The sequence below is a fragment of the Quercus robur genome, chromosome 2 (genome assembly GCF_932294415.1).
Source record: "Quercus robur chromosome 2, dhQueRobu3.1, whole genome shotgun sequence".
Classification (NCBI taxonomy): Eukaryota; Viridiplantae; Streptophyta; class Magnoliopsida; order Fagales; family Fagaceae; genus Quercus; species Quercus robur.
Window position 1 is genome coordinate 95794022 of NC_065535.1, and position 61971 is coordinate 95855992.

Sequence of the window (61971 nt, forward strand, 5' to 3'; positions counted from 1 at the left end):
TAAACTACTAAGCAAATCAAATTAGACTTAATTCTAATTAATTGGTTTTGGCTATATGAATCCTTTTCCTGCATCAGACTATGTTTCAATAAAGTATATGAAAAGAATGTTATACCTGGGGTATAACTCCTGTTTTGACATAAATAGGACTGTAAGTTAATCTTTTTCAACCATCAGAATGAAGGTCTTGAGCAATGCCACCCTGTATGAAGTGCTCTTCTCCCAAAGATAGTCCCACCATTCCTGCACATACATAAATTGAAAAGAAATAATGGTTGCAATGTTATATATAATTAGAACTTGTAAATAATGGGAGAAGATATTGAAAAAAAAAAAAAAAAGGAAGGTACTGGGAGAAACTAGAGGAACAGCAATATTGCTGAAGGAAACCATTAGGTGTTAAAAAAGATGCTACCCTTAACAATAGTTCCTAAAGTCAAAAAGAAATTCAAGTCTTTTATACCCATGTTTTGTTAAGGAGAAAGAAGACCACTTATTGGCAGAGGAAAAAAAAAACCAACAACAACAACAGACACATAAGTCAATAAAACCAATTTCTTTATTAAAAGGGCATGAACAATGTGCTCCTTACAAAGATCATTTCTACAACCAGAACTGTAGTAAACTTGTGTCTATAAATATTTGTAATGTTTCCTTTTATTTGGCCAGAGCATATATGTATCAAGTAATACTTTGGTAGATCTCCCATAAAAAGCCTCAAAACAAGGACATAAGTGAAGGGAAAATGGAAAGAAAAATTAAAGAGGGAAAGAATAGACACAGAATGGGAACAATATCGTATGCCAGAGGGATTCAGATGCTTCATTAGCAATATCCATAACAGTCTATTGCTTTGCCAAGTTTGTAACAGTTAACTGGAGTAATTGATTTGCTAAGGAAAAAAACATCATACATAAGGGGGTTGAATGCAAAGGTTGGAATAAAGAACCATTTGATTTCTTCTAGGTTTATGATTTCGTTTGGTATTAATTGATTGGTTAATTATGTTTGGTGATATGGATCGCATTGCATGGGATATGGAACTTATTTTTCAGTTTCTCGGAATCCGAACAGTATACTAATAAAACTCAAAACCTTTATAAAAGAACACATTTTTCAGTTACTTGAAATCCAAACAGTATAATAATAAACCTAGAATATACAAGTTCCCCATATGCACAATTCTTCAGAGCCATTTGATCCATGAATTCCTCTTTATCTGGCATGATAACAGCTGAGTAATACCAACACAAAATTATCATCATAATGTAACTAGAACAGCCCACAAAGCTTGTGAGTTTCAATTTCTCTAATATTTTGAGTAACTTGATGAAAGGGGAGAATTGCCAACTTCTCAGCATATGCATAACCAAATTACAATAGCATAGAATATGTCAGCCTTCTCCCCAGAAATTTCTCCAATAGTATTTCCTGTTTATTAAGGCATCCAGCAATGGAAATAATAAAGAACTTACACATATTAGAGCAAATTACTCTTGACACAGTGGTTTTAAGCGCATGTTTACAATTGATTTTAGTACAACCACAAAGCCTACCACAAACAAATTATTATCTAGATTCTGCATAAGCATCTACAGGACTTTTAAAAATAATAATAATAATTTTAAAACAAGTTTTGTTATTACTATGCCATTATTCAAGTTCATCAGCCTCTAAGGGCTTACAAATAGACATTCTAGCTAGTGTAGTCCCACCAAAATTTGACAGTTCACGAATGCATACAGGGTTTTGAAACAAATGCCATTGAAAGAAAACTAAAATGAAAACTTATAGACAGACAGAGCAACCACCAAAATTAGTGTGTATTTGGATGAGTATTTATATATATATATTTATATATATATATATATAGGTATTTATATTGGCTTATTTGCTTAAAAATTTAGCCAGGAAAACATAGAGCTGTACCAAGAAAAAGTTTATATTTAAAAAGATGTACATAAGCTGATGGTGAAAATAAGCTTGATTTTATGCTAAAATAAGTGGGCCCTTAAACACATAAGCAAACTTATCATACAAAAATTTCTCAACAAACAAAATCAAGACTAAAAAAGAAAAATAAAAACCGTGATATGGCGGCAAAAAATCCGTGATATGAATATGTATAAAAAGTATTCATTATTCTAGCAATCAATCTGGTTTCAAGTTCAACAGTTCAAATAGCCTAAGCAAAGCCAATCGCCAACTAAAACTACCTATTCTTACGTTGTTCAGGGATCTGCTATTCAACTTAACTCCACAAAGGCTTATTGCAGCAGGGTTCACAAGTCTGTTTCCACTTGACCACTATCTAGCCATGCACTACATCCTTAAATTTGATTTTGACATCAATATAATTCCCCCAAAAAAAAAAAAAAAAAAATCAATAGAACCCCCAAAATAATATAGCTAGTGCTCAGCAGCACAACTACTTTTGGTTTGCTGGAACTGCACTGAACCAAGTGCATTAATAAGACTGGGGATATCCCATGCCAACAGTCTTTATTTGTTTATGTTATACCCTTATACCACCCTGCCACTTTGAATCATCTCACTGGATTTACTCTACAATTTTTCTTTAATCCACAACCCAAAATCAAAAATGGCAGCTGTGAGAGTTTTTGAATGGCAATGAGATTTGAGGAGCCAAAAATTAGGACAAAGTTTTTCTCTAAACTGGGTTCGAGGAATGTCCTGAATTTCACTCACATAACTCCACTAAATAGGTTCTGATAGGGTAATGAATTTACATACAACAACCACAACAACCAAACCTTAGTCCCAAAATTTTGAGGTTAGGCATGGATCCTCAACAGACTAGTCAGGTCGGCCGCATGTAAAATTTTCCCACAAGTCTATTCTATCCAAAGCCATACTCTCTCCAACTTCCTTGATTTACATATATACTTTTTTCGCGCTCTCAACTTAAATCAACTCACTCTTTCTCACTGAAATTGACTTAATTGAATGATCCCATGAATCTGTGCAGAGTATACAACCATTTTATGCAAATTTGTAGTTTTTACTACTGTATACAAGAATTTGCATAAGTAAATATTTAATTTTTAAGCAATTAACATCTCCAATAATTTACAGAACACCATCTACAAAGCACATCATATAATATTAACAAACCAAGGTGTCTGAAAAACAAAACTTGCCGTGATATAGACTGTGTTGGTCGCCGGTGAATTGATGCCGGAATTTTTGTATTTCCGTTGGAGACGCAGACGAACGCTGACGCTGCCGGTGCTTCCGTGAGAGAAAGTAGAGAAGGAATTGGCGGGGAGGGGTTAGCAATGAATGACGTCAAGAGAGCAAAAATCGTGGTCCGAAATCGCGTTTTCTGTGTGACTCGAGAGAGTTTATAAGTATAGGCCGTGGAATCATGGTCTCAAATCTCCATTTTTAAAAGCAAATAGTAAATTTGGCACATCTCGTTGCCTTCAACAGACATTTCCTCTATGGTTGAAGTTGAGGGAACGGAAGAGAAAGGAAAATGGGGGTGTTTAGACACATGAAGCAAATAGTGATTTTTTTTTTTTTTTTTTTTTTTTTTTTGGAGAATCCAGAAGTAAGGAATGATGAATATTTTTGTTTGGTATATAAAAGGATGGACAAAAGAAAATGTGTATTTTTACATTTATGTCCCTTGAAAAAAAATAAAGAGTGGCATACTTTTAACTTATGAGGGGTATTTTAGTAATTTTAAGATATAAAAATCAAAACTCATGTCATATCTTTCTCCCTTTCCCCCTTTTTCCCTCTCTTTCCGCCCAATAGCAAAATAGCTACTCTTCCTTTCTCCTCTTTTCTCTTCCTTCATCTCCACCTATCTATCAAATTATAATATGTGATAATTATTACTTTTTTATGATTTATTCGGAAAGTCACACTTTTGACAAAATACCCTATTGAAATATATATATATATATATATATATATACATGTGGTAATCCTAAGATTAGCTTTGGGGCCCTCCTAACAGAAAAGACATAATATTTTATTCTTTTTCTTTTTTTTGGTTGCGCAGGAAAAAGATCTGTCTTCATATAGAAAGAAAAGCATGCAAAACCTGACACAACTCAAGTACTAACCTTCAAGCCTTTTACCAACCTTCGAAATTGGACAACTATACTTGCTACCCAACCACCAAGGATTCAAGGCAACAAAGAAGGCTGATATTTTATGATGCCATATTTTTAACAAACCAACAAAAATCAAAAATGAAATTCTAAATAATAATTAATAACCTTAACATGAACGCTAATTTCTTCCAAAGATAAAAAAGCTAGCTGCACGACCACTTAGACAGAAGACAGTAGTATGTTTGTAATTAGTAGTTAACAAGCCATGGCGGAATTGAGTTGAGTCTTGAGATCGAGCTAGGGAATAGTTGAACCCATGGAGATTTGGCCGCCGCTGGTTTCACTGTCATGTGCACCGGTTAGACTCAGATAAACAAAAGTAGTCTTAATAAAAAAAAATAAAAAATAAAAAGTAGAATTTGGATAATGAGTCGGACAATTTAGATCAGCTCGTAGCAAACCAATAAAACCGATTCAATCAAACAGAGAGTTTAACACAATACAGAAAGAAAAAGCTGCAAACCCTTACACACCTCAAACGCTAGTTCATAACACACTATTATATTTTTTACAAACCGACAAAGACCAAACATAGAAATCTAAATAATGACAACTACTTTTTTTTTCCAAGCATGAAAGCAGATTTCCTCCTCGAAATGTACGTGGAAGATTCACGACCACTTAGACAGTACGTATATGTCTGTAATTACTAATGCATCGTGGTAGTCACAGCTAGGGAAGTTGGAGTCATAGCAATTTGGCCGCTGCTGGTATCACCGTCATCATCACTGGCGGTGCCATTGACACGGACAGTAGTTTGGCGACGGCCACCATTACGTTTACACTTGCGCAGTGCAAAAAAGAGCATAGCAATGAGTATCAGAAGGTATATTATTTTCCCCCCAACATCAAGGTACAAAAGCAACTTTTCTTCCCTGTCACAAAAGAAAATTGTATCAACACCCAAAAATAAAATCAAACAAACAGAAATAACCGTACAGTATATATAGCCATTGTTACCCGTTGAGAGGAAGATGAGGGGAGTAGGGAAATGGCTTTGGCATGGCAGAACCTCCCATTGGAATTGAATCTGAGACAAGCCTAATTAAGCTATTCTTTATGGACACAATGGTAATGGAAAATATGACTTATATGGTTATACCATGGCATAACGCATATATATATATATATGGAGAGATCCATGCTCTTGGAAGACAAACGTGTGGGTCCCATTCCAACAATATTTTTATTTTGGTCTTGCATGTGTGGAGAGAGAGAGAAAGGAAAGGTCTTGGTTGGAGAGGGCTAGAGAGAGATCCATGTTCTCAAAAAACAAACGTTTGTGGGTTCCATTCAACTATTTGATTTTGGTCTTGGTTGGAGAGAGAGAATGGTTTTGGTCTTGTGTAAATTAGCTTTGTAGGAGAGAGAGAGGTCTCATGTGAATTAGGTTTGTAGCTAAAAGGGTGAGAGAAAAAAAAAATTTGTCAGCTTTCTAGCTAGAAGAGAGAGAAAAAGATTTTGATTAGTTTTGTGGCTAGAGAGAGAGAGAGAAAGAAAGATTTTGGTTAGTTTGGTGGATAGATGAGAGAGAGAGAGAGAGAGAGAGACTAGAATGGAGAGAGAGTAGAAAAGAGAGTGAGAGAGAGATTTTGGTAAGTTTTGTGGCTAGATGAGAGAGAGAGAGAGAGAGAGAAACCTTATGTGAATTAGCTTTGTAGCTAAAAGGGAGAGAGAGATAGAGAAAAAAAATTTAGTCGGCTTTCTAGCTAGAAGAGAGAGAAAAATTTTGATTAGTTTTGTGGCTAGAGAGAAAGCGAGAGAGAGAGAGAGAGAGAAAGAAAGAGAGACTAGAATGGAGAGAGAGTAGAAAAGAGAATGGGAGAGAAAGATTTTGGTCAGTTTTGTGGCTAGATGAGAGAGAGAGAGAAGTCTTATGTGAATTAGCTTTGTAGCTAAAAGGGAGAGAGAGATAGAAAAAAAAATTAGTCAACTTTCTTGCCAGAAGAGAGGGAGAGAGATTTTGATGAGTTTAATTTGTGGCTAGATGAGAGAGAGAGAGAGAGAGACAAGAAAGGAGAGAGAGTTGAAAAGAGAGAGAGAGAGAGAGAGAGAGAAAGATTCTGGTTAGTTTTGTGGCTAGATGAGAGAGAGAGAGTAGAAGAGAGAGAGAGAGAGAGAGTGAGAGAGAAATTTCTTGTGTGAATTAGCTTTGTAGGAGAGAGAAAAAAAAATTGGTCTTATATAAATTAGCTTTGTAGGTAGAAGTGAGAGAAAGAAAAATATATTTTAGTAAGCTTTCTTGCTTGAACAAGGAGAGAGAAAAAGATTTTGGTTAGACGGAAAGAGAGAAAGAGATAGAGTAGAAAGAAATGAGAAAGAAGAGAGGGAACCATGTTTTTTGTCTAGAAAGTAGAAAGAGATTAGAAAGGAGAGAGAGAGAGAGAACCATGTTTTTTTGGTCTAGTGGAAGACAAATGTGTCGGTACCACCCTTAGATTTTGGTCTCATATTTTTCTATAAACTTTAGAAGTAGTTAGTAAGAAGAGGTTCTGGAGAGAGAAAAATAGAGTTCTTTTTCTCTGTGAGAGAGAGAGAGAGAGAGAGAGAGAGGCAATAGTATTACATTATCAATAATAGGGTAGCGTGTGGATGTTGGATCCTTCAAGAAAGACAGTGATGTAGAGCCACGTGATTGGATATAGCCAACTTATGTATTCAATATTAGAAAGAAAAATGTTTGGACTAAAAAAAATGTTTATAATTTTTGTTACAATTCATATGACATGGTAAGTTGTGAGTTATGGAAATAAAGTGGTGAGTTTACATTTCCACCACTCATAACTTTTCATATTGTAAGTTGTAATAAAAATTATGAACTAATAAACATTATTATTTTTGGAATCCAAACATTATATTAATAAAACTTATTAGCTTTGTAGGGGAGAGGGAGAGAGAGAGGTCTTATGTGAATTAGGTTTGTAGCTAAAAGGGAGAGAGATTAAAAAAAAAATAGTCAGCTTTCTAGCTAGAAGAGAGAGAGAGAGAGAGAGAGAGAAAAGATTTTGATTAGTTTAAACTTTAATTTATGGCTAGATGAGAGAGAGAGAGAGAGAGAGAGAGAGATTTAGATAGTTTGGTGGCTAGATGAGAGAGAGAGAGAGAGAAAGAGAGACAAGAAAGGAGAGAGAGTTGAAAAGAGAGAAAGGAGAGAGAGTTGAAAAGAGAGAGAAAGAGAAAGATTTTGGTTAGTTTTGTGGCTAGAGAAAGAGAGAAACTAGAAAAGAGAGTGAGAGATAGAAATTTCCTGTGTGAATTAGCTTTGTAGGAAAGAGAAAAAAATAATTGCTCTTTTGTAGGTAGAAGTGAGAGAAAGAAAAATATATTTTAGTAAGCTTTCTTGCTTAAACAGGGAGAGAGAGAAAGATTTTTTGTCTAGTGGAAGACAAATGTGTTGGTCCCACCCTGGTCTCATGTTTTTCTGTAAACGTTACAAGAAGTTAGAAAGAAGAAGTCACTATTTTTCTTAGAGAGAGAGAGAGAGAGAGAGAGAGAGAGGCAATAGTATCATATTATCAATAATAGGGTAGCGTGTGGATGTTGGATCCTTCAAATAAAAAACACAGTGACGTAGAGCCACGTGATTGGATTATAGCCAACTTATGTATTCAATATTAGAAAGAAAAATATTTTGACTAAAAAAAAAGTTTATAATTTTTGTTACCATTTATATCAAACAGTGAGTTATGAGTTATGAAAATAAAATGGTAGATTTATATTTTCACCCTTCATAATTTTTCATATTGTGAGTTGTAGTAAAAATTATATACTAATAAACCCTTTTTTTTTTGGAATCCACACATTATACTAATAAAACTTATCATGCACAAATTCTTCGGAGCTATTTGATCCACAAATTCCTCTTTATATTGTAGCAGCCTAATAATACCAACACAAAATTGTCAACATAATGACATAATGTAACAATAATAGCCCACAAAGCTCGTGGGTTTCAACTTCTCTAATATTTTGTGTAACTTAATGAAAAGGAAGAATCTCCAACTTCTTATCATATGCATGACCAAATTACAATAATTTAGAACATGGCATGGCCTTCTGCCCAGTTATTTCTCCAATACTATTTCCTGTTTATTAAAGTATCCAGCAAAGTAAATAATAAAGAACTTCAACATATTATAACTAATTATTAGTCTTGACACAGTGGTTTTAATTGTATGTTTACAATTGATTTTAGTACAACCACAAAGCCGACCGGAAACACATTATTATTTAGAAGCCTTCCACAAACACAATATTTATCTAGATTCTGAACAGGTAGGTCTAGAGAGAGAGTTTTATTTTTCTTATTTAGCTAAGAAGGAGAGAGAGAGAGAGAGAGAGAGAGGGATGTGGGGTCCTTCACAAAGCAAAAGGTTGCAATGAGGGATTTGGATGATTGGATCCGAGTCTTTGAATTGGTCTAATGCTTTGAAAACAGATATTGCGTACTCATGAGTAGTAACTTTGAAGAACGTTATTGATGACAAAAAGAATTTTTATGTTAAGCCCCCTTTTCTATCCACTAATGAAGGATCATGTAGGTCATTGATAAATTGCATCACGTTGTTGACTTGGGTAACATTGTTGTAGAATGTGATTTCATTTGCTATTATACAGCAAATTAATTGCGTTTTCATTTATATCTTCAACTCACACCCTTCAGAAATAGCTGATGATTATATTAAGGACAATCAAGTAGTCCATTTATTTCATTCTCCCAAAAAAAAAAAAAAAAAAGTAGTCCATTTATTTGAGTTATAGTATCATGCTTTGGATGCCAAATCTAAACAAAACCTTCTCTTTTCTGCTTCTTTTTATTGCATTTTAATTTGAGGCACAATTTAGATATGGTCACACAATAAAACGAGAGGCATTAATAGTATCAAACTCTATATGTCAAAATTTCACAAAACTTCTCTGTATGGTTTGACTAATCCCTAATGCAGAGTAACTCGCAATAAAATGGGATGAATTTATTGAAGGCTGCTTTTAAGTTATTTTTTAATGAAAGTGTCATTAGGGGGTTAGTTTACTTAAATTGTTGGCCAAATTTCTTAATTTTTTCTCACTCGCTGGATCTTAATCCTAATGATCTTAAGGCATGGAAGTCCTTTTTTCTTCTCCTCTTTATGTGGGAATTCTGTATTATTATGGTTGGAAAAATTGTTAATTTGTCACAAAGAGTATGTTTCAATAGAATTCAAATTATTTTCTTGTATACTTTTCTCTTGGATCAAACTACCAGTATCGCTAGCTGGAGCTTGAACATAAATCACAAAGTAATCCATCTTAAGACTGCAAACGAAAATTACTACAAATCCTTCTTTAGTATTTTCAAGGGTGAGCACAAAAAGACAAGGAATTGTGAAACATTCAATGGGTGGTGAACGTGGGTGGAACTTGGCATGAGATACTATAGAAGAGATGGTGCCTAATAATGAGAAAGATGACACTAATCATGTAAAATAGTTTTCTAGTGAAGAGTATAGTTGAGATCATGTGGACATTTCAATATAACTCGTGTTTTTAAGTCATTCTCATTTTAGTATTTGCTACAAGCAAGGATGGAGTCAAGAGTTTGATTCAGGGGAGACAGGGCGAAGTATAAACAACAACAACAACAACAAAAAATTATAAAAATACAAATGAGCATCCATTCAGTATTAATAAATTATCAACAAATAAAAAGACACAAAATAATTGTTTCTTAATATATTATAATACAATTATCTCAACATATTTAAATCTTAAAAATCATTAATAATTAAATTCATATTTAATGTCAAAGTAATTTCTTTTTCATTACATAAAATCAAAGAGTCCGTGAGAAACTCATTTTCCAAATGTTAAAGCTAAATCTCCCTCAAAAAAAAAAAAAAAATGTTAAAGCTAAATGACAAATAAGCAAATAAAAAGAGGCACATACACACAAGACACCTACTATGCACACAGCACAACAACATTGTTCTACAATTCACACAACATATGATATGATCAACTAATTTTATCAAATTTAAACAATTAACCAAGATTCAAATCAACTCATCTTGAAAAGGCACTAAGCAGTTTTATTGTTACTAACAGAAACAACTATTTTTCACCTATAAAAAACAATAATAAAATCAGACTACTATTTGTCTATTTCTATTATCCTCTATATATATATATCGAATATGAGACAAGCCTAATTAAGATATTCTTTATGCACACAATGGCAATGGAGTTATGACATATGACTTTACCATGGCATAGAGAGAGAGAACCATGTTCTCGGAAGAGAAACGTGTGGGTTCCACCCTTTGATTTTGGTCTCGTGTAACTTGCTTTGTAATTGTAGCCACGAGAGAGAGAGAGAGAGAGAGAGAGAATTTTGGTCTTGTGTGAATTAGCTTTGTTGGAGAGAGAGAGAACGATTTTGGTTGTGTAAATTAGCTTTATAGGAGAGAGATAGAAAGTCTTGTATGAATTAGCTTCGTAGGAGAGAGAGATTTTGGCCGTGTAAATTAGATTTGTAGGAGAGAGAATAAAATTTTGGTCTTGTGTGAATTAGCTTTGTAGGAGAGAGAGAGTGGAGAGAGAAATTTTGGTCAGCTTTATAGGCTAGAATTGAGAGAGAGAGAGAGTGGAAGACAAATGTACCTTTGGGATCGATCCACCCTTACATTTTGGTCTCATGTTTTTCTTGTCCTTAACTAGGAGAACTAGTGGCAGCATCCCTCAAGAAAAATAATGAGAGAGAGAGAGAGAGAGAGAGAGAGAGAGAGAAGCAATAGGATCAAATTATCAAATAATGGGGTAGCGTGGTATATGGGTTGATGGGGATCCTTTGAAAAAGGTAGAGAGAGAGAGAGAGAGAGAGGCAATAGTATCAAATTATGAGAGAGATAGAGAGAGAGGCAATAGTATCAAATTATCAGAGAGAGAGAGAGAGAGAGAGAGAGAGTAGTATACTAGTATCAAATTATCAAATAAAGGGGTAGCGTAGGATATGGGATAATTGGGATCCTTCAAAAAAGGCAACGACGTAGAGCCACATGATTGGGTTCTCTAATTAGAAATTTAGAATGAGCCGACTTCTTTTTTTTTCTTTTTTTTCTTTTTTTATGAATGAGCCGACTTATGAGTTCCATTTTAGAAGATTCTAAAAGCAATGATTTCTTCTTCTGAGTTTATGATTTCGTTTGGTATTAATTAATTGGTTAATCTTATCAATTTTTTTTTTTTTTTTTTTTTTTTTATAATTGGTTAATTAAGTTTGGTTATATGGATCTTGTTGCAAGGGTTATGGAACGTATTTTTCATTTTTCATTTTTCATTTTTGATGAATATGGCTCTTATTTTTCAGTTTCTTGGAATCTAAACATTATAGTACTAATAAAACTTAGAACGCACAAGTTCCTCATATACACAAATTCTTCAGAGCTATTTGTTACACAAAATTCTTCTTCTTCTTTGTCCTTTTTTTTTTTTTTTTTCTTTGAGAAGACACAAATTTCTCATTATATGGCATGATAACAGCTGAATAATACCAACACAAATTTGTCATCATAATCTAACAAATGGCGGCTCTAGGATATATTTTTAGAGGGGTCAGTAAGAAAATGCATTTTGAGTTAAAAAAAAAAAAAAAAAGATTCTTGTGGTCTATGTGATTTTCTTATTTCAAATTTGTTCATATTAAGTACTAGCAAGAGAATAAAAGATAAGAAGTATTGCATTTACAATATTTTCACAATACTTTTTCAACAAATCTTAAGTGATAAGTTATCATTAGTTCTAATTTAAATCTACCACTGAAATTACTTTTTTGTCCATTAGTAATAATTAGTAATAATCTGTCACTTAAAATTTGTTGTGAAAATATTATGAATATAGCGTTTCTCATATAAAATAAATTATAAGTTCATTGTCCATAAAAAAGAACTATAATTTCATTGTATATTGTTTCTTAATACAATGAACATACTAATTATTATTGCTAAGATTAAAATTTTGAAATCATCTATTGTTCCTCAAAAAAAAATCTATTGTTTTTAAATACAAAATAATAATAATAATTATTGTTGTTAAGTGAACTCCAAGCGAGATCTAAATAGATTTTTTTTTTTTTTTTTTAAGATTTAAGATGAGCAAATTATACTTTTATTGTTGGACTTACTATTTTTTTTCCCCATATTTTAGATCAAATTGGTTTTTTTTTTTTTTTTTTTCGTGTGTTTAATAAGACCAAGATATTGACAAGATGATCATATTTTAATTTATTTTAGTTAGGCTTAAAAAAATTTAGGTTCAGGAGATTCAAAATTTTATTTTAAGAAGGTCAAACAAAAAAAATTATATATAAATTTTTTTGGGGGCCCAGCTCAAGGGGTTCAATTGAACCCCCTAGACTGTACCTGGAGCTGCCCATGACAATAATAGCCCACGAAGCTCGTGAGTTACAACTTCTATAATATTTTGTGTAACTTGATGTAAAGGGAGAATTTCCAACTTCTTTATCATATGCAAAACCAAATTACAATAATTTAGAGCATGGTGGTCTTTTGCCCAGCAATTTCACCAATATATAGTATTTCAAGCAAAGGAAATAATAAAGCACTTTAACATAAGTACTCTTGAGCAGTGGTTTTAATTGTATGTTTACATTGATTTTAGTACAACCACAAACACATTATTATCTAGATTCTAAACAGGTAAGTCCCCAGGTGTGAAAGGGGCAAAATTAAGGAAGAGAGAGAGAGGGTTTTATTTTTCTTTATCAAGGTAGGAGAGAGAGAGAGAGAGAGAGAGGTTATTGCTCTTTATTACCTAGGTAGGAATGATAGAGAGTGAGACAGAAAGGAGAGAGTTTTGTTTCTCCATAATATCTAGGTAGGAATGAGAGAAAGAAGAGGGGATAGTGGGGTAGCGTGGAATGTGGGGTCCTTCAAAAAGCAGAAGATGGCAATAATGGATTAGAGTCATTAGACTTATTAAAAGATATGAGTTATGAGTTAGGCTCATGGCAACGAGGAATACAACTTTCAATTAAAAAAAAAAAAAAAAAGAACCAGCTTATTTTCACTACTATGGCATTTTAAAAACTCACTTATTCTAGTTGTAACTGTACTTTTATACACCTTATTTTTTAAACAAAATAACCCAATGAAATTTAGTTCAACCTAATAATAATTATAAGAAGAGTAACTATATGAGCTCAATCAACAAAAATTGATAGTATTAGAAGATAGCATCAGATAAACCTCAAACATTGGTACTGACTGAAATCAACATGTATGGCAACCTTTCCTTTGTCAGGTTGCAATGAACTCGGCTTTCCAAGTTCAGCCAGCATTTACAGAAATTAGTAGACAACATTACAAGTCTTCACAAAACACAGGAGGAAATGCTTAATGTAGATACGTGTGGAAGATCCAGCATCTTGAACCATTAAATATACCTTCACACTGCAAATAACATTTGTTTCCCCCAACCTGATTTTTGCTGAACCATTCACCTGCCATTAAGTCCATGATAACGTAAAAACCAGCAGAAAAAAGTTCACTTTATCTGGAAGAAAGCAGGCCAAAGCTGATGTAAAATAAAATTAACTTCCTTGTTTACATGAGTTAAACTACTAAGCAACTCAAATTAGACTTAATTCTAACTAATTGGGTTTGGCTATATGAATCCTTTTCCAGCATTCAGACTATATCTTTCATCAGAACAAAGGTCTTGAGCAATGCCACACTGTATGAAAGTGCTCCTCTCCCAGAGATAATCCCACCATTCCTGCACATACATAAAAACAAGGAGATCGAGATAATGGTTGCAATGTTACATATAATTAGAACTTGTAATTGTAAGTACTGGGAGAAAATATTCATTAAAAAAAAAAGTACCGGAAGAAAACTAGAGGAACAACAAAAATGCTGACGGAAACCATTAGGTGTTAAGAAGACGTTGTCATTAACAATAGTTCCTCAAGTTAAAAAGAAATTCAAGTCTTTTATAACCCCATTTTTTGTTAAGGAAAAGAAGACCCCTTATTGGCAGAAAAACAAAAGGCACACATTAATTAAGTCAATATTATTCAATAAACCCAATTTCTTTATTAAAAGGGCATGCACAATGTCTTATATAACCCCTTATTGGCTTGTGTCGTAAGGCATGCAGAAGCAATTTCTGAAAATGAGAACTTCAATTTCAATTAGCTTAGCTTAGAAATGTCAAATGAGAGACAAGAGACAATTAAAAAGGCTAAGCATATTACTTAGGCCATTATTGATATGGTCCAACCTGGCCCAAGTAACAAAAATAATTCCATTAGCCGAAAGGAATGGAAACTAAATTATTCTAATTAAGTTTTTTTTTTTTTTTATAACAAAAAAACTACTCTATTTTGATAATTCAATTTCCATAAATAAATACTACTTATCTCAATATGGCACAACATTATTATTTTAAGGAGAAAAAAAAAATATAAAACCTTAGAGTTTAGGCTCAAAAGCTAAATGATCATGAGGAATTTGAGAAGGGCATAGCAGTCTCCATACACACAAAAAATGATGAAATTTGAATAGGGGATAGCAGTCCCTAATAACATTGGCAAAAATTAGTTTATTCAAAGAAGTACTCATCTTTTTTCTTAATCAATAAATAAATATACTTACAATTCAATAATAGGTTTAATTATTCTTGAAATATAAATTTCTTCTGGTAAATCATTGATCCTATTCGACGATCCAGTAATCTTTTTTGAGATTATATTGATGTTTGATTATTCAAAGAAGTACCTAATTTATTTAGCATTTTTATGTTGTGGGCAAGCATAGTCATTGTTTTATGTATTTAATAAAATCTAGATAAGTTGGAGTATATTTAATTGAGCCTGTTTTGATATTTGGATCTTCTTTAGTTGAAGTTTTTCAACAGAATATATATATATATATATATATATCCAACTTTAATTTTGAATTTAAGAAAAAACAAATTCCTTATTTCATTCTGTTTATCTAAGTTTTCCATAAAGCTTGGTCATCATTTATGCCAAAAGGAAATAGAACAATTCCATAATAAAATAAGATGTACCTCACTGGAGGAAGTTATACAGCATACTACGGGACTACGAGTCCGTTTAAAATCCGCTTATTTTGCTGAAACTGAAAACTTTTTGATGAAAATACTGTAAATAAAAGTAAAAGTTAGGTGAAATAGTACAATGAGACCCATAAATAGTACCAAATAGTGCTGAAACTGAAAACTTTTTACTGAAAGTACTATAAATAAAGGTAAAGTTAACTGAAATAGTATAATAGGACCCATAAATAGTACTAAATGGTGCAGTAAGACCCATGAATATTAACAAAAAATAAGTTGAATAATAAAATAAGTTAGCAAAAATAATCTTTGCCAAATAGACACTACACATCCAACTCTAGGTTTACACCATGCCAGAATATTAGTACCAATCTCCAATGATGCAAAATCAACCCAGTGCTCTATGTGTACCAGAAAATTCAAGCATACAAAACAATAAGCATCATAACACACGTGCATGCAGAAAGAGAGAGCACCATCAGCAGTGCCCAACATCTGTCTCACAATACCTAGGTCATTATCAAAAAAAGATGACAAAAGAAGCCTTTAATGGCAACCTCACTGAAGTTGGTCTTGGTATTTGAGTACAGCCTCTTCCACTCATCCAGATTCCAGTATCATCTTACTTGGGGGCAGTAGATCAAGAGGATTCTTAGGTTTCGATTTTGGAGCCTCCTCTTCCTCACCAGGTTCTGATTTCGGCTTTGCTGGTTCCTCCTTTTTGGGTTCATCCTTAGGTTTTGGTTTAGCAGATTCTTTTGGCTGAGATGCTTCTTCGTAACAGGAAGGACAGACTGCTTCTTGAAATTTGGTTGATTCACCATGGTCCAGAAGTATCTTTCCACATAAGGGAACTTAGAAATAAAGCTATTTGTCATGAGTTGGATGAAGCCCATGTATAAGTTGCACATTGTAACAATGTCAACCAAGATTACAGAATTCCCAACAAGTGAAGTGTTTGAAGCAAGATGAGTGTCTAGAGCATCCAGCACTCTCTTCAATGAAGAAATTGCAGCTTCCTCGGCCTTCACGCAAAAACACATTCACTTCAAATAAGGGCAGTGCATAGTTATGAGGGTATTATGAACATTTAGATTTTCCATGTAGAATATGTTAGCATGTTTATGATATGGGCAAGCATGGCCATTGTTTTATGTATTTAATAAAAGTTAAATAAGTATTGGAGTGTATTTCATTGAGCCTCTTTTGATATTTGGATCTTCATTGGTGGAATTTTTTCAATAGAATATATATAGCCCACATTAGGCCATGAGCTTTAGCTCAAATGACACCTCCCCATATCAGTTTTAGGTGGAGGGTGAAGTCGTGAATTCAAGACTCATCAGTTGTGTGTAACTTAACTATATATATATATATATATATTTGTCCCACTTTAATTTTGAATTTGCATAAAAAAAAAAATCCTTATTTCATTCATTTTATCTAAGTTTTCCGTAAAACTTGTTCATCATTTAGATGCCTAAGGAAGTAGAACAATTTCATAATAAAATCAAATGTAGCTCACCAGAGGAAGGTATATTGCACATTCAATTCTAGGTTTACACCATGCCAGAATATTTAGTATCTATCTCCAATGATGGAAAATCAATCCAGTGCCCTATGTGGAACAGAAAATTCAAGCGTACAAAACAATAAGTATCATAACACATCCATACCCGTGCAAAACCTTCTACACATCCATTTTCTTCTACGTATACCTTTGTATTTCCATAACTGGTTGATGTTTGTTATTGTGTTGACGATTCTCTAGAGAAGATGTAAAGTCGTAGGTTTACTCTTTCAAGGTCAATCCTCCCAGACCAGAGAGCTCTACCTAGTCTGGATGGTGAGCTTACTACACAATAGGTGGTTTCCAAGGTGTTGCTGATAACTATGGTTTTGGTGTAGTTGCCACTTTGTGACGTGGGAAACTCTTCGGAGGCTCAATTTTTTTTTTTTTTTTTTTTTTTTTTTTGTCCAAGAAATAATATTTTTATAGAAAATTTTATTAAGGTAATCATATACTCCAAAACTCCAAATTTGATTATCTTAATAAATTTTCCATTTTATTTTATTTTTATAAGAACCAAATAGTGGTTTTAGATGCACATAATGATTTTTTAAGGCAAAATTGTAAACTACACCCCTAAAATTTGGAGTGTTTGGATTTCACACTCTAAAGTTTCACAATTTGAATTTTATCCCTCGTAGTTCTATTCTATTTGTATCAGCAATCACTTTATCCATATTTTTCATTAAGTGCTACATAAACTTGTCACGTGTGTTTAGTTCATCCATATTATGTCATATCGTTTTTTTAAGTTACAAAAATGATATGGCATTATTTTATTGAATAAACTAATTAAACACGTGTAAAATGCGTAAAATGTTTGTGTGACACTTAACGAAAAATATAGATAGAGTGACTGCTAAACAAAATAGAATTATCATCTTATACTTGTTTAGGAAAAATGCTTATACACTCCTTAAACTTTGGACTAATGGCCAAAATACCCCCTAAATTTTTTTATTGACTAATTTACTCCCTAAACTATACACACCTACTAAATTAATACCTCAATTAATTTCACGTTAAAACAATAAAGGAATAAGAGCATGTGAGAAACATGTGAACTTTAAAATTAAACTAACTAAATCATAGAAAGAAGAGACTAACCGCAGAGAGGAGAGGGTGAGAGAGAGAGAGAGAGAGAGAGAGAGGCAGTAGAACTATAAGAGAATATCCTTTTTCTTCCTTAAGTGGGATTGAATGGAGAAAGACAAGGATAAGCTTGTCATCATCTTTAGTTTCTATGTGGTATTCGGCAGGGTCTTTTGGAGGAAAGCTCTATAATGGAATGGGCCAGCACAGAGGAAAGCTGTGGAGAGGTTTTGGCTGGATTATCCTTCACAAATTTGTTTTGTTTAATTGATTAGTTTCTCTCACTAACTCATTTGTTCATGAACATAGAAGAATTTAGCAATTTACAAGATAATATATATGGATTTCATTTATACATTCTTAGCTAGATCTAACAACTTCTTTTAAAGAGTACTGAAATTAATGCTCTCTCTTTCTTATGGTATGTATTGTTTGGATCATTAATACAAGAATGTATTTTTTTTGTTATGATTTTGGTGTACAAGAATTCTCTCTCAAATTCAAATTGTTATTTTCATCCATATTTTTTTAATGTATGTTAAATTTTTTTTTTTTTTTTTTTTTTTTTAAGATTAAAGATAGAAGTACTGAAGACGGTTAGAAATGCCGAGTACATGACGGGCCCACCTGGACGGACATGACGGCCCTGCTTGACGGGCCCACCTGAACGGGCCTGACGGGTTGGGACTGTTGGGCCTGTGCAATGGCTATCCCACGCGCTTTGAAGGCCCATCGCTGACTGGCCCAATAAGGGCCCATGATCCGGAAACGGGAATCCTTGCTCACCACGCTTAGAAGAATTGGGACTAGAGTCCCACATTGAAAAGATGTGAAAACCAAAAAGGAAAAGTCAACCCTCTATCACTATAAAAGGTCTAATACCCACAGTAATCGAGGCACGCTTTAACTGACCCTCTCTAACGCTCTAAGTAAAACAGAACAATTCTAACTTGACCGTCGGAGAACCTTTGGCCGGCACCACACCGGTGCTCTTTGAAGGACGTCCGTCAATTGTTCTTGTCGTGCAGGTTCGATTCGAGACGCGAGTACGGTGTGACCCATTGGTGACAATTTTCGACGTCATCAGTTGGCGCCGTCTGTGGGAAAGCGACCGGGTACGGTAACATTTCCTAGATAAAGGAGTTACATGGTACTCACGCGCTCGATGGCAACCACAAATGACGTCCAAGAAGAAGCCCCTACGACTGCCCTTGAGAGACAGGTCAAGACGCTCGCCGCAGCCGTGGAGCGCCTCACCAAACAAAACCACGACCTGACAGAGCAGCTGAACCAAAAGAGTGCAGCGGTGAATAGCCAAGGAGAAGATCAAGAAGGGAACAGTGAGGAAAGGAGAAATGATGACGGACCACAGGAGAGTAACGCCCCGAGCAAACAAGTGCGACGGGACGCTAGCATCCCCTTAGTGACGGACACAGCTCCACAACCCATCATCGCGGAGATGCAGGCGATGAAGGAACAGATGGAAGTCCTGATGAACGCTCTCAAGGGGCGAGTGTCCAGCGATCTTGACGACCTTGTCAACCGGACTGACTCGCCATTTACGGCGTCCGTCAACTCCTTCCCCCTGCCGAGTAAGTTCCGCATGCCGAGCATGAACAGTTATGACGGAATCAAGGATCCCCTCGATCACCTAGAGACCTTCAAGACCCTGATGCACCTTCAGGGAGTTGCAGACGCAATTATGTGTAGGGCATTCCCTACAACCCTGAAGGGCGCGGCAAGGATTTGGTTCAGCCGGCTGACACCAAACTCCATCGGCACCTTCAGGGAGCTGAGCGCTCAGTTCACTACGCACTTCATCGGAGGACATCGGTATAAGAAGTCCACAGCTTGTTTAATGAATATCAAGCAGAGAGAGGAGGAGACGTTACGGGCCTACATATCACGCTTCAATAAAGAAGCGCTCACGATCGACGAAGCCGACGACAAGATATTGGTGGCAGCGTTCACGAACGGGCTGAAGGGGGGTAAGTTTTTGTTCTCCCTATACAAAAACGACCCAAAGACCATGTCAGAGGTGCTTTACAGGGCCACCAAGTACATGAACGCTGAAGACGCATTGTTAGCCCGAGAAGACAGACCCAAGAAAAGAGACAGACAAGAGGACCCCCGACAGGACCAGGGGCGGAAGAGAGGACGGATGGGAGATCGAAGGGAGGAGAGACGCCCAAAACCAATGGGCGGAAGGTTCACAAGTTTCACTCCGTTGACCGCCCCGATAGACCAAGTCCTAATGCAGATTAAGGACGAAGGATCCCTGACGTTTCCGGGAAAGCTGAAGAGTGATCCCAACAAAAGGTCCAGAGACAAATATTGCCGCTTCCACCGTGACCATGGTCACGACACGGCCGACTGTTATGATTTGAAGCAACAAATCGAAACCCTTATCCGACAAGGGAAATTGAAGAAGTTCGTCAGTAAGGAGAGAACGGATCAACCCCCACAAGAACAACACCCCCGCCGAGAGAACGAGCGACCAAAGCCCCCATTGGGGGACATAAGGATGATAATTGGAGGAACAGGTGCGGCCGGATCGTCGAAAAAGGCTCGCAAAACATATCTTCGGATGGTACAGAACGTCCAATTAGCAGGCACAGTGCCAAAGATGGCAAGAAGGGAAGGCCCTATTATCGGGTTCTCGGAAGAGGATGCAAGGCGCCTACACCATCCACACGACGATGCCCTTGTCGTCACCTTGCGGGCAGGCGACTACAACATCCACCGAGTGTTGGTCGACAACGGCAGTTCGGCCGACATCTTGTATTATCCGGCGTTCCAACAAATGAGGATTGATAGGGAGCTGCTGATACCAACAAACGCCCCGCTCGTTGGTTTCGGAGGGAGTAGAATATTCCCTTTGGGCGCAGTCACGTTATCGGTGACGGTAGGAGATTACCCACAACAAATCACCAAGGACGTAACATTCTTGGTGGTCGACTGCTCGTCAGCCTACAATGCTATTATTGGGCGACCCACGCTCAACTCGTGGAAGGCGGCAACATCAACTTACCACCTGATGATCAAGTTCCCAACAGAGTATGGGGTAGGAGAGCTACGCGGAAGTCAAATTGCCGCACGAGAATGCTACGTAGCTATGATGGAGGTGGAAGACCAGATCCAGGCCTTGAACATAGAAGAACACCGAACGACGACAGAACCTACAGAGAAGCTAGAGGAGATAACTCTCGACGGTTCCAATCCAGACCGAACCACCAGGATCGGAACGCTTGCAAAACCCGCAATCCGTCAAGAGCTCGTGGCTTTCTTGAGAAGCAATAAGGATGTGTTCGCCTGGAGCCATGACGATATGCCAGGAATCGATCCCTCGGTCATGGTACATAAGTTGAACGTGTTGCCCTCGTTTCCACCCGTCCGACAAAAGAAGAGAGTATTCGCCCCGGAACGAGACCAAGCAATAGCGGAAGAGGTCCGCAAACTCCAAGATGCAAGCTTCATCAGGGAAGTCTACTACCCCGATTGGCTGGCGAATGTGGTAATGGTGAAGAAAACGAGTGGCAAATGGCGGATGTGCGTGGACTTCACCGATCTTAACAAAGCATGCCCCAAAGATAGCTATCCCCTTCCAAGGGTCGACATCCTAGTGGACTCGACGGCTCAACACCAATTGCTAAGCTTCATGGATGCTTTCTCGGGTTATAACCAGATCCGCATGCACGAGGACGACCAGGAGAAGACTTCGTTTGTAACCAGTCAAGGTCTCTTCTGTTACAAAGTAATGCCATTCGGTCTGAAGAATGCAGGGGCAACATACCAGAGACTAATGAACAAGATGTTCGCACAGCAAATCGGGAGGAATGTCCAAGTTTATGTCGACGACATGCTGGTGAAGAGCCGGAAGGAGGAAGACCACTTGGAAGATCTCAAGGAAACATTCGGCACACTTCGATCCTACAACATGAAGCTCAATCCAGGAAAGTGCGCGTTTGGTGTAACGGCAGGAAAATTCCTAGGATTCATGGTAACTCAAAGGGGGATTGAAGCTAACCCGGACAAAATCCGAGCCATAATGGAGATGGCCCCCCCGAGAAACGTGAAGGAAGTACAGAGCCTTAACGGCAAGGTAGCGGCATTGAATAGATTCGTGTCAAGAGCGACAGACAAATGTTTACCTTTCTTCCGAACATTGAAAAAGTCATTCGAGTGGACGGACGAGTGTCAACGAGCATTCGAGGAGTTAAAAACCTATCTATCTTCACCACCTCTACTGAGCCCCTCGCAACCAGGTGAAGAGCTCTTTCTCTATTTGGCCGTCTCCACTGTGGCCGTCAGCGCGGCCTTAATCAGAGAGGAGGACAGGGCACAGAAGCCCGTGTACTACGCCAGCCGGGCGCTCCACGGTGCCGAGGAAAGATACCAACCTATGGAGAAACTCGCTTTTGCGTTGGTCACGGCGGCTCGCAAGCTCAAGCCCTACTTTCAAGCCCATACCGTGAACGTAATGACCGACAAGCCCTTGCGAAGGGCACTAAGTAATCCTGAGGCCGCAGGTCGACTGACGCTGTGGGCAATAGAATTGAGTGAGTTTGACATCAAATACCGTCCACGTGTGGCCATTAAAGGACAAGCTGTAGCCGACTTCATAGCAGAGTTTACGCATGACGCGGACAAGGGGGCAGAAGAACCCCCCCAGTGGAACATCTACACCGACGGATCATCCAATAAGCGAGTTGGAGGAGCCGGCATAGTATTGCTGTCACCTGAAGGAGACGAGATTGAATCTATGGTCCGTCTCGACTTCCCCATTACCAACAATGAATCAGAATACGAAGCGGTAGCAGCAGGACTCGACCTAGCCAACGCCGCCGGAGCTGAAAGTGTGGTCGTGCATTGCGACTCCCAAGTCGTGACCAATCAAGTAAACGGAGGTTATGAATGCAAAGGGGAAAGGTTGAAGAGATATCTTGATCAAGTGAGGGCTAGAGTCGACGGGCTAAAAGCAATATTCGTCCAGATCCCCAGGGGAGACAATGAGCCCGCTGATCGGCTAGCCAAAGCCGCTTCAGCAGAACATATGATAACACCGGGTAATGTGCTTTCCTTTGTTCAAATCTTTCCGCTAATAGACCTCGACAACATGCAGGAGATACGCTCCGAAAGAAACTGGACTACGCAGATAACTTCATACCTAAAGGACGGGGTATTGCCTGAAGAGAAGGAGGCAGCGAGAAAGTTAAAAGTCCGAGCGGCAAGGTTCGTCTTGATAAAAGACATTCTTTACAAGAGAGGTTTCTCCCGTCCTTACCTGAGATGTCTCGGGGTTGAAGAGGCAGACTACGTGATGAGGGAAGTACACGAAGGAATATGTGGGAATCATTCTGGATCGCGGTCGTTGGTGCACAAACTGTTACGAGCTGGGTATTACTGGCCGACCATGCAAAAGGATGCTGAGTCCTACGTTAAAAGATGCGACAAATGCCAGAGGTTCAGCAATTTTATCGGACAGCCAGCTGAAGAGCTAACCCCCATAACGGCTCCATGGCCGTTCGCTCAGTGGGGACTGGACATCATGGGACCTTTCCCAACGGCGATAAGGCAGCTAAAGTTCTTGGTAGTGGGCATTGACTACTTCACGAAATGGGTAGAAGCGGAAGCCTTGGCCACCATTACAGAAAAGAACATTAGAAGTTTTGTCTGGCGGAACATAGTATGCAGGTTTGGTATTCCTAGAGTCCTTGTCTCAGATAACGGGAGGCAGTTCGATAACGGCCCCTTCCGTGATTTCTGCTCACAGCTAGGAATAAAAAACCACTACTCGTCCCCCGCCCATCCTCAGGCTAACGGTCAGGTTGAGGTCACAAACCGATCCCTGCTAAAGATTATCAAGACTCGGCTCGAGGGGGCAAAGGGCATATGGCCAGAAGAACTGCCAAGCATACTATGGGCATATAGGACAACGGCGAGGACTCCGACAGGAGAGACACCGTTTCGACTGACATACGGGAGCGAGGCAGTCATCCCAGCGGAAGTTGGGCTCACAAGCTACAGGGTTCACAACCACGACGAGGGAAGGAATGACAAATCCATGAGGCTACAGCTGGACCTTATAGATGAAGTCAGGTTGGCAGCAGAACAGAGGATCGCTAGATACTAGGATCGCATGTCCAGACATTTCAATTCCCGGGTCCGACAAAGAAGCTTCCAAGCAGGAGACCTCGTACTCAGGAGGGTCATGGGTACAACTAGAGACCCTACACAGGGAAAACTAGGCTCCAACTGGGAAGGACCCTACAGAGTTACGTCGTGGAAAAGGAAAGGGACATACCACCTGGAGACAATAGACGGAGAAAAGCTACCACATCCGTGGAATGCCGAGCACTTGAGGAAATACTACCAGTGATAGCGACACGACAACCAGTTTTTCTTTTAAGACTTTTTGGCACTATTAGCTTTTCTTTCAACTGTTTAACTATATTTTTGCTACAATATTGTCGTGCCTTTTTTAAGCCCAAGGGGGCAGGCACTTTTCCTTTACGCATTTCTATAGTCAGATGCAATTTTGATCTTCTACTTGAATGTATGTCATTGCAATTGTCCACAAAGTTAACGGAAACAAAATGAAGTCCACAAGGTGGACGGATCATCCTACAGGGGGTGACGACCTTAAGTCCACAAGATGGACAAGCAGAAAATAAAGTCCACAAGATGGACGGATGCAATATGAAGTCCACAAGATGGACGGATCGTCCTACATGGACGATCACCCCAAGTCCACAAGGTGGACGGATCATCCAATAGGTGGACGATCACCCTAAGTCCACAAGATGGACGGATACAATATGAAGTCCACAAGATGGACGGATCGTCCTACAAGAACGATCACCCTAAGTCCACAAGGTGGACGGATCATCCAACAGGGATGATAACCTTAAGTCCACAAAATGGACGGATAAACTATGAAGTCCACAAGATGGACGGATCGTCCTACGTGGACGATCACCTTAAGTCCGCAAGGTGGACGGATCATCCTACAGGAATGATAACCTTAAGTCCACAAGATGGACGGATATTCCTACAGGGACGATCACCCTAAGTCCACAAGATGGACGGATCGTCCTATAGGGACGATAGCCCTAAGTCCACAATATGGACGGACAACATATAAGTCCACAAGATGGACGGACCGTCCTGCAAGGACGATCGCTTTATGTCCACAAGATGGACAGATCATCCTGCATGGACGACCACTTCAAGTCCACATTAAGTCCACAAGATGGACGGGTCATCCTACAAGGACGATCACCACAAGGTGGACGGACTATACTAAATGAGGATAACTTAGTCCACAAAATGACCACTTAAAGTTCACAGGTTGGACGGATCGTCCGCAACGTGGACGGAAATAAGATGAAGCAAAGAAGACGGACTAATTATCGTAGATAACAAAGTAGTACCAACAAGGTGGACGGAGTATTCCACAGGTTTTGCAAAGAATAAGTTTCTAAGATCAAAAAACGTACTTAAAACGCGAGCGGATGTAAACAGGTCAAGCAACGACAAAATTCAAAACATATAAAATAAAGTGCACGGATTCATTTAACAAAATGGGCCATTAAACGGCAATGTTTACACATCATCAACAACGGATGAGAATTGTTCCAAAATGAAAAATAATAAAATAAAATAAAAATAAAAATCCTTCTACTAAGCCTTGTCCGCACTGTCGACGGGCTGTGGAACCGTCTCCGTGTCAGGCTCAACTTGGTCAACTTTTGCTGGGGCAGATGCCCCGTCAACAACTGCGTCGTCGACATCAAAGAGGTCGTCTGTATCCTCGGAAGCAACAGGCACGACGGATGACTGGACCGGGTCTTCAACTTTGAACTTGGAAGGGTCCACGTCTGGATAAGCTTGCCTGACTTGACGGAGGGCATCCATGAAGCCCTGATGGAAAGAGTCGCCCAGCTCAGTGATTAGGGCGTCGGAGTCACGGTATTCACGGACCGCCGCGTCCTTAGCTTGACGGACTTCGTTTTTCAGCTCGGCTATCTCTTTGTCCTTGCTCTCTAGAGCCTTCTTTGCCTCCTCCGTCGTCTGTTCAAGGCTCTTCCTTGCCTTCTCCGACAGCTCAAGCTTTTTCTCTATTTTGGGTCTCCAGTTTCGCATTTGGAGGAGTTCTTCCTCCGTCTTCTCCGCCTTGGCCCGTACACGATCCAAGGCCGTCTCTTGGCTGAGGCACCGTCCCATCAGCCCCTTCATCATGACCATTGCCTGGAAAATAGCAACACAGTTGTAAAACAAACTTTCGACAGATGATTTAAGTTGTATTTGGGTAGTAGACGGACTATCTTACCTGTGTAATGGCAAACAGGCCCGACTCCCCCATGGCCTCCGTCGAGTGGTTGCCTAAGTCTTCATAATCCTCCGCCGAGATGATGGAGGAAATCTGTTCTAAGGCATGCTTAGAATCCTCTCGAAGAAGGACGGGCGGCTTCTCGTCAACCTTCGACGGGCCTTTCATCAAACCCTTGCCAACCCCGTGTTTGGTTGGAGTGACCGTCTTCGGAGGCTCCGCCATGAGTCCCACGACGGGTTCTAAAGACACTTTGGCCTTCTTGGCCTGACGGTCCGCTTTGGGCTGAGTCTTCCGCTTAGCAGACGGATTGCTTGGGCCCGTCGCAGGGGGAGTGTCGTCAGCAGTCTTCTTTGCAGCCTTTGACCGAATCAAGGCTCTTCTCTTAGCATCGTCCATCTCTGAAACGTGGACGGGGGAGTTAATTAACAAAAAATAAGATGCACAATTTCTTTAACTAAAGGGTGACGAACTTACGTCTCCTTATCTGTGTTTCGTACTTGACGGCAGCCGCTGTAGGTTCCGGTCCGTCGCAATACCAGTGAATGGTATTTAGTGTTACCAGCTTCGCCCAAGTCCTTTCCTCCGGCTTGGTCCTTTTAAGGATCTTCTCAATGAAAGCAAACTCCTCAAGGTCAATTTGGGGCCGTCGTCTAACTGCAAAAGAAGAAAGAGGACGGTTAGATTATATTCAAAAAAAAAAAAAAAAAAAAAAAAAAAAAGAAGGAAACTTAGTAATGTTAGAGTTTGGAGAATAGTCCATACTAGACGGATCCAATATGCCCCAAGTAGTGTCGACGGGCATGAAATCTGTCTCCCCAGGACGACCCATCCAACCGTCGCCTTCTAGGAAGAAGAACCGACTCTTCCAATCCCTATTTGAGTCCGGCGTATCATAGATGACTTTCAGCAACGGACTCCTAGGGACGAAGCTATAAATCCCCCTGGATTTGTCAATCTCGTCCGGACGGTAGTAGTGAAAAAACTCCCTAACCGTCAGCCTCCTTTCTCCGTTGGACATGGCACCGTACAGTACCTCCATCGCTATAAAAACTCTCCAAGCGTTAGGGGAAATCTGGTTCACAGATAACCCCAGCTGACGGAGGAGCAAACGGTGAAGCGAACTCAATGGAAATCTAAGTCCGGCCTTCAACATTTGCTCATACACCCCGACTCCCTCTACCCCGTCATAGTAACACCTCTCTGATTTGTAGGGTAGACGGATCGTAACATTCTCTGGAATTTGGTAATTATCTCTAAATGTCTTAAAATGCTTTTCCTTGATAACGGACGTGAAGAAATTCACCGTCCACTCTGGTAGCATGACGAACTTCCTAAGCCCATCAGCACCAATGACGGATCTGACAACTTGATCCTCACCAACACCAGGTCCCTCGTCTGGATCAACCACCTCCAGATCCTCATATGTTGAGGACGAGGAAGATGTGGACGGACTACTATCATCTGGACTACCTTGTTCTCGTTGACTGGACGGATATACTTCCTCGTAATCCACCCCGTCACGAATAACTGACTGATTACTCGACGCACTAGACATTTCCTACACGAAATGACAAGAGCCTAAGACTCTGACGGTCTATGTGTCTATAACGGATGTGGATTGTAAGGAAAATTAAAACAAGTATGAGTTTTAAGAAGAGCACTTACCAGTTTTGCCAACAAAGTGACGAAGGACGGCGTTGACGACTAAGGTAAATGAACGGATCAGCAAATTACGACGGGTGCGCTCTGACAAGGGTGACGGTGAGCTCTGACAGCTTGATTTCTACTGAATCTGAAGAAATGAGAGGAATCTCTCCATTATTTATAAGAGAGATGCACGGAAGTCGAAGCGTCGCTTCGATCCGAGACAAGGTCCAATCAGCTTGCAACACGTGTCATCGGCATTAATTATCTTCGTACAGCCTGTTTGTAATTGGTGTAATCGACGGACTCCTCATTTGAACCGTCATCCTATCTTGTGTTGATCCGTCACACCCGTTATGACAACTTTAAACTCCCCGTCACATGAGTCTCCTTCCGTCGTAAAAATACCCGTCATACCATCACTTTCGGATCGTCACCCCATTGATCCTATATCCTAAAAACTGACGGACCATTGGGGTGAAGGGGGCAACTGAAGACGGTTAGAAATGCCGAGTACATGACGGGCCCACCTGGACGGACATGACGGCCCTGCTTGACGGGCCCACCTGAACGGGCCTGACGGGTTGGGACTGTTGGGCCTGTGCAAGGGCTATCCCACGCGCTTTGAAGGCCCATCGCTGACTGGCCCAATAAGGGCCCATGATCCGGAAACGGGAATCCTTGCTCACCACGCTTAGAAGAATTGGGACTAGAGTCCCACATTGAAAAGATGTGAAAACCAAAAAGGAAAAGTCAACCCTCTATCACTATAAAAGGTCTAATACCCACAGTAATCGAGGCACGCTTTAACTGACCCTCTCTAACGCTCTAAGTAAAACAGAACAATTCTAACTTGACCGTCGGAGAACCTTTGGCCGGCACCACACCGGTGCTCTTTGAAGGACGTCCGTCGATTGTTCTTGTCGTGCAGGTTCGATTCGAGACGCGAGTACGGTGTGACCCATTGGTGACAATTTTCGACGTCATCAAGTACTATTAAAAGAGAAAAAAGAGTTTACAGAGAGAAAAAAGTTTACAAAGAGAGGCCTAGCTGCGAAGCAACACAACTCGCCTAGAAAAATCCCCATGCTAGCAATCCGAAAAAAGAAACTGCAAAAAACCCGGTGGGTCTTTCTTGCTAGCATTTTTTCTGGGTATGAGTTGTCCGATCTATGTTAGAACTAAGATCCAAGCTTTTCCTCTGATGGATCTACTGCCTCTCTCTCTCTCTGCCAGTCTGACTCTCCTCTCTCCTCTTTCTATCGTGTTAACAGTAATTTAATTAATTTTTAAAGGTGACATGCTTCTCACATGCTATTATTCCATTAGTATTTTAATGTGAAATTAACTGAGGTATTACTTTGGCATGTATGAATAGTTTAGAGGGTAAATTAGCTAATAAAAAAATTGAGAATGTGTTTTGGCCACTAGTTCAAAGTTCATGAGGTGTATGGGCATTTTTCCTTACTTATTTACATCCACTATTTTATATCAATATTCATAATTAATGCGAAAATGTTCATATTTTAAAAAATGAAAATAAATGTAAAAAAAGAGTGTCATTGCCCTTTCTATAATACAATGTCTTATCAAGAGACATAAAGTACACCAAAGTGATTCAGACCGTGCAATAGAATTTTTAATAGTTGAGATTGAGTGTTAAAAAATTCAATTTTAATCTATTAACTCTTGGATGAAAATTCTTTTTTAAAAGACTCATGTATGAATTCTTAAATTAGTTTTAAAAGAAATCTTAACCCTAAGATCAATTTTTTTTTTTTTTTACTTTAATTATTTTTTTATCATGTGTGGTAATTACACGTTACAATACATTGGATTAAAAACCCAATAGAACTATCCCAGCATGTCAAAAAACAAACATGAACTATGAGGTGGTCCCGAGCTGAGAAAAAAAATAAAATCAAACAGATAAGTGATTGGTAAGAATTTCTTCACTGAGAAAATTAAGATATATTCAATGAATTGAACTCACCAGAGTCATGTCTTTACTGAAAGAAAAACGTCTCTCTCGGTCTCACATACCAAAAGTCAAATCTGCCTTTGAAAAAGAAAAAGAAAAACACAAAAACGAAGCCTTAAAAGTAATTTTCAGAAAATTCGAATAGTTGTATAATCAAATATTGAAAGAAAGAGATGAGAGAACCAAACAATATATGAGTTTTGTACGGAGCCAATATGCATGGTGCTTACTGCTTACTATACACAAAAGGGGGTACCCATGGCCATGGCCATACGAGGATAGGGTGATGTGGGCTTATGGGTTACCACTTTGAAATGTGGTAAACTGTCTGTTTCGCGATTGTCTAGATTTATTTATTTTGCAGTACTGAACCTAGATTTTCAGTATTGTGACCATCGTCTTCCAGTTCTAAAACAAGATTCTATCATATAGAATATTAAAATTTTGAAACAGCAGAAACAAACTTATAAATTATACTAGACCTCCACTCAAACACAAAGACTAAACTTAGTCTCTGTTTAGAAGTTAGAACAGCGTCAATAAAAACTCTAGCAGCAAAAGCACACAAAAATACAACTTTTAATCCAAGGACTAATTGGGGTCATTCGCTTGAAGCACTTGGCGTCCAAAAGATGCTGGCCCTCAAAAGGTTCGTAATCTTCAATCATCTGACTCACACGTTCCTTTTGCTCTTCATCTGTGATATCAACCTTCTTCCACTCATATAGCTCCATGTCATAGCACTCATCAAACACAAATTTTGGTATCTCTTGCCCACGGAGAAGCCACACCAACTTCACCTTGAATGGTGGCTCTGAACCGATCACAAGCATCTTTCCAAAAGCATATTTGCGTGCTAGATCCATCCTTTGAAGAAATCCACCCACCTGGTTTAGTGTTACAAAGGAAACAGTATTCTCATCATTGTACCCAGAGATAGCAGCAAGTGACATATAACGCAGAGAACGGGCTCATATGGAGAAAAGGCATGACAAATGGTATACTCAGGTTTTAAAACAAAGGGAATGGGCCACGGCCAGGTGGTTGAACTGAAAACAAATCTGCTAGCATATAAGCCAGTCACTTTCTTCAACTAATTAATGTACATAAACATTTAATATATAAGCCTCCTCCTCTTCTGCACCAGCTTCTGGCTTGGGCTTCGCAGGCTCCTCCTTTTTTGGCTTCTTTTTTTGATTCATCCTTAGGCTTTGGTTTAGCAGATTCTTTTGGCTGAGATGGCTTCTTTGTAAAAGCCTAAAAGACAGGACAGACTCAGTCTGATTCACCATGCTTCCAGTTGCATCGACACATGAGGGAACTCAGAGGTAAAGCTCTTAATCACCAGTTGAGTGAAGCCCACATACTTTGCATGGTGTAACAATGTCAGCCAGAAGCACGGAATGCCCAACCATGAAAGTGTTTGAGGCAAGACGAGTGTTTACAGCACCCAGCTCTCTCTTCAATAATGAAGTTGCAGCTTCCTAGGTTTTCACGCAAAAATTATACACATCAGATATGGCCCATATAGGCAGTGCATAGTTATGATGGGATTATGAGAATTTAGATTTTTTATGTAGGATATATATAGCCTGCATTAATTTTGATTTTACATTATCATTTAGATGCCAAAAAGAATTAAAACAATTCCATAATAAAATAAGATGCAACTCACCAGAGGAAGGTATACTGCACATCCAATTTTAGGTCTATAAAATGCTAGAATATTAGCATCAATCTCAAATGATGCAAAATCAATCCACTGCTGTATGTGGACCTGAAAATTTATGCATATGTAACGATAAGCATCATAACACATGCAAATGCAGAAAGAGAGAGAACCATCAGTAGTTAATTATAAACATCTCAATCATCAATATGAAAAGAACCATATAAAGATTGTCAGCCTTCAGGGCTTCAGGCGAGTAACTGCAGCAACAGATAAAAAGCCCATAAGTCCCAAAATAACAATCTTTAGAGGTTCACCAAAATTAATGGTTGGGGGATGAAAGTCTATAGTCTTACCATAACGTGCTATAGCATTGCTCTCAAATACTGGACCATCAGGTATTTCCACCACGGGAACCTACAAGAGTAACAGATTTATTAGGAAAGCCTTTCATAAAACTAACATGCAATTAGTGGAGTATAGATTGCCACAAATTTTACAATATAGAACTATACCTTCCCAGTAGGTTTCATCTTGATAAACTCAGGAGGTTTATTAGAGACACCCATCTCAAAATTTGGATCTAGTTCAACTTTCACAGAGTGGTATTCCGCAATGATGAGTGTCTTGTATGAAATTTTCTTTGTCTTCACTGCATGCAAGATCTGCATTATAGATCATACAGCCTTATTAGCAAAGGAAAAGCAACAAATTACAAATGCATTCCATCCAGAAACAAACAAGATTAATCAATTGTGAAGGGTTAATGGATTCAACGGCTGTTTCCTGTACCTAAACTCAATCAAATTACATACTAGGGATTTTCACAATTATAAGCAATCAAATGCAGCCTTTAATTGGGGAAAAAAGAGAGTAATACAATTCTATCGAAACTAAAATAAAAAACACTGACTATAGTAAATGTGCCACGGTTCAACCATTCTCCCTCTGCCCTTAACACCCAGAACCAGAGGAATTGGTGTGGTAGCAAACTCAGATAAAGCAAAATTCTTTCTATTTATTATTATTGTTTTTAATTGGTAAGATACCCCAGCACCCACGACATTCATATGGGACAAGGAACTGCCACTTGAGCCAGACCTCATTGGCATGTTAGAACATCTCCAATGGTCTATGTAAACTCAAAATTCTTTCTATAATAGAGAGTGAAATCCAAAAAAAGCTCTCCAATAGACTCTCTATTCCTAGATTTTTTTTTTTTTTGGCTCATGAACAGTAACTCATCAGACCTGTTCACTCTTCAAATACTTTTTTTCTATTATAATAATTAGGTATTGAATAAAAAAATATTAGAAGATATGTAGTTGTTAAAAAAAGAATAAATAATGAATGAAGAAATAATATTTAAATGAGATAAAGAATCTGTTGAAAGTGTATTTGAAAAAGTGAGTAGCTAAAAGGTAAAAGTCACTGCTCATTCTCCAAATAGTACAAAAATTTGGAAATTCTGCCGGAGATACTCTTAGAACCATAAAATTCAGAATTCTTAGTCCTAAATTGGGTCAGAATACTAAACGATTTCAAACCAAGACATTTAAAAAAGAAATAAATAAAGAATTTTTCATTGTATCTTCAAAAAAAATAACGAGGAAAATCTTCTGATCTGAAATGCAAAAGTTTAAGAACTTCAAATATTGAAATTCACATCAAACAAGCAGCAATATATGCAAAGCAATCATATTTGTGACCAATTTTATAGTAATTGCTAACTAACAAGGCTAACGAAATGAGGTCATAATTAGTCAGATTCAATAAAATTAAAAAACAAAACTTTTCTTTTCCTGAACAGTTTTCTGGGCAACCAAACACATCTTTACCATGAAGATGTGCTGCAGTAGAGCCAGTCTCCTGCTGCCCTCAACATGCAGAACCAGAGGATTTGGCGTGCTAGCACACCCAAGTAGAAGCAATAAAATTTTAATAATGAATAGGTTGAATTGGCTGTCAGACACTAACGAAGGAAAAAAAATATATTAAGATCGTGAAGTATGCACATGGATCAAGAACAAATAGTAAGTCAAGACAAAATCAACATGATGTAAAAGATGATAGAAATTCGAAAGACTAATGAAAACAGAAAATATGAAGAGAACATATAAACAGGAAACAAAAAGAGGATTGACGACGAAGACTTAGGGAACAAAGTGAAAGATAAATAAGAAGAGGACTGATATGAAAACGGAAACACAACAGAGACAGGGAAACAATCTGAAACTCAAATAATCCAAAGAATAGCAAGCCCAGAGAAGACAAACAGGGCAACATCGAATAACAGAGGGATGAATTGACAATGAATTCACTATCAATCCTTACTTGCCAGAGGCAATGAAGCCTCTAGAAAGAATTTAATTGAAAAACAAAAATGAAACCGTTAAAAAGAATTTAATTGAAATAACTCATCTGATTCATAGGAGAACATTTTTGGAAAATCAAAGATTTTCTATGGAATAATTTTCTGTAGAAACAAACAGATTTTGTGTGTGTGTATCCCAATACCACAAAGAACCCCCCCCAAATAAGCAAACATAGAATACTAAACAAATCTCAGCAATAAGTGAAATCCAGAGATCTTACAACTTCTCTATGAAACTTGAGCTAGAAGATGGTGGTGGTGTTGAGAGAGACAGATTTTCCGGGAAAAAGATTAATTTTCTGGGATTGGAGAGACATGCCCGCAAATTTGAATTCCATGATCTAGTTTTATAACTTGAATCTAGATTCAAATTACAAAAAATGGAAAGTGATTTTGAACTCCCACATTGATTTTTATTTTACATCAAGAGAAAAAATTCCTCACTTCGATCCTTTTATACTTCATCTAAGTTTTCCATAAAGCTTGGTCATCATTTAATGGAAAAAAGGAAATAGAACAATTCCATAATAAATTAAGATGTAACTCACTGGAGGAAGGTACAGTGCATGTCCAATTCTAGGTATAAACCATGTTAGAATATTAGCATGCAAAATCAACCCACTGCTCTATGTGGACCAGAAAATTCAAGCATACATAATACTAGGCATCATCACACACGCATTGAGAGAGAGAGAGAGAGTAGCATCAGTGGTAATAACAGTCTCACATAATCAATATGAGAAGAGCCATATCATATAGAGGATTGTCAGCTTTCAAGCGAGTGCCTGCAGCAACAGATAAAAGGCCCATAGGTTCCAACATAATCATCTTCAGAGGATCGCCAAAATTAATGGGTTAGGGAAAGAAAGTCTATAGTCTTTACCATAACGTGCTATAGCATTGCTCTCAAATCCTGAATCATGAGGTGTTTCCAACACAGGAACCTACAATAATAACAGATTTATTAGAAAAGCATTTTATAAAACGAACTCGCGATCAGTAATACAGATAACCACAAACGCTACATATAGATTAGTAGTATGCAATTTTAGTAATACAATTCTATAGAAACCAAAATAAAGGACACTGATTATAGAAAATGTGCAACGGTTGAGCCATTCTCCCTCTGCCGTTAACACAGAACCAGAAGATTTGGTGTGGTAGCATACCCAATTAAAAGCAAAATTCTTTCTCTGTATTTAGTTTTAATTAATAAGTTACACAGCCACCCACAACATGATCCACACATTTATGCAGGACCCCGCTTGAGCCAGATCTAAATTGGCCTGTCAGAACCATCTCATACAGTATTCTTAGTCCTAAATTGGGTCAGAATACTAGTCAATTTCAAATCAAAATATATTTCTATTGCAAGTGCAAAAAAGAAAACTACTCATTTGAAATGTATAACTTTAGAAACTTCAGAGATTTAAATTGACATCAAGCAAGCAGCATACTATGCAAAGCAATCAAATTTGTGACCGATTATATAGTAATTGCTAAGTGCTAACTAGTAAGGCTAACGAAATGATATCATAATTAGTCAGATTCAATAAAAGTCTAGTGCTTTCAGATTCAAAAAAAAAAAAAAAAAAATTCTTTTACCAGACGGTTTTCTGGGCAACCAAACACATCTTTACCACACAAAAATTTTCCGAAAGAGAAAAAAAAAATCCATAACAGATTACATACATAGAATCGAGACACACCACAGCCATGGCTTCAAGGAAAAATGCTTCGCTCCGATCTCAGATCTGAACACCAAAAAAATCAAAAACAATAATAAAAATGAAACCTTTAAAAAGAATTGAATTGAATTGAAAAGTAATGCGTTTGATTCAAAAGCGAAACATTTTTGGAGTCATTCACTTGAATCACTTGGCGTCCAAAAGAGGCTGGCCCTCGAAAGGTTCGTAATCTTCAATCATCTGACTCACACGTTCCTTTTGCTCTTCATCTGTGATATCAACCTTCTTCAACTCATATAGCTCCATATCATAACACTCATCAAGCACAAATTGCAGTATCTCTTGCCCACGGAAAAGCCACAGCCCCTTCACCTTGAATGGTGGCTCTGAACCGATAACAAGCATCTTCCCAAGAGCATATTTGCGTGCTAGATCCATTCTCTGAAGAAATCCACCGACCTTGATTAGTGTTACGAATTAAGGAAACAGTATTCTCATCATTGTACCCAGAGATAGCAGCAAGTGACATATAAATATAATGTAGAGAACGGGCTCATATGGAGAAAAGGCATGACAATTGGTAGACTCAGGTTTTAAAACAAAAGGAATGGGCCAGGTGGTTGAACTGAACAAATCTGCTAGTATATAAGCCAGTCACTTTCTTCAACTAATTAATGTACATAAACATTTAATATATATAAGCCCCCCTTCTTTTAACTGATCATACAAACATTTAAAAGATAGCAACCTCATCGTATGAATGATTATTTCAAGAGGACTTCTTGAGAGAATTAACACATAGGAACTACCAATGCAAATTATACTACCAATGCCTATATGTCAAAGGAAGATGACTAAAGCAGAGGTTAATAGCAACCTCTCGGAAGCTGGTCTTTGTGTTTGAGTATAGCCTCTTCCAGCCATCCAGTATCATCTTCCTTGGGGGCAGTCAATCGAGAGGATTCTTAGGTTTGGGCTTTGGAGCCTCCTCCTCTTCTGCACCAGTTTCTGGCTTGGGCTTCGCAGGCTCCTCCTTTTTTGGCTTCTATTTTTTATTCAACCTTAGGCTTTGGTTTAGCAGATTCGTTTGGCTGACATGGCCTCTTTGTAAAAGCCTAAATGACAGGACAGACTGTCTGATTCACCATGCTTCCAGAAGCCTCGTTACACATGAGGGAACTCAGAGGTAAAGCTCTTAATCATCAGTTGAGCGAAGCCCACATAATTTGCATGGTGTAACAATGTCAGCCAGAAGCATGGAATGCCTAGCCATGAAAGTGTTTAAGTCAAGACGAGTGTTTACAGCACTAATGAAGTTGCAGCTTCCTCGGTTTTCACGCAAAAATTATACACATCAGATATGGCCCATATAGGCAGTGCATAGTTATGATGGGATTATGAGAATTTAGATTTTTTATGTAGGATATATATAGCCTGCATTAAATTTGATTTTACATTATCATTTAGATGCCAAAAAAGAATTAAAACAATTCCATAAATCTCAAATGGTGCAAAATCAATCCACTACTGTATGTGGACCTGAAAATTTATGCATATGTAAAAAATAAGCATCATAACACACGAAAATGCAGAAAGAGAGAGCACCATCAGTAATTATAAACATCTCAATCATCAGTTTGAAAAGAACCATATAAAGGATTGTCAGCCTTCAGGGCTTCAGGCAAGTAACTGCAGCAACAGATAAAAAACCCATATGTCCCAAAATAACAATCTTTAGAGGATCATCAAAATTAATGGGTGGGGGATGAGAGTCTAGTCTTACCATAACGTGCTATAGCATTGCTCTCAAATACTGGACCATCAGGTGTTTCCACCACAGGAACCTACAAGAGTAACAGATTTATTAGGAAAGCCTTCATTAAAACTAACATGCAAATTTTTATCCCAATAGGTTTCATCTTGATAAACTATACCTTCCCGGTAGGTTTCATCTTGATAAACTCAGGAGGTTTATTAGAGACACCCATCTCAAAATTTGGGGCTAGTTCAACTTTCACAGAGGTGTATTCCGCAGTGATGGGTGTCTTGTATGAATTTTTCTTTGTATTCACGGCATGCAAGATCTGCAATATAGATCATACAGCCTTATTAGCAAAGGAAGAGCAACAAATTACAAATGCATTCAATCCAGAAACAAACAAGATTAATCAATTGTCATGGGTTAATGGATTCAACGGTGGTTTCCTGTAGTTGCATATGCACACTAGGGATTTTCACAATTATTAGCATCAAAATGCAGCCTTTAATGGGGAAAAAAGAGAGTAATACAATTCTATCAAAACCAAAATAAAGAAGACTGACTATAGTAAATGTGCCACGGTTCAACCATTCTCCCTCCGCCCTTAACATCCAGAACCAGAGGATTTGGTGTGGCAGCACACCCAGATAAAGCAATATTATCTCTCTTTATTATTACTTTTTTTTTAATTGGTAAGATACACAAGCACCCATGACATTCATATGGGACAAGGAACTGCCACTTGAGCCAGATCTCATTGGCATGTTAGCACCATCAAATTCAGAATTCTTAGTCCTAAATTGTGTCAGAATGCTAAATAATTTCAAACCAAGACATTTAAAAAAGAGATAAATAAAGAATTTTTCATTGCATCTTCAAAAAAAAAAGGGGAAAATCTTTTGATCTGAAATGCAAAACTTTAAGAACTTCAAAAATTGAAATTCACATCAAACAAGCAGCAATATATGCAAAGCAATCAGATTTGTGACCTATTTTATAGTAATTGCTAACTAACAAGGCTAACAAAATGAGGTCATAATTAGTCAGATTCAATAAAATTCAAAAACAGAACTTTTCTTTTCCCAAACAGTTTTCTGGGCAACCAAACACATCTTTACCACAAAGATGTGCTGCAGTTGAGCCAGTCTCCTGCTACCCTTAACATGCAGAACCAGAGGATTTGGCGTGCTAGCACACCCAAGTAGAAGCAATAAAATTTAATAATGAATAGGTTGAAAGTGGCTGTCAGACACTAACCAAGGAAAAAAAATATTAAGATAATAAAGTACGCACATGGATCAAGAAAAAATGGTAAGTCAAGACAAAATCAACATGATGTAAAAGATGATAGAAATTCGAAAGACTAACGAAAACAAAAAATATGAAGAGAACATATAAACAGGTAACAAACAGAGGATTGACGAAGAAGACTAAGGGAACAAAGTGAAAGATAAATAAGAAGAGGACTGATATGAAAATGGAAACACAACAGAGACAGGGAAACAATCTGAAACTCAAATAATCCAAAGAAAAACAAGCCCAGAGAAGACAAACAGGGCAAAAGCGAATAACAGAGGGATGAATTGACAATGAATTCACTGTCAATCCTTACTTGCCAGAGGCATTGAAGTGTCTAGAAAGAATTTAATTGAAAAACAAAAATGAAACCATTTAAAAGAATTTAATTGAAATAACGCATCTGATTCAAAGGAGAGCATTTTTGGAAAATCGAAGACTTTCCATGGAATAATTTTCTGTAGAAACAAACAGATTTTGTGCGTGTATCCCAATACCACAAAGAACTCCCCCTCCCCCCAAAAACAAAATAAGCAAACATAAAATACTAAACAAATCTCAGCAATAAGTGAAATCCAGAGATCTTACAACTTCTAAATGAAACTTGAGCTAGAAGATGGAGGTGGGGTTGAGAGAGACAGATTTTCCGGGAAAAAGGTTAATTTCCTGGCATTGGAGAGACATGCCTGCAAATTTGAACTCCATGATCTAGTTTTATTACCTGAGTCTAGATTTGAATTACAAAAAGTGGAAAGTGATTTTGAACTCCCACATTGATTTTTATTTTACATCAAGAGAAAAAACTCCTCACTTCATTCCTTTTATACTTCATCTAAGTTTTCCATAAAGCTTGGTCATCATTTAATGGAAAAAAGGAAATAGAACAATTCCATCATAAATTAAGATGTAACTCACTGGAGCAAGGTACACTGCATGTCCAATTCTAGGTATAAACCATGTTAGAATATTAGCATGCAAAATCAATCCACTACCAGAAAATTCAAGCACACATAATACTAATCGTCATAACACACACATTCAGAGAGAGATAGAGAGTAGCATCAGTAGTAATAACAGTCTCACATGATCAATATGAGAAGAGCCATATAGAGGATTGTCAGCTTTCAAGCGAGTGCCTGCAGCAACAGATAAAAAGTTCATAAGTTCCAACATAACCATATTTAGAGGATCGCCAAAATTAATGGGTTAGGGAAAGAAAGTCTATAATCTTTACCATAACGTGCTATAGCATTGCTCTCAATCTCAAATCCAGAATCATGAGGTGTTTCCAACACAGGAACCTACAATAATAACAGATTTATTAAAAAAGCATTTTACAAAACGAACATGCAATCAGTAGTACAGATAACCACAAACTCTACATATAGATTAGTAGTATGCGATTTTAGTAATACAATTCTATAGAAACCAAAATAAAGGACACTGATTACAGAAAATGTGCAACGGTTGAGCCATTCTCCCTCTGCCGTTAACACAGAACCAGAAGATTTGGTGTGGTAGCATAACCAATTAAAAGCAAAATTCTTTCTCTGTATTTAGTTTTAATTTATAAGTTACACAGCCACGCACAACATGATCCACACATTTACGTGGGACGCCGCTTCAGCCAGATCTAAATTGGCCTGTCAGAATCATCACATTCAGTATTCTTAGTCCTAAATTGGGTCAGAATACTAGTCAATTTCAAATCAAAATATTTTTTTATTACAAGGGCAAAAAAGAAAACTATTCATTTGAATTGACATCAAGCAAGCAGCAAACTATTCAAAGCAATTAAATTTGTGACCGATTGAATAGTAATTGCAAAGTGCTAACTAATAAGGCTAACGAAATGATATCATAATTAGTCAGATTCAATAAAAATCTAGCGCTTTCAGATTCAAAAACAAAAATTTTCTTTTACCAGACGGTTTTCTGGGCAACCAAACACATCTTTACCACACAAAAAATTTCCGAACGAGAAAAAAAAATCCATAACAGATTACATACATAGGATCGAAACACGCCACAGCCATGGCTTCACGGAAAAACGCTTCGCTCCGATCCCAGATCTGAACACCAAAAAAACAAAAACGATAATAAAAATGAAACCTTTAAAGAGAATTGAATTGAAAAGTGACGCGTTTGATTCAAAAGCAAAACATTTTCGAAAAAGTCAACCTTTCAAATTAGCAAATGTAATCTAATTTCACCTCAACACCAATTCCACGCACATAACTACCGAAAAGAAATTCATAGTTTCCAATCAAAATCGCATAACTTCATGGTTACAAAAACGAAATAAACCCAAAACCAAAAAGATGCCACTGAAATAATCAAACATAGAATACTAAACAAATTCCAGCAATAAATTCAGTAAAATGATGATCTCTTACAGATTCTCTATGTCGTGCGATAATATTGGAATTCCGAGCTGACTCCGTGGAAATCGGTATGACTGAGATTTTGAGAGTCTTTAACAGACACAGAGAGATTCATAATTTCATATGGTTGTGGGGACCATAACTTTGACTTTCCAAAAGTTTTGGGAAGCGCCGTTTTAGACAGAAGTACTTGGAAAACGTTTAGCACTTTCCAAAAATATGATGTCATTTTAAGATGAGACATTTCATTAATATTTAAATTACTGCAACTCGGATCGGATAAAAGTAAAACCTGTTTTAATTAAATACTATGCAGAAGTGGAATTTGGGATAATGAATTGGTCAATCAGGTCAGCCCATAGCATAGTGAAATTATTGCATCTGTCCAATAACAATTACCCATTCAGACGAAGAATTACAAAAACTATGCATAAATTACAGAGAATTCTTACACGTAACACGGTACATGGGAAAAAATGGCAAAACCTCACACACCTTATTTAACTAAAATAAACAGCGCCAAACCACCAAACACCTCACTAGACCTTTTTTTTTTTTTTTTTTTAATTTTAAAACTTTACTGTTAATTAAATTCAAAAGGCATAGTGGCAGCAAGTGAAGTTGGACCCATAGCAATTTCGCCGTTAATGGAACCGCCGTCATCATCACCCGCAACATCGAAACGGACTTCCCCAGCGTATTGACCTCCCGTTGTATCACGGACTTCACCAACGGCAACATTGGCACGGACTCTCCTAGCAATTTCGCCGTTAATGGTACCGCCGTCATCATCACCGGCAACATCGAAACGGACTTCCCCAGCGTATTGACCGCCCGTTGTAACACCGACTTCACCACTGGCAACATTGGCACGGACTCTCCTAACAATTTGACCCCTGACGGTTTCGCCTCCATTATCACCACGAACGACGTTGACACGGTTGGTAGTTTGGACATGGCGACCACCTCTGCGATTACGTTTGCACTTTCGTAAATACAAAAGTAGCAAAACAATGAGTGTCAGTAGGTATAACACTTTCCCAGCAAGATCAAGCTGCAACAGCATTTTTTCTTCACTGTTACCAAGGAAAAAAGAAATTGTATCAAAAGGGGGCCAAAACAAAGCAAAAACAAAAACAAAAAAAAAAAAAAAAAAGATTAACCAAAGCTATTGTTCTGTTTGTTACCCGCTATAAGGTGGAGAGAAGGATGAAAACTTGGGTATAGATCGTCCCATTCCAATTTGTTGATGAATTTAAAAGAAGTTTAGCTTAGCTTAGCTAATTCTCTTCTTAACAAAATGCTATTCTTTAGGTCTCCGCGCCGAGCAGAGCTCAATCTATCTGTGAAAGAGAGAGATATTTGATAATCTAATAAAACTTGAAAGCGAACGAAAAGGCTTCTTAAATAGACGATGGTGACTCAATTTGTCTTGTCATCCAAGCCGTTCATTTCTAGCGTCCACGCTAAATTTGACACATCTCAGCCGTTCATTTACGCATTCCCCACCACTGCTCCGTACTTCCTTTTTTTTTTTTTGAGAAGTCCGTACTTCCATTTTTGGAAGTATCCTTTTCCACATTTAAATCAAATCACCATTAGTCAATAGTCATTATCATGTGCAATACATAATAACAAAAGAATAACGCATTTTGTTTTTGTTTTTTTGTTTTTTTTTTTTTTTTTTTTGCCTTTTTAAACGCGCACAAGAAAGAAGGGGGAAAATTTCGCATAAGAGTAACTTTGATTGCGTAAGGAGCAGGAAATTAATCTTAGAAAGTAAAATAATTTTCTTTTTTTCTTTTTTTTATTACCTTTTAATTCTTTTAAATTTAAAAAGCCTTTAGATATTATTAATGGGATGGCCTAAGCCACGTATAAGGGTTTTCAAGAGACGATGGTGACTCAATTTGTCTTGTCATCCAAGCCGTTCATTTCTAGCGTCCACGCTAAATTTGACACATCTCAGCCGTTCATTTACGCGTTCCCCACCACTGCTCCGTACTTCCATTTTTGGAAGTATCCTTTTCCACATTTAAATCAAATCACCATTAGTCAATAGTCATTATCATGTGCAATACATAATAACAAAAGAATAACGCATTTTGTTTTTGTTTTTTTGTTTTTTTGTTTTTTTTTTTTTTTTTTTGCCTTTTTAAACGCGCACAAGAAAGAAGGGGGAAAATTTCGCATAAGAGTAACTTTGATTGCGTAAGGAGCAGGAAATTAATCTTAGAAAGTAAAATAATTTTCTTTTTTTCTTTTTTTTATTACCTTTTAATTCTTTTAAATTTAAAAAGCCTTTAGATATTATTAATGGGATGGCCTAAGCGACGTATAAGGGTTTTCAAGAGAAAAAGACGCGTATAAATTTTTTTAAGGGTGCTGGTAGTTCATCTCAGCCGTTCATTGATAACGAATAATTTTATAAAATAAAACAACACTCACTGATTCACATAGTAATACTTCATTAGTTAAGTTGTCAGATCCTTACATATTTCATTAGCTTAAACTTGTTAATAAGTTATGATGGTGTCTAAAAAAATACCAACTCCTTATTCGTCCATTCAGGTCGTCCATGTAAAAGGTAAGAGTGAACTCTCGTCCTTAGTCCACAAAGCATAAACCACCCGTATGTCGTCCACAGAAACCTCTGGACAACGTCTACTGACTGATGGACAAATCTCTCGTCCAACAGCACTTAGGACGATCCCAACAGGAGTTTTGACATAAAAAGATAACTGCCGTAGCGGTTATCAAGTTATACGCTCCGGGCTCCGTGAAAAAGGAGGGAAGTTATCCAGGGGATAACCGTTTCCTAAACCTATAAAAGGGAATAAATCTCCGACAAGAAAATGGGAGGTATTTTCTTTCTTTTCAGACACTATATTTCTCAAAAAGGAGAATTCTTTCTTTCACAAGGCTAACTTCATCATCGGAGGATTTGTGACCGGCCAACCCTGGTCTTCTCTGATTTCTTATTTCTTACATTTCAGGCCCTTAACACCAATGTGATCCGTGCTGTTCAACTATCTGATCGTTATCAAGTTACTTCATTAACTTATTATTTTCCTAAATATAATAAAATCATGAGGTGCTAATCAATTAAACTACGAAACTCCTAGCACACACTTAAATAAGATTTAGCAAGTCATGTGCAATGCACATGTTAATGACCTAGTTGTAGCCTTTTTTTTCTTTTCTTTTTTTGAGAAAAAAGATAAACAAATTTTATCGATAAACTAAATCATTTTAAAATACATCATCCAAATCTAGTGAAAGATCTTATATCCACACATTAAGATCTGCAAATTAAACTGATCTTCTAGCAAATGAATGAGCTAGCTGATTACCCGCTTTTAATAGGCCTAAAACTCTAGTTTTGTAGAGCACTTGACAAATGACAGGTCTTTTGTATAACATGACCAAACCTGGTCTAAAAAGGTCTCTGATGATTGATAGCGTTAATAACGCTCCAGCTTTATCCTTCATATTCCACTTGATACATAACTTTTTTTACAAAGCTTATTGCTTGCTTCCACTAATTCCACATATTGTGGTAGCTGAATCTTCTAGCTAAGGTGCTGCGATGACACAACTAAAAAACACGCTAGTCACGAACCACCACACCAATGCCAGTTAATGACAAATTAGAGAAAAATTTACTCTCACGTTTTATTTTATTTATTTTTTGCAATTTCCTTCTTCTTTATTTTGAATTAAAAAAATTAAAAAAAAAAAAAAAAAAAAAAAACACTCCTACTATAACTTCTCATCCATAGATTTAGGTACTACCATATATCTTTATTTTTTTCTAAACTGCAATCCAATTGCCAACCAAAAAAAACAAAAAAAAAAAATCAATAAATGTCGTCTCTTCTCTTCCTTTATTTCACTTTGAGGCATAAGTAGAGGTAATTTTCTTAATACTCAATCTTTTCTATATTTTCTTCCTTACATGTTTGTATGTTTGTCTTTAGTTGTTCAAAATTGAAATACTCTTTTATACTAAAGTTTGTGTATATTTCAAATAGTCATTTTGTATATAGAAATACAAAGAAAGATAACTCTTTTCCACATAATTTGTATGGTGTATGTTGCAAGTGGCAACTGCATGACTTTCAAAATGATCTGTTTTACAATTGTTGAAAGTTATATATTATATTATATATTATATTAGATATGTGTTGTACCAAACCTGGATCATAGATTCTCGTTATATCCAACGGTGATAAATTACTGGTTAACGAAATGTGTGGTCATAATTAGTCAGATTCAATAAAAGCCTAGTGCTTTGAGATTCAAGCACAAAACTTTTCTTTTCCCAAACAGTTTTATGGGCAGTCAAACAAATCTTTATCACAAAGAAAATTCAAGGAAAAAAAAAACTATAACAGATGACATACATAGAATCGATACACGCCACAGACCCACACCATGGCATCACGAAGCAAAAAGTAACTTTTAACCTCACCACAACTAAACCAAACGCATGCTCTTAAAACTAAGGCAATCACGTTTGTAGTATCCATGGCACCACACAGGTAAAAATGTTGGACCCAGACCGCACCACAAATTAAATGTAAAAACTGTTGGACCAAACCAACCTAATCACGCGATCCCTTTCAGAACTGGAAGACAATTCACAATGGTCAATAGACTCAATACTAAAAAATATAAATTCCGTACCACAAAAAAAAAAAAGAGAATATGTATATAACTTAAGACAATTGCAAAACAGAGTTTTATCAGCCATGCCGTAATGCTAGTGACAAACTTTTTTTCATAACAAATTTCACAATTATTAAAGTGATTGACTATGAGTGATGGACACAATTGACTCTCATAAATCACCACTCACAATTAACCACTTTAACGATTGTAATTTTTTGTGAAAAAAAGTGTCCGTATTCCATAGCATTATTGAGTTTTACCTTTAGTGTAACTTCAAAATGCAATCCATTTGGTATCCCGTAATTTCAGTAGCTTATTTGCTAAACTTGTGACAAAAAAGATTTTTAAAAAAAGCTTCTTTTCAAAAAAGTGAATTTTTGCTATTATTTAGGTTCATTTTTATTATTGTTATTTGGGTTTATTTTTTGAATTTTTTATTCTTTTTTTTTTGGCAGTTATTTAGACTAATTTTTATTATTGGTGTTTGAGTTTTATTTTTTATTTTTGTTTAAAGTGTTAAAGGATCATGTTTGGGGGAACAAGATAATTTTTGTAAGAAATGTTATTTCTATAACAATTTCATAATAAATCTCAAGTGACAAGTTGTTATCAATGGATAAAAAAAGTGATGTCAATAGTAAGTCTAATTAAAAACCAATAATAGCTTACAATTTAAGATTTTCTTGGAAGATTGTTGTAAATATGTTATGGACATAAGATTATTATATTCTTGTTGAATCTAAATTTTTGTGATTCTATTTGAGAAAGAGAGAGATATTTGATAATCTAATAAAACTTAAAAGCGAAATAATGGGCATGCCCCTAACCGCCTTAAAAAAAAAAAAAACTGTTGGTGAGGAAACAGCTTCTTTATTCGTGTCATGAAAAACAAATTATTTTTGTATAGTTGATTATAGGCTATGAAGGTAACCAAAGTCAAACATTCAAATCCAATATCACAAACCATGACCTTTTCATAATTTCGTTTACGCTAATAACTATGTCTGTAGAAAGAAAATGTGATTATAGAAATAAAACTTCGACCTCTTCGCTTACTTTGGCTTTTTGATTCATCACAGCCATTCAATTAATTTGATCTAATGGCTCAGAAATTACACCTGATCAATTGCGAGAAAAAAACCAAAAACACGTTTGAATGTAGAAAGGACACTTTCACGAGTCCAAATCTTCTGTCTCACTTTCTCTACTCCACTCTATACTACACAAATAAAAACTTGCCAAATGTCTATCTACTTAATTAAATCCTAATTTTGGGGCTTCTTTATTTCGGTTACCTAAATTAAATAAATAAAGAAAATAAGAAAAACTCAACATTCAACACATCTCACCACTAGTAGCACCACCTTCATTCACCGGAGCCACCAACTACTCTAGTCACAGCCATCCAGGTAAGGTACCATCTTGGAACTCTAAACAAAGCCAAGCCAAATCTAGGACCTTCAAACTCCAACAAAGTCCAATATTCTGTCATTCCTTTTCTCAGCTTTCTCAAGAATATGGTTGATTCAATCAGTTAAAAGTGGGTGGGTGGGTGATGTAAAATCTATAATAGTTTTCAAATAAAACTACTCTTATTTTTATTTTTTCTTTCTAATTGTACTACATTATATCTTTTCGACCTTTGGTTCCTGAGAAATAAAAACTTGTCATATCAAACCCTATATTTTGAGGTGCTCTTTGTGATGAGGAAAATCATGACCAAAATTTTCCGGTTCCGATGGATGGCTATGACTGAAGGTGTTGATGGCTCCAGCGAACAATGGTGGATGTGTCGACTTTTGGGTTTTTTTTATTTTCTTTATTTATTTAATTTAGGTAACTGAAATAATAAAGCCACAAAATTAGGATTTAATTAAGTAGATAGACATGTGGCAAGTTTCTATTTGTGGAGTATAGAATGAAGTAGATAAAGTGAGACAGAAGATTTGGACTCCACTTCCACCACAACAGGAATGGATCTTTTTTTTGGGTAACGAATCATTCACATCGAATCAGAAAACTAAAGGGAAATGACACAAGTGGAAGGGGGCAGGAAAGGAGCATATTAAATATGCGATCATTAATAATGTAAACAAACAACTATACCAATAAAAAAATAATTTGATAGTGAATAATTTTATAAAATAAAAAAATAAACAAAACAATACCCACTGACTCACATAGTAATACTTCATTAGTTATGTTGTCAAACCCTTACACATCTCATCTTATTAGCTTAAACTTGTTAATGAGTTTCTTCATTAACTTTTTATTTTTCTATATATAATAAAATCATGAGGTGCTAATAAATTAAATTACAAGACTCCTAACACACACATAAGTAATATTTAGCAAGTTATATATAATGCACATGTTAATAACATATGTTAGTCGTCCTAGTTGTAGCCTTTTTTTTCTTTTTCTTTTATTTTTTTGATAAAAAAGATAAGTAAATTTTATTGATAAACTAAATCATTTTAGAATACATCATCCAAATCTAGTGGAAGATCTTATATCCACATATTAAGATCAATTCTTAAATTTTTTAATCTTTTAATTATTTAAATGAATTCTTAAATTAGTTTTAAAAGAAATCTTAACCCTTAGATCAATTTTTTTTAACTTTAATTTTTTTTTTTTTTTATCATGTGTGGTAATTACACGTTACACTGCACAGGATTAAAAACCCAATAGAACTATCCCAGCAGGTCAAAAGACAAAGATGAACTATGTCTATGAGAGTATGAGGTCCCGAGCTGAGAAAAAAAAAAAAATTAAAAACAGGTAAAAGTGATTGGTAAGAAATACATGCAAACTAAAGTGATTGGTTACATTCAAACAGGTAACAGTCATGTCTTCGCTTAAAGAAAGACGTCTTTCTCGGTCTCACCTACCAAAAGTCGTATCCGCCTCAAAGTAATTTTCAGAAAATTCGAATAGTTGTATAAATAAATATGAAAAGTGACTAGGGAATGGTGGTCCAAGCGCTGCAAGAGCTAACACAGGTTTATCTACTTATGAACAGCTGGCAAAAGATGAATGTTTATTTTCTGGTTTCTTCTCAAAATTGCAATAATACTCTAGTAATATTGTTTGTATTTTTTTTAAAATACGTGTGAATAAAAAAATATGTAAAAATAGGTGTAATGTTATTTAAAAATTGAAAACATGTGTTTAAGATGCTCTATCAAACGGGGCTTAATTTTTCAGATTGTAATGTGAATTGGAGGATGTTTCACCACCTATTTTTTATGTACTTCAAGCCAATAAGGCAATCTTGGTTTAACTATTTATGAAAGTCTTGTTTTTCAAAAAAAAAAAATAATATATATATATATATATATAGAGAGAGAGAGAGAGAGAGAGAAACCTATGAGTATGAGCTTTTGGGAGAGCAATGAGATTGACAGATGAGAGAACCAAACAATGAGTTTTCTACGGAGCCAATATGCATAGGTGGAGAAAAAATAGGGGGTTTATGTGAAAGTGGCAAATAGTCAATCACAATTTAACACGTAAGATAATTATGGCAATTTGTGTGTAGTATAACTTACCCCACCATTTCTTAAAAGTTACTATGACTTTTGAGTGAAAGTGTGGTGTAACTTTATGTTAGAACCTTTTTCTCTCTCCCTTATGTGTGTGTTTGTTTCTCAAAAAAAAAAAAAAAAAAGACTAGGAAAACTAGTGGCAGCATCCCTCAGAAAAAAATAATGAGAGAGAGAAAGAGAGAGAGGGAGGGAGAGAGGCAATAGTATCAAATTATCAAATAATGGGGTAGCGTAGGATAATTGGGATCCTTCAAAAATGGCTGCGATTGGGTTCAACGAGCCGACTTTTTATTATTATTATTTTTTTATAAGAATGAGCCAAGATATGAGTTCCATATTAATTAGAAGACTTTAATAGCACTTGATTTCTTCTGAATTTATGATTTCGTTTGGTACTAATTAATTGGTTAAACTTATCAAAAAAAAAATTAATTGGTTAATGAAGTTTGGTTATATGGATCTTGTTGCAAGGGTTATGGTCCCATGGAACATATTTTTCTTTTTTCTTTTTTGATGAATATGGAACATATATAGTTTCTTGGAATCCAAACATTATACTAATAAAACTTGGAATGCCCAAGTTCCTCATATACACAAATTCTTCAGAGCTATTTGTTACACAAATTTCTTCTTTCTTTCTTTTTTTACCTCTTTTTTTTTTTTTTTTTAATTTATTGAGAGGACACAAATTCCTCTTTATATAGCAATGGCATGATAACAGCTGAATAATACCAACACAAATTTGTCATCATAATATAACAATAATAGCCCAAAAGGCTCGTGAGTTTCAACTTCTCTAATATTTTGTGTAACTTGATGTACAGGTGGAATTTCCAACTTCTTATCATATGCATAGCCAAATTACAATAATTTAGAACATGGTGGTCTTCTCCTCAGCAATTTCTCCAATAGTATTTTAAGCAAAGTAAATAATAAAGCACTTTAACATAATTACTCGTGAACAGTGACTTTAATTGTATGTTTACAATTGAGTTTAGTATAACCGCAAACACATTATTATCTAGATCCTGAACAAGTCCCTAGGTGTGAAAGGGGCAAACTTAAGGAGAGAGAGAGAGAGAGAGAAGAAAATAGGGGATAGTGGGGTAACGTGGAATGTGGAGTCCTTCAAAAAGCAGTAGGTGACAATGATGGATTAGAATCATTAGACTTACAAGAGATATGAGTTATGGGTTAGACTTATGGCCACAAGATATACAACTTTCATAAAATAAAAATAAAATAAATTTAAAATAAAAATAAAAATTTTAAATAGGAATATTACTTATGAATTATGATATTTACATAATTTTTGTCACGAATCCCCCACATACTGGATTGTGAGTAGTAAAGAAAAAGTGATAAGTATATATAGGTCTATATCTCTACCACTAGGATCAGAGTCAGGAATTTAACTTTGAGGGGCCAACTCAAAACTATCATACTAGCTTTTACTTGTTCTCTTTTAGCCTCATGCCCACTACTGACAAAATTAAGAAAAAAAAAATTGAATTGCAAATTAATCAATATATGTGGAGAGAAACTAGCTTAATGGCAGCACCAAGGGCATCAAGCATATTCCCGTCTAAACAAACAACAAGACAATCAATATAAAAATCCCAAAATATTTCCCTCAAACAACTATTAGAAATAAGAGATCAATTCCAGCTCCTGGGAAAGATAAAGAAGACCTATTTATTCACTTCAAGCCAAGCAAGAGCCTATAATAAAAATACAAATTAGCGGACGACCTGCAAAATGATAGAAAGCATATGTAGGGCAATAAATTGGTTGTAACTTCTCTTGTTCTGATTAGATTCATACCAGCTCCACTTTTAGTAACCAAGAGACGATTCTTAAGAGAAACTGAGAGTTCTGCGGAGTACGGACAACTCCTTACCCGCCACTGGTATCACCGTCAGCATCACCGGAGGCATTGACATGGACAGTAGTTTGAACACGGCCACCATTTCGTTTACACTTGCGTAGTGCAAAACAGAGGAGAACAATGAGGGGCGGAGCAACATGTTAAGGTGGGGGGCCCAAAATTTTTGATTTTTTTTTTTTTTTTCACTATATAGAAATATTTAATATTTTAATAATTAGCCCTCAAAAATGGGACTTGGCCCCTCCAACTATTTGAGTTGGTCCAATAATGTTCTTAAAAAAAATTATCCAATTTGTCTAGTAGTTATAGAGAATGTATTGTTTCTCAAATTCATTTTTTATGGTAAAATGTGTTCTCGTATTTTTTAAAGTTTTAGATCATTTATGTCTTTGAACACTTTATTAATTTAATTGAATTTTTTTTACTCACAACGGTAGACAATTTAGTAACTTATATTGAAAATGAAAATTGTAAGGATTTCACTATGAAAGATGGTGAGAGATTAATTTAATTCTATGAAACATTTAGTTTAAGGATTCATTATGAAATATACTAATTTTTTGTGTGTGTATTGATACATGTGTTTGTGTATGTGTATAAAAGTTTGTATAGACTAATAAATTAGCAACACAAATCGCTCTCAAACAAAAATTTCTGGCTCCGCCCTGAGTCAATGAGGATGAGGAGGTATACTATTTGCCCAGCAATTTTTCTTCCCTATGTAAACACACAGAAATTGTATCAAAACCGGGGGAAAAAAAAACACAAACGAAGAGGATTAATTGACCATATAGACATAGGATATAGCTATTGTTAGTTGTTACCCGTTGTTGAGAGAAGAAGGGAAGTATGAAAATAGCTTGGACATGGAACGTCCCATTTTATTTGAATCTGATATATGAGTTGAGATATGACCATTCATGTGTACATATATATATATACACAATGTGACTTGTGAGACGCTGAGAGACTCGTTTATTTGGCCATCTCCAAATTTTGGAGAGAAAAGTCACTGTTCACACAAAAACAGCCCTCCAACAGCCTCTCTATCTCCAAAAAATTTTTTAGATTTGCTACAGTGACTCTCCAAGCCTGGAGAGCACTGTAGCAATCACTGTAGTTTATGCAAACATTATTTCTCCTTAAACTAATCCCGGTTGAATTAAAAAAATATTTTTTTCTCTTTCCTTACTTTCTCTTTCTTCTTCACTCTCTTTCTCTCTTCTATATCTCAACGGCTACAAAACGCAGAATACAATCCAAACACGAAAACAATTTTTCTCATAAACCAAATGAAATCAGAAAAAAAGAAAAAGAAAAAAAGAGACCTGTTCATGAGCAAAAGAATTAATTCAATCTCAATAATCACAACCGATTAAAATTTTTAATTTTCACTCAATAATCACAACGGTAACAACAGAACTATTCTTGATCTTTTCTCTCAAACATCTCTAAACTCAGTCTCAATCAAAATACAAACTCAAATCACAATTTTAAAACTAATCAAGTTAGAACCAAAAAAAAAAAAAAAAAAGCAAAGCTGACCCATCTGAGCCTTGGTGGGGAGGAGGATATGCGGTGGTGGGAAAAGGACAAGCGAACGATCTTCATGTGTGAGAGAGAGCTCCAGCCGAAGTGCTGCTAGAGAAGAAAAGAACAAAAAAATAAAAGTGCTCCAGAGAAAGTGCTAGAGAAGATAGAGATAAGGGAAAGGTGTGGAGGAGAAAAAAAGATGAAAAAAGAAAAGAAAAGAAACGTGTGGAGGAAAAAAAGGAGATAAGGGAAAAATAAAAAATCCTAATTGAAAAATATTATCACAATATTTTTACAATATTTTCACAATAAATTTTAAGTAACAGATTGTTATTAGTTAATATTGGCGAGTAAAAAAATAATTTCAGTGGTGGGTTCAAATTAAAACTAGTAATAACTTTCCACATAAATTTTGTTGTGAAAGTATTGCGTAAAATGTTGTGAACATAGCACTTCTCATTGAAAAATATAGTTGTTAAAAAAAGAATAAATGATGATTAAAAAAGAATAAACAATAAATGAAAAAATAATATTTAAATGAGATAGAGAATGGGATAGAGAATCTATTGGAAAGTGTATTTGAAAAAGTGGGTAGCTAAAAGCTAAATGTCACTGTTTATTCTCCAAACAGGTAAAAATTAGGCAAAAATTTTTACCTCAACAACTACTTGAGAGACCAGTATATGTGTTTCTTGTTAGTGGCCGTTTTAGGAATTTTTTTTAGGGTGGTCATCAAGAAATTTAAATTATATAAAATCTAATAAAGCAATAATTTAAATATTTGTTACAATTGCGAGTCAAGTCACTAAGGAGAGCAAAATTGTTGCGATTGCAAAACCAAAAAGAGTATAACTATCGTCTCCATAAAAAAGAACTCACAACCACAATATTTTTCTTGGTACTATTTAAAAAAAAATGAAATTATAGATTATTTTATTGAATAGGTTGAACGATCTACAAATTTAAATAATTAGCTATTTTATATCTTTTTGTTTTATAATAGGCTTTTTGTTTAACAATTTGTTCACTTGTTGTTTGGTCTTATTTTATTTTTGTTTGGTTTATGTTTGTTATTATTTGGAATAATATTTATTGTTGTTATTTAAGATTTTTTTTTTTAATTTATAAAAGGGATTAAGGATTATGTTTTGTTGGGGGGGGGGGGGATGGGGAATAATTTTGGAGCAACTTAATACTATGTCCACAACATTTTTACAATAAATCTTATGCAAAAAACTGTTATTAGTAGGTAAAAAAAAAAAAAAAAAAAAAAAAAAAAACGGAATTTGGGTCAAATTAGAATTAGTAACAGTTTACTACATTAAATTTGTTGTAAAAATATTGTGAATGTAACGTTACTCTTATTTTTGTTGAACCCGAATTTTTGTAATTCCCAAGTCAGGATGTTCAAAATTTTTATTACAGTGGTCACAATAGCTTAGTTTAGCATATAATATTTTTTTAGCAAGTGTATATATACATTTTTTTGCAAGTCAAGTGCAAGTCAGGGTGGTTCTATGACCACCCCGTCTTGCACATGGAGCCGCCGGTGTTTCTTGTAATGTTCTATAAGTTTTTGTGTTGCTTGGCAGATTGAAATAATTACATGATTGGAAAGTAGAATTAATTGTTAAAAGGGAATGATTACTAACACACTATAAGGGTGTTTAGTTTGCAGTAATGTATTCTTAATGTGATGCACATTACGATGATATGACATTAAATTTTTTTTGTTTATTTTATTTTTTCAAACATTAGCAAAATTTAAAATTACAAAATATATTACATTATCTTAATTTTATCACATTCCTAAACAATGTAATATTGTATTCTTGTATTGAGATTACATTAATGTAAAATTACAATAATGTAATATTACCGTATAATGTAACATTACAACAAACCAAACGCCCCTTACCAAACTAATTCCTATTACAATTGCTGATGAATATGATGATTTACAATTTTTTTTTTTTTCATTTCTTTTTGAAATGCAAAATTCATGCCTTGCCTCTACAGCATTTTTCTCCACAGCATCAAATCTTTTTCCTCTCTATGGAAAGCTCCATTTTAAAATTTGCGTTGTTATCTTTCTCAACTTCAACTACTGAAGCAGTATGCAATTTTGGCAGCTGTAGGAGTGGCGGCAAAGAGCGGAAAGTGAACTAAATTTTTTTCGATCTACTGTGAGAGCCTTTAGTCTACTGTGAGCTCTCAGCTCTTTGCACAATTTCTTTCTTGTATATTTTCCTTCTCATTACAGTAAAAACAATAAACAAATTGATTAACCTTACTGTGCATATGAGGAAAATAAAGAATAATATGTGCATAATGTATACATACATACATACATACATATATATATATATATATATATATAGTCCTACGTAGGATTGGGCTCAAAGGCCTTGCTCAAGTTATATTTTCAGCTCACAGGCTTAGACTTCTAATCCTTTTGGTGTCTATTTAGCAAGATTATTTTTGCCAACTTATTTTACTATTTAGTTTATTTTTACTATTATTTATGGGTCTCATTGCACTTTTTGATACTATTTATAAGTCTTACTGTACTATTTCAGTTAACTTTTACCTTTATTTATACTGCTTTCAACAAAAAATTTTTAATTTCAACAAAATAAGCGGATTTCAAATAGAGCCTTAATGGTGAATAAATGCAAGCAGGGATTTCTAAATAAAATTCAAGTCTCGTTGGGCAATTTTTGGAGTAATAATGCTAGTGCCACATTCTTTCACACACATTTTGACATAGCTATTTTATGTGGCAGATTGTAATTGACTGTTTGTCATTATCATATGGACCTACAATTTTTTTTCCACCACTCACAGTCTCCCACGTAGAACATTTGTGACAAGTGTGGGTAAGAGCGTGTAGTATTAGCATTATTCTTTTTGAAAATACCCCTTCATTCTTACGCTGTGTGGAGGGATTGTGTGTCCAATTTGAATCCTTGGAAAAATTTTCAATTGATAAATGTTATGTTTCTCTTAAAATTTCCTAAGCTGTTCTTGAGTCGTGTTTATTGTGCAATTCCTCCCCAGTTTGAATGTCTAGTACTCGCATTATTCTTTCTGAAAATACCCCTTCATTCTGACGCTGTGTGGAGGGATTGTGTGTCCAATTTGAATCAGGTCTAGTACTCGCATTATTCTTTCTGAAAATACCCCTTCATTCTGACGCTGTGTGGAGGGATTGTGTGTCCAATTTGAATCCTTGGAAAGCTTCTCAATTGATAAATGTTATGTTCCTCTTAAAATTTTCTGAGGTGTTCTTAAGTCGTGTTTATCGTGCAGCTCCTCCCCAATTTGAATGTTTAGTACTAGCATTATTCTTTCTGAAAATACCCCTTCATTCTTACGCTGTGTGGAGGGATTACGTGTCCAATTTGAATCCTTAAAAAATTTCTCAATTGATAAATGTTGTGTTCCTCTTAAAATTTCTTGAGCTGTTCTTGAGTCATGTTTATCATGCAGTTTCTCCCCAATAATGGTCAACATTCAACATTTGAAGCAAGTCCAGCAGATTATGTATCATTAGAAGTTTCTTTAACATAATTCATAAGAGACAAATGTTACATTGAAGAGAGAGAGAGAGAGAGTCGATTCAAAAATAAAATTATCTACAGAGCATGAATCCATTATCCATGGAGTGATTAATACAAAAGAATCTCCAACGTAGGCGTGACAAATTTTTGGCCTTGGCTGATTAGGAGATAAATCTTCCACCTAAGTTTGAGGCTTACAGGAATCATTTCATTTCCCACAAATAATGGCCTTACATTAGTTAGATGAATACAAGGACTTCTCTCTATCAAACACTTGAATTTCTGACAGTGGCTAAGTAGTTCTTAACGTGGCTGTAGGCCTAAGGCAAATAAAATGTTTTTGATCCCTTCTCTGCCAGATTTTCCAATTATACCACACTTGTAGGCCATAGTTTCATACATTTCATCCCTCCTTCCATGGGATTTCCAGGCTTATGGCGTCTTTAAAAGCTTTAGCCTTAGACATCTTGATCCCTTCTCCCATGAATTTCTGGGTTTATCATGCCTGGCTATACCTCTACACTGTGTAACTCATATTGTGCTCTAGATGAAAGCGTTGGACTTATCAATGCTGAGAGTGAAAGGATGAGAGGAAAGAAATTTTAGTAAATTTTCATATTGCCATATGTAGTGAAATTGAAATCAATGTGTCTGATTTGATGGAAACAAGCGAAATACTTTTACCACTAATTGAAGTGTTCACAAGTTGTGGATCCTATCTAAAAAATGATGCAATATTTATTTTGTTCTCGGATCAACAGTCTAAATATGACATACAGAGACAAAGAATGATAAAGAAATTTCTAAACACAATTTTGTGCTTAGGTTGATGTTTTCATTTTTTACCCTCAAGAATTTATCAAATATAAGTATATAACCAAAAATATAAAAGTTTTGATCTGTAGTGGAATTGAAATCAATGCGTCTGATTTGATGGAAACAAGCTATATACCTTTACCACTAATTTGAAGTGTTCACATGATGTGGATCCTATCTAAAAAATGATGCAATATTAATTTTGTTCTTAAATCAACAGTTTAAAAATAACATACAGAAATAGAGAATGATAAAGAAAATTCTAAACACAATTTTGTGCTTAGTTTTGACGTTTTCACTTTTTACCCTCAAGAATTTATCAAATATAACCCAAAATATAATGTTATGTTTAGATGTTGGGGGAAGGAGGGGGAGTAGAGTAAAGGGAGAGAGAGTAATTTAATTACCTTGTTTGGATGTTTTTTAAGGAAGGGGGGGGGGGGGGGGGATTTGGAGGGGTTTGAACTACTTTCAACCCCTCATTTTTAATTCCCCAAATTGGAGAGATTTGGAGGAAGAGTAGAGCATAAAAATGCTTGACCAAATGAATTATCAAATTTACCCTTACTATTTTAACAAAATTACAAATGAAAAAACTAAATATTCCCTTCCCCCTTACCTAATTTTAAAAACATCCAAATAAGGTGAAGGATAGCCATTCCCCTCTACTCTCCTCTCCACTACTCTCCTTCCCTCTATTCTCCTCTACTCTCCTCTCTCTCTCAAAACTTCCAAACATAGCATAAACGTTTTGATCATTAGGACCAAGAAACTAATAAATGCAAAACAAATAGGTTCACCTTAAAATGAGAAGCAAAATAAGAAATACTAGGAATAATCAATGTTACCACCATGCACCCTCGGCGTGATAGCTACTCTACAAATACAAAGTTCTTAAGGGATGGGAGGGGACAAAGGTCAGGGTTCAAGTTTTTAGGAGAGAGCTTTACACATATAAACACTTAGATTAAATTAGAGTAAAATTTCTTTGTATAAATACATAAAAAGGGAGAAGAATAATCAACGTTCTGATTAATAGATTATCTTAAGACCTACCATCTCAAAACCAAGCATATGATACTAAGAATGTTCATGAATAGAAATAATTAAATCAAAGACATATAATGGCTGTAACAGCAAGATAATAGTTACATTTTTTAGTCAATGAAGAATCATGGCAATGCCTATCACAAGACTGAATGTCCAAACTTATCAAAAGATAAAAAAATATTGCACTTCAAAGTCTTTGCTATATTGCTATTACTAGACTACTGACTTCAAGTCTACAACAGAGACTTTACTGTTCAAAAAGATTGCAACTTAAAAAGGTTCAAATTAATATGCACGCACTCATGATCTCCTCAAAGACAAAAACAAAATAATTAAAAGCCTTGTATCTTGGGGCCACCCTTAAGGAATTCCTCTCTATACCTGGTGTGTGTGGGTCGGGATAATTACATAAACCAGAGAGTTGAGATACTAAAAAATATCTGCATATCCTCGTTTGTCCAAAAAAAAAAAAAAAACTCTATTGGACCAACCCCTGCATTGATGATTATATGTTTGTAAAAACTCCATATTGTTTTAGTAATGGAAATAATCACATATAAATAGAAAACAAGCGGAAAACATGTGACAGAGAATTGATACGCAGAACTAATACATTATAGCTAACATTAATAAGAGGACTATGAAGCAGGACATACCACCCCAAGTGACATCATCTGCTGAAAGAATGTGCATTTCTACAAAGACATCTGCTTATCTTCGTCTGATTACTGCAAATACAAATTATACACCAGTTTTTTGGATAAATAATTCAGAATTATCACAGAAAATATTTTAAGTGAAAACTTGTGTTGACTTGCAAGTTACAGCAGGTCCTCTTAAGAGTTTTTGAGAAAGAAGAAGATAGGGGGTTAAAAAAATACACAAAAGATGCATAAAATGGTCACTTTTTAAATTAGAATTTAGAAATAATACTTCATCTCCCATTAGCTTGTGTCGTATGGCATTGCCGATGCAATTTCTGAAAATGAGAACTGCAATTTCAATTAGCTTAGCCTAGAAATGAGACACAAGAGACGATTAAAAAGGCTGAGAATATTACTTAGGCCATTATTGATATGGTCCAACCCAGCCCAAGTAACAAAAATAATTCCATTAGCCAAAAGGAATGGAAACTAAAATTATTCTAATTATGGTTTTTTTTTTTTTTTGAGCTTAGAGTTTAAGCTCAAAAACTAAATGATCATGAGGAATTTGAGCAGGGCATAGCAGTCTCCATGCACCCAAAAAAAAAAAAAAAAAAAAATGAAGGTAAAAATTTGAGCGGGGCATAGCAGTCCCTAATAACGTTAGCAAAAATTTGTTTATAAAGACAATCAATATAAAGATCCCAGCAAATTTTTCCAATACAACTATTAAAGACGAGAGATCAATTCCAGCTCCTGGGAAAAATTAAATAAGATATTCAATTCAAGCAAAGCAAGAATCTATAATCAAAAAACAAATCAGAGGACGAACTGCCAAAAGATAGAAAACATATATTGGGCAATAAATTGGTGGTAACTTCTCTAGCTCCCATTAAATTCATACCAGCTCCACTTTTAGCACCCAAGAGACAACACAGAAGAGCAATGGAGAGTTCTGTGGACAACTCCTCACCCTCCTCTACCCTAAGTAAGGTATAAATCCAAATTAGAAATATATATAAAATATATGAACTATGAAGAAAATTGGCAATAAGACTAACTCTTCCCCATTGTGCCATGATTGAATTCCAACAGCTATTTCACATAATGAAATGTTTTTTTTTCTTTTTTATATTAAAAAAGGGGTCAGTTTTTTTAGCCTAAAATGCCAGCTTATTTTCACCACTACATCTTTTTTTTAAACTCACTTTTTCTAGGAACAACTGTACTTTTATACACCTTATTGTTTAAAACAAAATAAGCTCAGCCAAACAAAATAAAAATAATACAATCTCAAACATTGGTGCTGCAGTTGGACTGCAATCAACAAGTATGGCGACCTTTCCTTTGTCAGGTTGCAACAAACTCAGCCTTCCAAGTTCAGCCTGCATTTACAAAAATTAGTAGACAACATTACAAGTATTCACAAAACACAGGAGGAAACTGCTTAGTGTAGATATGTGTTGAAGATCCAGCATCTCGAACCATTATATACCTTCACACTGGAAATAACATCTGTTTTCCCCAAACTGATTCTTGCTGAACCATTTGCCTGCAATTAACTCCATGAAAAACATAAAAACCAGCAGAAAAGTTCAGTTTTCACAAAGAAAGCAGGTCAACGCTGATGTAAAAGAAATTAATTTCCACGTTTACATGAGGTAAACTACTAAGCAAATCAAATTAGACTTAATTCTAATTAATTGGTTTTGGCTATACGAATCCTTTTCCTGCATCAGACTATGTTTCAATAAAGTATATGAAACGAACGTTATACCAGGGGTATAACTCCAGTTTCGACATAAATAGGACTGTAAGTTAATCTTTTTCAACCATCAGAATGAAGGCCTTGAGCAATGCCACCCTGTATGAAGTGCTCTTCTCCTAGAGAGAGTCCCACCATTCCTGCACATACATAAATCAAAAAGAAATAATGGTTGCAATGTTATATATAATTAGAACTTGTAAATAATGGGAGAAGATATTGAAAAGAAAAAGAAAAAAGGAAGGTACTGGGAGAAACTAGAGGAACAGCAATATTGCTGAAGGAAACCATTAGGTGTTAAAAAGGATGCTACCCTTAACAATAGTTCCTAAAGTCAAAAAGAAATTCAAGTCTTTTATACCCATGTTTTGTTAAGGAGAAAGAAGACCCCTTATTGGCAGTGGAAAAAAAAAAAACCAACAACAACAACAGACACATAAGTCAATAAAACCAATTTCTTTATTAAAAGGGCATGAACAATGTGCTCCTTACAAAGATCATTTCTACAACCAGAACTGTAGTAAACTTGTGTCTATAAATATTTGCAATATTTCCTTTTATTTGGCCAGAGCATATATGTATCAAGTAATACTTTGGTAGATCTCCCATAAAAAGCCTCAAAACAAGGACATAAGTGAAGGGAAAATGGAAAGAAAAACTAAAGAGGGAATGGGAACAATATGGTATGCCAGAGGGATTCAGATGCTTCATTAGCAATATCCATAACAGTCTATTGCTTTGCTAAGTTTGTAACAGTTAACTGGAGTAATTGATTTTCTAAGGAAAAGAACATCATATGTAAGGGGGTTGAGTGCAAAGGTTGGAATAAAGAACCACTTGATTTCTTCTAGGTTTATGATTTCGTTTGGTATTAATTGATTGGTTAATTATGTTTGGTGATATGGATCGCATTGCATGGTATATGGAACTTATATTTCAGTTTCTTGGAATCCAAACAGTATACTAATAAAACTCAAAACCTTTATAAAAAAACACATTCTTCAGTTACTTGAAATCCAAACAGTATAATAATAAACCTATAATATACAAGTTCCTCATATGCACAATTCTTCAGAGCCATTTGATCCATGAATTCCTCTTTATCTGGCATGATAACAGCTGAGTAATACCAATACAAAATTATCATCATAATGTAACTAGAACAGCCCACAAAGCTTGTGAGTTTCAACTTCTCTAATATTTTGAGTAACTTGATGAAAGGGGAGAATTGCCAACTTCTTAGCATATGCATAACCAAATTACAATAGCATAGAATATGTTGGCCTTCTCCCCAGAAATTTCTCCAATAGTATTTCCTGTTTATTAAGGCATCCAACAATGGAAATGATAAAGAACTAACACATATTAGAGCTAATTACTCTTGACACAGTGGTTTTAATCATATGTTTACAATTGATTTTAGAACAACCACAAAGCCTAACACAAACAAATTATTATCTAGATTCTG

General features: G+C 36.0%; 3 protein-coding genes, 1 long non-coding RNA gene and 2 pseudogenes across 6 annotated transcripts in view; all 6 read right to left on the bottom strand.

The window, feature by feature from the left end:
* The window catches only part of LOC126716029 (uncharacterized), a 4646-nt gene extending 1252 nt beyond the window's left edge, over positions 1 to 3394 (bottom strand). Inside the window, exons 1-3 of the mRNA XM_050416940.1 lie at positions 3162 to 3394; positions 231 to 243; positions 116 to 130 (exon numbers count right to left, since the gene is read on the bottom strand). The gene's annotated coding sequence lies outside the window, so the exon portion shown is untranslated. The remainder of the gene's footprint in view (positions 1 to 115; positions 131 to 230; positions 244 to 3161) is intronic.
* A 12092-nt stretch (positions 3395 to 15486) lies between these two features.
* Positions 15487 to 16746, bottom strand: LOC126716032 (elongation factor 1-gamma 2-like; annotated as a pseudogene).
* An 8826-nt stretch (positions 16747 to 25572) lies between these two features.
* On the bottom strand, positions 25573 to 26523 carry LOC126705972 (uncharacterized). Its single transcript, XM_050405214.1, has 2 exons — positions 26222 to 26523; positions 25573 to 26139 (listed from the first exon to the last, which is right to left on the bottom strand). The coding sequence occupies exons 1-2, from the start codon at positions 26444 to 26446 to the stop codon at positions 25573 to 25575; spliced, it is 792 nt and encodes a 263-aa protein (XP_050261171.1). The 5' UTR covers positions 26447 to 26523.
* A 3768-nt stretch (positions 26524 to 30291) lies between these two features.
* LOC126716033 (elongation factor 1-gamma-like) lies at positions 30292 to 41220 on the bottom strand (annotated as a pseudogene).
* Positions 41221 to 41478: 258 nt separating this feature from the next.
* LOC126716030 (uncharacterized) lies at positions 41479 to 42402 on the bottom strand. Its single transcript, XM_050416942.1, has 2 exons — positions 42207 to 42402; positions 41479 to 42095 (listed from the first exon to the last, which is right to left on the bottom strand). Exons 1-2 carry the CDS (start codon positions 42254 to 42256, stop codon positions 41603 to 41605), a joined length of 543 nt encoding a protein of 180 aa, XP_050272899.1. The 5' UTR covers positions 42257 to 42402; the 3' UTR covers positions 41479 to 41602.
* Positions 42403 to 56253: 13851 nt separating this feature from the next.
* On the bottom strand, positions 56254 to 60636 carry LOC126716034 (uncharacterized). 3 transcript variants are annotated; one of them, XR_007651996.1, is made up of 4 exons: positions 60516 to 60636; positions 60234 to 60300; positions 58751 to 60123; positions 56254 to 56799 (listed from the first exon to the last, which is right to left on the bottom strand). It is a non-coding gene; the product is annotated as an uncharacterized LOC126716034 (long non-coding RNA). The 3 variants fall into 3 exon arrangements; XR_007651997.1 differs by having other exon boundaries at positions 60234 to 60290; positions 60516 to 60617; XR_007651995.1 differs by lacking the exon at positions 60516 to 60636 and having other exon boundaries at positions 60234 to 60507.
* Between the last annotated feature and the right edge of the window lie 1335 nt (positions 60637 to 61971).

Coding starts and splice junctions, on each gene's coding strand:
- LOC126716030 (XM_050416942.1), bottom strand. CDS start 42,256: ATGGGACGATCTATACCCAAGTTTTCATCCTTCTCTCCACCTTATAGC. Junction 42,096..42,206: donor TTCTCTCCACCTTATAGCGG/GTAACAAACAGA, acceptor CCTTGGTAACAG/TGAAGAAAAAATGCTGTTGC.
- LOC126705972 (XM_050405214.1), bottom strand. CDS start 26,446: ATGGCGGAGCCTCCGAAGACGGTCACTCCAACCAAACACGGGGTTGGC. Junction 26,140..26,221: donor GCCTGTTTGCCATTACACAG/GTAAGATAGTCC, acceptor GCTATTTTCCAG/GCAATGGTCATGATGAAGGG.